Source organism: Pinus tabuliformis, chromosome 5_1, assembly GCF_031772625.1.
Source record: "Pinus tabuliformis cultivar Carrire ecotype Pingquan chromosome 5_1, CPIR1, whole genome shotgun sequence".
Classification (NCBI taxonomy): Eukaryota; Viridiplantae; Streptophyta; class Pinopsida; order Pinales; family Pinaceae; genus Pinus; species Pinus tabuliformis.
The window spans coordinates 323,827,944-323,900,032 of record NC_142305.1 but is presented as its reverse complement, the minus strand read 5'-3'; the positions used below and the strand labels follow the sequence as shown (position 1 = coordinate 323,900,032).

Sequence of the window (72,089 nt, the reverse complement as noted above, 5' to 3'; positions counted from 1 at the left end):
GGCAATTTGGACGTAATTGTCAGTTCCATTGGAAGGGTGGATTGGTCTCATTCTCGTTCTGAACTCTTAATCATCTAAGGAATTTCAGATAAGTACATTACTCATTAGGTACATTACTCATTGGTTCTGATGATAGAATAAAGTTGTTTTTTTTTTTGTTTTCTAAATAAGACTAAATCTATTAAAGAGACAAAAAATAATGATAAATGGAGGCACTGGCCTCTGCAGAACCTATCTCAGAGTTTACCAAGTATTAACAGACAATAACTGAAAAAGATACTGCCCTCAAGGGGAAACCAGTCCAAAAATCACTATGTGAGCTGCCCACGCAGGGGAACCAGCCTGTAATTACCATGTAGAAGAGTTTTTTGAATAGAATAAGAACAAAATTGACCCAAAAGACAACAATTACCACAAAAAGCTTCAAAAAATACCCCTAAGATGGTGACCGAGTGTCTAAAAACCTAAATAAAAAAATTGTGGCCTGCTAGGTGTCAGCAGGTGGCAGGGGTTCCTCCATAATGAGACACTCGTAGGCATCCATATCTTCAACGTCTTGCTGTTGTCCGCTTGTCGTGGCTTCCATCTACGTCTTGCCACATGGAGTGCTCGGCATGGCTTCCATCTTTGCCTTGCAATCTGGAGTGTTGTGAACCTGAGCTACGTCCGTCTGGTTCAGAGCTTCACCATGAGTTATGCACGTCCCCGAAATGCTACCATGAGTTTGAAGTCTGCTAGTCCTGTCCTAAATGATGCATGCCAGGACGTCAGCGCTCTATGGCTCGTCTCTGAAGGCGACAGAGATGGTAGCAATAATACATGGGTGTTCCAAAGTGCACCTGAATTGGAACTGGGTATAATGATAGGGATTCATCATCGGCACAGAGTCATCAGGGGGTTGCTGGGCTTCCGCATCTTGCCTAAAGCCAATCATCTGGGCACTCCCTCTACCACTGCGAGTGTTGGGATACTGATCCATGCAGTGAGCAGCAGTCGAGGGCGAGGAGGAATCCATAGGAGTTGAGTCAGACAAGGACAACGAGGGAGGGTGAGTAGCTCTGCCTCTGCTGCTACTCCTTCTACATCTCATCCTGTGCCTCAAACAAGGCATAGTTGCTTGGTAAGTATTGGTTCGATGGGTGCTTGGAGGAGTGGGACGAGGGATGGAATGGCTCGCGGAGGCAGGAGAGTGAGGAATTCGATTACCAGAGGTAGAGTTCAAGGTCGAAGGAGCAACGCCGTAGCAGCAAAGCAGGTTGTGCGAAAAGTGGGCACCTTCGACCATTTCAATGCTACAGAGGATCTAGCACCTTCTCCCTGTAGTCGTGCGAGAGCTTGGCTCTGCAACAGCGGGGAGGCAGTTACAGGCCAGAGGAGGCTGAACAGGGGGAATGCACTCGCATTCTCCATCTTAAGGATCAAAGTTAGGTAACCTCGGCCCTCACCCATCATTAATGTTTTCCGACTTTCAGACGGCATTAAAATGCCATAAATTATGGCAGTGAGCATCTTGGTTGCAGCATGGGTGGCCATGTGGCCATGCCACTTGCTCGCCCGAATGAGCTACGTTGTACTAGGGCCATTAATCACCCGCATCTGGGGATTCTACATCTCTCTGCACCAAATTGATGCATTCCTGTAAATGAGGGCTGCCATTTAAAATGTCAAGCAAGCCAGCACTTAGAAATCGATCACTATTCACCCCTAGATTTGCTAAGAGATTTGCCACTTTATTTCCTTCCCTTTTAGTATGTTGGAAAGTGATTGCTCTATTGGTTAAGAGCCATTTTTCAATGAGTTCTAAACGAGCCGCTAATCTCCAACTGCTGGCTACCTTGTGGGCATTTGTACCTTGGAGAATGCGATTGACTATGGTGATAAGGATTTGTGAGTCTCCTTCAATTATTATAGGAAAAGAACCATGCTTCTGAGCTAAGCATAGTCCCTGCCATAGTCCTTCTAATTCCGCTGAGTTGTTTGTATCCCATCCTATTGATCCATAGAAAATCAGGAGAGGTATGCCTTCATGATCCCTAAATATTCCTCCATATCGTGCCTTACTTGGGTTGCCTTTAGAGGCTCCATCAACATTTAATTGTACCATTCCTTGGGAAGGAGGTTGCCAATGACTTGTAGCGCTAGAATTTTGAGAGATCTTACTAGAGTGCTTGTGGGCCTGGGAGATACAAAGATGCCAATTCTCCCATATGTTCTTCTCCTGAGGAAGGGTAGGTAGGTCCTCTTCATGCCAATTTTGACGAGTCAAGGTTTCCTGTAGATTGTTACAAAAATTATTCGATATGATATCCAAAGGAGTACATTGATTCATAAAAATGCGTCTGTTTCTTTCTTTCCATAAAGTCCATACAAGTAGACCTGGAATAATTTTCCATAGTGAGTTTAGCAACTTGCTCTTGTAAGGATCAATTGTCCAATTTCTAATGGTGTTTGTGATATCCTTTGCAACTCTACCCCTATTTTGACATCTGAATTCAATTTTTTCCCATAGTTTGCTGGCAATATGGCAAGTGTCCATAAGATGCTAGATTGTTTCTTCCTGTTGGCTACAATTGGGGCATTGAGAGGGCTCATGGAAGCTTTTCTTCCTTAGATTGTCCCAAGTGAGAATCCTTTTTTGACAAAGCAGCCATAGAAACGTTGAGATCTTGGGCTAGATAACTGAAGACTAGATTATCTCCCATATTGGGTCTTTTGCATCCTGATAGCCAATCAAGAGTTTGTATGCCTCCTTTGTAGTGAAAGTCCCACGTGGTTTATATCCCCATCGTAGGATATCCTTCTTGTCTGAGAATCAAATTTTCATGTTCATGAGTTATGTGTCCAACTCATTATAGTTCTGCTCTGTTCCTTGTTGGATTATTTGTGCTACATTTAGCCATTGCCTATATCCTTGATTGAGGTCTGGAGTCCAATGATGATTGACTGTTTCCTCCTGTTGCGTTTCCCAGTTCTCTGTATGTGGAGGTTGAAAAACATTGCTAAGCCTTGGTATTTCATTGCAAGGGTCCATCAAGAATTGAGCATTATTGCCATCTCTGATTTCCCAAAAACTATGCTTCTGTATCATTTTGCTATGTTGTTTTGCTGCATTCCAGATTAGGGATCCCTTTTCAGTGGGAAGAAGTCTGATGAAAAAGACTTTAGATAGAGGTTTGGGATGATTAAATGAGCTCATGGATAGGAAACAATTAATCACATAAAAAGAGAACAATTAGTTATACAAAAGAGAACAATGAAAAAGTTGAATTCTTACTATTACTAGGAAAATATCACATACCTACAAAACAATAGTAGGAACCATGACAAGGTCAAAGTCTATTATCCACCACTGGAAAATCAATCCGTAGGGTTCTCAAGGACCACTGATTCTCTAGGATTTTTTTATCAATCATCCTCTGAATTAAACAAAAAGAAGATACATCCTCTAACCAAACTATGGAACACAGGGGAATACCTCAACATCAACACCCATGAGGAAGATAACTAGTTCTTCAAAGTAGTGTCACAAATGGATTTGTGAAAACAAAATAATCAACCATAGCTTTTTTCATCATAAAACAAATCTCTCCAGTTGTTCCTAAAAGGAATCCTTTCAACATAGGGCCCATACAAATTGAGCACGAAGAACTTAAAACCAAAACTTTTTAATACTAACAAAGCATAAATACCTAAACAAACTCAGAAGGATGAAAGAGTAGTAAAATATAGGCTCTAGCTAGTAATAAAAATTCTTGACAAACCATATGCATCGAAAGAAGCAATTTAACAATATTGAATCCAATTACCTAAAACCAACTGAGCCATAGAAAATGTTGATATTGTTGGAAAATGTAACTAGTTTTGATCTTCATAATTGTCAATGTACTCAAGTCATTATGTATATCTTATGTTACAATGAAAAGACGAAAGAAAAATATTATTTTTAAGCATGGGTTTTATGCTCCATTTTGTTGGTCATCTAGATAAAGCATATTCTTCATGCTTCTAAGGTTTTTCATGTCAAAAGTATAATTTTCCTGAGTCAAGAGATTCATTAACATTTGTATAAAACCCTGTTGGGCAAGTTGTAACATGTAAAATATATTAATTTTGAGTGTATAAAGTTTTACAAGCCTCTTAGCACAAGTCATCCTTGGCAGTGACAAGTTGGCCTAGAAGAGGCTATTCGACCTCATGGAAAGCCTATAAATAGAAGTAGCTTCGACCTCATTTAGCACCAATTTGGTGTCTTAATAAGTTTTATATGAAGTTGGGAACAAGAAGGAAGCAAGAGTGAAAGTCTAAAAAGCAAGGGGAAATCAAGAAGAAGCAACTAAAATATGCTTTTCGGCCATTTTCTCTCACATGTGCTAAAAAGTTAGGGCTTCCACACCTACTATAGGGAAAAGTTGCAGGTCAAATTTAGGGGCCGAAGTTGAAGTAGGAAGTTGGTTGAAGCAATATTAATCTTTGTTGACATGGTTGATCTCTAACCTAATTGGAAGGGATTTTTTGAGGGTTGACTTGGAGCTTGAAGGATGACTTGGTCTAGGATTTTAGACCTTGGTTGTCTCATTTAGATTTTGAATCTGGTTCGGTCAAAGAAGATGTTCATATTAAAACTTCCTCTTCACCTCACTATCCCTTGTGTCCTACCTTTTGCAATACATTTGCTTGTGATGAAGATAATCCATGCTCTTCAGTTTCTTCATCCGATAAGTTATCACCTTCATTGACACAAGGCGGTGAGGTTGTCCATGATAAAATTACAAACAATCAAATCATAGAGTACCCTTCCCCTTCCCCATCATCTCTTATCCTGCATGAAGAAAACTGTTCAAATCAACTTTCTCATGAGATATCACCAATTCATTTGTCTTTGAATATGTTATCAGCAGAGCATGTCCAATTAAGTAATCTAATTGTTGAAGTTGAAAAATCTGGTGAAAATTGTGACAGAGATGAATGACATTCAGTGAGCAATTTTGAAATCATCAATAATAGCTATCCTCAAACCATGCATGATCTGGTTCAAGCTTCAAAATGTGATTCTACAATCCTGAAAAGTTTTGAGACCTGGTAGGGAGGCGAGGCACTTCAACTTTCGTGGATGGTTATGTCAGGATCTCGTGACTCTAGTAAGCCCCCTGAACTAAATCAGATATAGTTTCTCTTGCACAATCCATCTATCTGCATGGTTTCACTCGACCTCAGTTCTCGTGTAAAAAATGTTTGGTATTCTGGGTGTCAGCTCTCAAATTTTCAAGATTTTACTTATGATCGAATTCACGAATATGTTGCAGTTCATTCATCTTCATGCAAATCTCTCACATCAAACTCGGGTTGGGAATGTACATCTCTCATAGAGTCATGGAATTACGAATTGGATTATCTTAAGGACTATCTTTTCCCGAAGGAATCATAATTATCGAATTTATCCTTTAATGGTCAGCTCCTTGGTCTTCTTACGAATCTTTTATTGCAAATATGTCCTCTCATCATACCATAAATATTCATGAGTGATAATGAATGCACAAGTTGTCACATGAATCAATTTCTTCTTCGTTCACCATGTCCCAACTAGTCTTATGTATTTGTGGTGCTATCTTCCTTTTTAAACTCTTTTAATGACTATGATGCTTGTACAATTTTTGCCCAGTTGCAGGAAGGTGGTCTGTCATATTTAGTTCACACGAAACTTGGTTTGATTTTTAAGAGCATTCATAGGATTGTTCAAATTGATTTTTCTTCATTTATCGCAAAACAGGAATCTAATGTTTCAATTAGCTCATTTGATCATTTCTTATCTTTAGTGATTGTCATTCATCTTATCATCTTCCCATCAGCATGTACAGTAATGGTTGTTTCACACCTCTTGATCTTAATTGTTCAACATCTCTCTCTTCATATTTTTGTCAAGCAGACAAGGTACTTAAGCCTTCGCTGATGGTTATGGTAGGTCCTCATTGTCTTGGCATGACTACTGAGTATGATCAAATATATTTTCCCTCACAAGATTCCTTTCGTGATCCCATTTTGCTAATAAAAAATTCACCTTTTTCAAGATTTTGTGGTTTTCAAAAGGGCCATCATGAATTTTACGATCCAATCACTAAATGGCTGGAACAATCTACTCGATAAGCCCTGTAGAGAAAAGCAAGTTTCAATCTTTCCTCACGCTTGCTAAGGAGCTCGGTGTAGATTATGACACAACCGCAAGAGGCTTCTAAGGTTTTTTGAAAAATGGTAATAGTTGAAAAGGTAAACATGTGATGAAAGCAGTGGTTGTGACACACCTTTCGGCCCACAGGAAAGACCTCCCTTTCCTTGTGCAAGTTTTCTAAGTTTTTATATCTTTTGTTGCACATCACTTTCTATCTATTTTAATTGTTTATATTTTTGTGGATGCAGGTCGGGAACAATTATGTTGGCTTCATTAGAAATTTCATTACACATAACCCTAACCTTCTAGCTCTTAGGTTAGTAGTAGGATTAGCTACATCGTTAGCCTTCCCTTTCTTGCACTCATTCTTCATTCTACATCATGTTCACCTTAGCCATTTTGTTCTCTTGTCTCCTAGTTTTGTTTCCTTCTTTCTTTCTTTTCATCTTGTTTTCCTTTCTTATTGAGTTTTCCTTTTTTTTCATCATGCGAATAAGTGTTGTGTCTGGACATGGTTTGACTTCTTAGTATGTGTGTGGCCGAACTATAAAGAGTCTTGTGACACTTCAGAATTTGGCTAGCCATTTGTTTGTCTTCCTTATGTTGGTTACATCTTTTGGTCGATGAAGTTTCGACGTAAAATATGATTCATCTGTAAGGAGAGTTTTAATCCAACCATGAACCCATGTCTAGTCCAAAAACCTCATGCCTATACTCAATTTTTCTTCCTTGGTGTTCTCAAGGTTATCTGACTAGTAAAAGTGAAGGGGAAATCTAAACAAGAAAACCTAAATCATAGGTCTTTATATGCTTCTCTAAATGAACAACCTCTTCTATTCTCAATAAGTCGGGATCCCTCTTCTACCCCAAAATAAATAATTTCCAATGCATAGTTCTCTTTAAATAAATAAATAAAGATAAAAGAAGAGAAAGGTTTCCTACATAGAGATGTGAAGAAAGAAAATTTGTTGGGGTACTGTCCAGGCTCGTTGGTAGTGGAGAAATTTTTGTGTTCCTGTGTGACTCTGCTAGGGTACTGTACAGGGCTGCTTGGAGTGGAGCAACACCAGAGATGAAAACTTATACTCTGAAAATCTTAAGCTCGCAAGCTACACTACCCTTCCCAACTCAAAACAGTGTGATTATGCTAAATATTATGTTATGTTCAACTAAGAAGGCATAGAGGGGACCATGGCTATTCATGGGGTGAGTGGGAAGGCCAAGGTAATATTCATGATGAATCAATACTCCTTGAAGAATCAAGGCCCTGCGCGGAAGGAGTTAACCAAAAAAAAGAAGTTGGATTCTACTAGTGTGTCACCAAGTGTTGTAGCTGCTACAACACCCTCCAAAATTTTGGCGTACACTCAAATTTTGGAGCCTATTGTTGATCTTGTGATTGGTCATTCTGATCCAAGTGGATATTGGTGGCTGCCTACTAATTCCACTTGGATCCCCTCTAGTGCTTCTTACAGTTTTTTCAGTTTCCTTAATTATAGCACAGTTTACTATTTTTAGCAGTTTTTCGGGTCCTAAACTTCCGGAGCCGTTTTGAGGCCCTAAACGACGTTTTTCTGTTAAAAATCATCTTTTTTGTCGTAGTCCTCGGAGAGATCTTTCCAACGGGCTATCATGCACGTCAAACGGAGATAGTACGACCAATTCGCGACCCCGGGAAGTTGATGTACCAACTTACCCAAAAAACGAGGCCCACAATTTGGCGTTTCATCTTCTAGGGTTAGATTTTGGAATGTGAAGGGTTTTCCATTGTTTCTCAACAATAAATAGGCCTCCAAGCCTCATTGTAAGACAGTTCAGAGGCATGTAGCCACCAAATCTCTTCTCAGAGATAAGCTACCATCGCCCTAGCTGGTTTATTTCCATTTCTGTTTGTAAGCATATTTCAGTATTTTACAGTAATGAATTGAGGTATTATTTCCGCTGCATATCTATCTTTCTGGTTATCTCTATATTTTATTGCGTTCCTGTTTAAATCTGGATCAGTGGTATCAGAGCGGTCTACTTTTCTTCTCTGTTTTTCTTTGCATGTCCCCAACGAGGTCCGGATATAAGGAGTTAGGGCTTGAACTGGTCGAACCTTTGCAAGACCAGCCTCACAAATCCCGACGGCCTCCCATGGCGGATGAAAAGAAAGGCAAGGGGGCAGGAGATCCTATCAAAATCTTGCTCGAAGAATCCCTCGAGCGACAAAGGAACGCGATGATGGACAACTCTGCCCAAATCCTTCAGCGACTACCCAGGGGCGATGCATCGGCTTCCAACAGCAACTCTGGAAATGCCACACCATTTAAGGTACAAGTTAATTTTGAAATCCCCATATTTGAGGGTCAGATAGACGCAGATGCCGTCGATAAATGGTTAAATGTGCTAGAGGGTTATTTTTCTGTTCATGATTTTTCCAGTCGGGAAAAGATTATTTTCGCTCTTCTCAAAGCAGCCCCCCACGTCAAGGATTGGTGGGAAACCTACTGCGAGCAGAAGGATGAAAGTACTATTTTCAGTCGCACCGACTTGGGATTCATTCCAAGATGCCATCAAGGAGCAGTACTACCCTGTCGGAAGCTATGAGGATCAATACATAAAGTGGACCACGCTACGGCAGGGAAGGGACCAAGACGTACCAGATTTTACCAATATTTTCCATACCCTTCGCACAAAGTTGGGTATCAAGGATACAGAGCAGAATTTGGTACTCAAATACCGTGGCTGCCTGCACAAGTACATCCAAGAAGAAATAGAATTCCTGAACATCTCCTCACTCGGCACGGATACCGATATGTCATCAAGGTCGAGCAAAAGTTTAAACAGAAGAAGCGAGACTTTGGGTCTGCGAATCCGAAACAAGGGAAAGGTGCCCCCAAACTGCAGAACAAAGGACAAAGCCAAGGCGGGGCAGCCCAAGACAACCCGCCAAAGCTGCAAGAAAAGAACAGCGCCGCGAAGCCGAAAAAGGACACCGGAAAGTGGTGTGAGTTCCATAAGAGCTCCACTCACAACACAAGTGAGTGTCGGGCCAAGCAGTCACTGGTGGCCGAGCTAAAGGTTTCAGAATCAGATGCATGTTCTGACTCTGAGTCAGAACCCAATAAGGGGAATGACAAAGGGAAGCAGATTATCGATGCGGAGCCCAACGCCACCGTTGCCACCACGAAGATCCAGAAGGAGGAACCTGAAGATCCAGAGGAGGAGGAGCGTCTCTTCCACTCCCAGATGTGGGTAAAGGGCTCCCCGCTACAGTTCATTGTCAACAGCGGGAGCCAAAAGAACCTCATTTCAGCAGAGGTCGTGAAACAGTTGGGCTTACCGACCACAACACATCCACAACCATACACCATTGGTGGCTGCACCAAGGACGGGATCTTCATGTGAGCCAACAGTGTCGCCTTCCATACAACATCAAGCCCTTCACGGATGAGGTATTGTGTGACATTGCTCCCCTTGAAGTTTGTGATGTGTTATTAGGACAACCATACTTGTGGAAGTGACATGTTGTGTATGAGTCAAGACCCCGTGCTGTTATTGTTACTTTGGGAAATAAGTTGTACAGGATACCAGAGGTAGCACCGCCTACCGCCATCTCTTTGGTTACTGCAAAACAATGCAGTAAGCTCATTTCCAAAACCGGGAAGTTTGTTTTCCTGATGATACACCCTCAAGAAAAGAAGAAGACGGTGGCCACGACCTCCAGACAGGGCCCCTCCGCACGACAACTACAGATGGACAAGTTCGTGGAGGAGTATGAGGACATCTTCACCTCCCCCACAGGGGTTCCTCTGCACTGTCAGGTCAAGCACTCCATTGATCTGACCCCAGGTTGCCACTGCCCAATGGACCAATCTATCGGCGCTCTGTTATGGAGAACGATGAAATCAAGAGGCAGATTCAGGAGCTGCTGCAAAAAGGTCACATCCATCCGAGTTCATCGCCCTGTGGGAGCCGATCGTGCTGGTACAAAAGAAGGATGGGACTTGGAGACTCTGTATTGACTATCGGGCGCTGAACAAGATCACTGTTCGTAATAGGTACCCAATCCCATGGATTGATGACCTCCTGGACCAACTAAAGGGGGAAAAATATTTCAGCAAGATCGATTTGAAGTCAGGATATCACCAGGTACCAATCGAACCCTCTGATGTGTGGAAGACTGCCTTCAAAGCCAAGGAGGGCCTTTTCGAATGGTTGGTTATGCCTTTCGGATTGACGAATGCTCCTGCAACCTTCATGAGGCTAATGGACGACATCTTGCGGCCATTCACCAACTCATTTGTAGTGGTGTACTTGGATGACATCTTGATCTTTAGCAAGACTTGGGAAGAGCACCTCCACCACATCCGACAGGTTCTCCAAACACTGCGACAACACAAGTTATGTGCCAATTTGGAGAAATGCACTTTTGGCATGACCCAGGTTCAGTATCTGGGATACATTATTGATGAAAGGGGGGTGCATGTGGATCCAGCCAAGATCCAAGTCATTTGGGATTGGCCATCTCCGCACTTTGACAGAGCTTCGCAGCTTTCTAGGCCTTGCCAACTTCTACCGCAGGTTCGTGTTGGGATTTTCTCATATCACTTGGCCCTTGAGTCAGGTCACCAAGGGAGGAGCGAAAGCAAAATTCTTGTGGTCTGAATCTCAACAGAAGGCATTCACAGAGTTGAAATATCGACTCTGCACAACACCAGTTCTTGCATTACCAGACTTGCAACAACCATTTAAGGTCGAGACAGATGCCTCTGACTATGCTATTGGGGCAGTCCTTACTCAACACGGGCATCCAGTGGCATATCACAGTGAGACACTTTCAGACACAGTCCAGAAGTATCCCACTTATGACAAAGAGATGTATTCCATTGTGCAGGCCTGCCGATAATGGAAGCATTACATTTTGGGGAAGGAAACGGTCATCCACACGGACCACCGACCCCTGCAGTTCATACAGACCCAAGGGAAATTGCAGAATGATCGCCATCAGAAGTGGTCCACATACCTGCAACAGTTCCATTTGAATATCAAGTATAAGAAGGGCAGCACCAATAATGTTGCAGATTGCCTCAGTCAACCAACGATCATGGCGTTAACCACCGTGCTTAACTCTTGTGGGCACGAGACTTCTGATTGGCCAATGCTCTACAAAAGCGACTCAGAATTCGGCCACACATACCAGACACTCTTGGAGGGTCAGCATGTTCCAGATTTTCACCTCCAGGACGACCTGTTATGCCACCTGGGTCACTTTGTGTTCCTTCAAGCGAGCGTGCCAAGATGATCTGGGAAGCACACTGCAGTCGGGCCGTTGGGCATTTTGGGGTCGAAAAAACCGTGGCAGTACTGCAGAAATATTTCTATTGGCCGAATCTTCGACAAGATGTCGGGAAGTACATCAGATCATGCACTGCTTGTGCCATTGCCAAACCGACCATCAAGAAGCAAGGCCTCTATACCCCGCTGCCTACCCCTAGTCGACCTTGGGAATCCATCTCCATGGATTACATGTCAGGCCTCCCTTCCACTAGGCATGGAAATGACTGTGTTTTTGTGGTCATCGACAGGTTCTCAAAGATGGCCATTATGGGGGCCTGCAAGAAGAATATCACAGCAGAAGCCACTGCTAAACTCTTCTTTGAACGAGTATGGGTACACTTTGGGATCCCACAGTCTATCATTTCAGATCGGGACAGCAGGTTCCTCAGTACATTTTGGTCTAGCCTTTGGTCGATGTTGGACACCAAACTCACTAAGTCCACAGCCTTCCATCCTCAAACTGATGGCCAGACTGAGGTCGTCAACAGGATGATCGTACACATTCTACGCATGTACAACTCAAAGCATCCACGCACATGGGACGAGAGCCTCCCCTATGTTCAGCACAGCTACAACCGGGCTCTCCACAGCTCGAATGGCCACAGCCTGTTCCAGGTGGGATTGGGATTCCAGCCACTATGTCCCATCGATGTGGCCATGCCATTTGCAACTACTCACGCAGATTCTGCTCATGTCCAGTCCGAAACAGATAAGGCAAACAGCTTCATTGAGCACATCCAACATATTCGCCAGCAGGTCCATGACATTCTGTAGAAATCAAATGCCAAGTACAAGCAGCGACATGATCAACATCGGGTGCCACACAAGTTTCAAGTGGGCGACAAAGTCTGGTTGCAATTGCAAAAGGAACGCCTTACCGGAGCCTATCGGAAACTCAGACCACTCCGATATGGCCCTTACACCATTACCAAGGCTGTGGGAGACAATGCATTTGAGCTCAGCATTCCCCCATTCCTTGGCCTGCACCCGGTGTTCAATGTCGACCGCCTTCGGCCATACTTTCCACCATTACTAGACACGTCCGACATTGCAGAACAACTCACACCCACAGAGTTAAATCCAACTTGCATGGAACAAGTTGCAACTGATCGGATCATGGACACACAATCAAGAACACTCGCCAGCAGAATATCCAACTGTATCGAGTTGTCAAAGCAAGACAACTCCTTCACCAGGGCAAGTGGCTCACCAAGGACCAAGTGCAGCAGCAGTTCCCTCATCTCATGGAGGAACTCAACGCAATGGGGACCATTGCTTCCTAAGGGGGCAAGAATGATCCAAGTGGATATTGGTGGCCGCCTGCTAATTCCACTTGGATCCCCTCTAGTGCTTCTTACAGTTTTTTCAGTTTCCTTAATTATAGCACAGTTTACTATTTTTAGCAGTTTTTTGGGTCCTAAACTTCAGAGCCGTTTTGAGGCCCTAAACGACGTTTTTTGGGAAATCTACCGCCAACAATTTTTTTGATAAAAATCATCTTTTTCGTCGTAGTCCTCGGAGAGATCTTTCCAATGGGCTATCATGCACGTCAAATGGAGATAGTACGACCAATTCGCGACCCCGGGAAGTTGATGTACCAACTTACCCAAAAAACGGGGCCCACAATTTGGCGTTTCATATTCTAGGGTTAGGTTTTGGAATGTGAAGGGTTTTCCATTGTTTCTCAACAATAAATAGGCCTCTGAGCCTCATTGTAAGACAGTTCAGAGGCATGTAGCCACCACATCTCTTTCAGAGATAAGCTACCATCGCCCTAGCTGGTTTATTTCCATTTCTGTTTGTAAGCATATTTCAGTATTTTACAGTAATGAATTGAGGTATTATTTCTACTGCATATCTGTCTTTCTGGTTATCTCTGTATTTTATTGTGTTCCTGTTTAAATTCGGATCACATTCCTTAGTCACTTATTGGTAAGCTGATGATTTCAAGATCTCGTATTCGATCTCAAGAATCTATAATGCCCCACTTAAATCTTATCCTGCAAATTTTATTAATGTTTACATTATCTGAAAATATTGAGAAATATTGGTCTAATATAAAATTCATGGTTTCTATTATTCAAATTCCCAAATTAATTTCTCAAATTGAATCTTAGGTAGGATATGGTCTCCTTCCATTATTTCAAATAATATATGTATTCATCTCACATTCCCCAATGTACCCTCACATTTACTAGGGAGAAGACATGGTCCTCTCCAACTCATTATTAATATATATATATTCATTTCACATCCCCTAATGTACCCTCACCTTTACTAGGGTGAAGACATGGTCCTCTCCATGTAATTACATCTCACATTCCCCAATGTACCCTCACATTTACTTGGGAGAAGACATAGTTCTCTCCATTTAATCATCAATATATATATTCATCTCACATTCCCAAATGTACTTTTCAGATTTACTTGGGAGAAGACATGGTCCTTTTCCATTAAATTCCCAATTATATATTCATGTCACATTTCCAAATGTACTCTCAACTTTACTTGGGAGAAGAGAAGTCAACTGTAAGGATGGATGAGAAGTTAATGACATTAATGAGAGGTGGTTGAGGAGGAGAAGGGAAGAAGGCTATAAAAAGGGAGGGGGGGCCTTGCTTGGGGGGTGGGGAGAGGTTGGTTGTGATTGTTTAGACTTGTTGTGTTTTTGGAAACCTTAGGAACCTGTGGAGGTTTCTTGGGTTGTTGAGAGGAGGGAAGTATTGTTATCTTGGTCTGGATCATTCATCTTGGACACACACCCTACATCTAGTTGTAATTGGGCTCGGAGGGCTAGGGAACCTGTGGAGGTTTCCTGGGCTAGGGATTATTTCCTAGTTGGCTGGGAGGTAAATCCGGTTGGGTCTGTCAAGAGGAGCATTCAGCAAGAGCAACAGGACAAAGGTATCTTCATCAGGCACTGGTACAGACCCTAGGATTAGAAGGAGGGCTTCATTCAGCAGTAGCAGCAGGACAAAGGTATATCCATCAACCACTGGTACAGGTATTCCTCCATAAACTACTCTTGTAAAGTTTATTAGAATGAAATATTCACCTTAATTTATGTTGATTATAATGTAAATGATAAAATTTTATTTGTTTAAAAGTCGTATAAGTAATTAAGTTATCTCCTCTTATCACATTTAATTTTAGAAGAAATTAGGTCTGTTAGCAAACCCTAGGATAGGGCTCTTAGACATGGCATTAGAGCTTTGGTTCAAAATTTGGACCCAAAGCCCACTAAAACCTAAATTGCACTAGAAGGAGGGCTTGAACCTCCGACCTTGTAGCTGTTAAGCTGTTGTGGTTAAGCGACTTTACCCATGAAAGCATCTTAATTTTGGTTTTCGGCAATCCCATTAGAGCATCTTAATTCTGGTGCATGTAATATTAAATAAATGAAATAGAGGGCCAACTTATTGATCCCCTAATAATTGTCATAATGTTCGAAATAAAAAACATGAAAAGGCCTATTTTATTAAACAAAAACAATCTTAACCTTAGTCTTGTTTTATGGATCCGCCTTAATATTGTTAAAAAAAAAAAAAAAAAAAAACCCACCACCCCACTCTCGAAATTCATAGCTTTTCGGCTGAGCTAGCTGTGAAGAAGCAGAGCCTACTATACAAAGCAAGGGCTACCATGGCTGGCCTACAGGAGAATTGGGCCGATGTGGAGACAGATGATGAAACCCATTTAAGTGGGAGCTCAGATGGGAACGATGAGAAGGAGTTGGAGGAGCTTTCAGAGGAATGGAGGAGGAGGAAGATTGCCTGGTTCTGCAAGGAATTGCTTGCACATGACCCTGCTCCCATATCAGAATCCTCAACCGACAACGGAAATGGATTCAGCAGAAGGATGTCAAATATGTCATCACGCATCTTCTTCGAATACGCGAAAGAAATATCGGTCACATAGTGTATAAATGGCTGATCCAGCAAGATTGATTTGAATTTGACCCAGAACTTGCTAGTAAACTAGCAGAAATTTTGGCAAAGGACCTCAAAGTTGTAAGATTTCGTGATGTGTTTGATGATATCATTAACCGAGGCTATGTGCCTTGTGAATCTACATTCAATTTCTCATTTTAGACTTACAAATGAATTAAGAGCCCTTCAATCTTCTATATCGAGCACATTCAGATCATCTACTCGTGTCAAACATCCATCATTGAATCCCATCATTCTCTAGAAATCACATGCTCTTTCATGTGAGAATGTTCGATTCTCATCACTGTAGAGAGTTTTCTCATGTCCTTGCAGCAAATGCAATCTGGATGCTAAATTGTGTAGCCAAAAACGTTCATTCTCTCTGTGCTTACTGTGTTAAAATTTCTGACTCTGTTTCAGTCTCTTTAATTCCTTCTTGAGATTCAAAATCACTCATGGACTCAAAACTCCCCTCATTAAACTCGTCCTCTGAATAAAAATCAATATCTTAATTTCCTGTTCCATTTTCAGTAGCTCTAGCTTTAGGTTTCAAAAACTCTTTCAATGGATCCAATATGTAAATCCTTACCTTGACATCGTATCTGAAATTTCTTTCCCTTCCTTTTTATGACACAATTTATTGACTTCATTCTCAAGGCTTTCCCAACACATTCAACATCTTCAACTTTATAGTTTTGTGTATAAAATATAACATCTCTAGAGGTGCTCTTACGTCCACCATACATATACTAGTATGTTAGAACACGAGGAGATAGCCACCGATGTATAAGCTTTGGCACTACCATCTGTCCACCTGGTCTAAATTGATTAGCATAAAATCGAAAACTACCATGACTCACAGTAGAAAAATGAGGCGATATGTCTTCAGCTTGAATTTTCAATCGATCAACTAGTTTTAGCCATTCATAAAATGTGTCGTATATGTGTGCTTTCAATACATCCTATACCTAAATTTTTTCATTGAACTCAAAATGAACTTCAAAAGTCTTGTTCTCATCGTACAATTCTACCTTAGCACTAGACAAAAATATAGCAATTAAAATCTCATGCTGCTCTGCAACAAGTTTCAAGTTGAGACGCTTATTAACATTTTTGTCGCCCAAATTGAGAAACGGTTTTATTTGTAGCATCAATGTGGGCTCAATGTCATATTTCTTATGACACATTTCATCATACAATTGTTTGATCCTTTCTTCTTGACCAGCATTGAGATATCCCTCTAGCATTATGTTGCACATCTTGGATTTAATACCAATTGCACCATCCTTTTGCAACTCTACAAAAACCCCCTCAACCCACTCCAGCATGCCACATCTAATCAAGGATTCAAGATATATTTCATAAGCTGCCCGATTAGGTTGACACTTTGCCATACATCAAGAAAATGTGGATTGTACTTCACCATACATAGACAGGCACATATACATTTGCATCAAGTCCACATAGGATGACTGCAATGGCTTCAAACCACTATCCTCAAGTTTCTTCATAAAATTTTCCGCTTGTTCTTCTTCTTGGGCTTTTGACATTATCTCAATAATTTTCAGATAAGAAATCACACTCATGGAGACACCTTTCTCCTGCAATTTTGTGAATATCTCCAAAGACTTCATAGGTTGTCCATCCATGGCATAAACTTACATTTGATACACATAAGTCTGAGAAGTGAGACCTACACCAGTGTCAACTAACTTTGCCCAAGTTCTTTCAACCTCTTTTACATCTGCATGTCTTGAACAGACCCTGAGTATTGAGACAAGTAAGTCTCTACTTTCCTTAAATCTTGCTTGCTTCATCTCATTTCTTAGACAGACTATTCTTTCATGATCTACACAATCTTGGTAGCTGTGAAGCCATATTAAACCTTCATAAATATCCTCCTTTATCCTATACCCTACTGTTTTCAAATTCTGAAACATAGCTTCTGCTGGTCTTAAATGATGTTTCGCAGTCCCTCCTGTGACACATGATAGGGTCTTAAAAAGAGAATTTTGTATGTTGATACTTGGCTGATACCCTCCAAGTTGAATCATGTGATTGTATATGTCACAGGCTTCATCAACAAAACCTTTAACTGATGCTTCAATGTAGGCCATAATGAGAAGAATGAATGCTAGTGAGCACACCTACAATCTTCAGTGAGAAATTATTTAATGAAGAGGTCAAGAACGAAATTGATGCTACAGTGTAGAAGATATCAGTGGACAGTAATACATACCTCACCACCATTGCCTTGATGCAATGTATGCTATGAGTTTAGTTTAAGGTTTAAGCAGGATCCAAATATATATATATTATAAACAAAGAGTACAATGTGGTAAACCAATGGTACATGCAATTTTAGTATTTGTACATTCGTGAGCGCTCTGAATTTGTTGGATACATGGATAATGATTAAGAAATCTCCATTGCATAATATAATAGGAGCCAATATATCAACGTGAAAAGCACACCATGCACATCTCCTAGAGCAATTAGGGCCTTTGTTTCCTTCACTGTTATACTTGTGTATGATAGTACACCCAAAAGCAATGCATACCCACTAAGTATAAAGGATATTTGTGGGAAATGTGGCCTCATAATATTCTTTAAATACATAACCAGGGGTGCCCATCTTCATCTTAGAATTTTTTGCAAGGGGCCTAGTTTTCATGCTTCCAAAGCTAGGGATAATGGCCTAGTCCCTCTAAAAATATGTCTTCTCTGTATGCATGAGACATGTTTCAAACCCATCATCAGTTTTAACAGCAGTTTCATCTCCCCTCCTTGGAAGCAACCTTCCCTGATCTCGCAACATCCTCAATATACCCAATAAACAATACTCCTAACATGTCTCCACAATCATGAGAACCATCTTGATAAGCATGAGAACCATCCTGATAAGCATGGCATCTTTATTCTTGAGGAATTTGGGTTGTTCTCAAAATTTTCACTAAACAGTCTGTCTACCCCCTGCAAATTTAATGTGGTAGGTGACCAAACCAATGCAGGAGCATAGCCATATACATTTGGAGTGGCTCAACCAATTCTCATAAAAATGGAAGTTGATCTGCCCAGGTGCATGTGATTATTTGTAGCATGTTCTCATGCATACAAGCCTTTGTTAGCATGATAAACTAAATGTTGGTCAAATAATGCATTTGACAAAGCATTGAAATTTCGGCATAGGTTCATTACAGATCTCCTTCATTTTGGATGGAAATTGCAATAATGTACATGAGTATGAATGCATACCAAATTTCAGCCCAAGGAGTTGATGGCTTTATGAATCAATCCTTCTCTTCCAAACTTTTCTTCCAACATTAGTATCTAAATGCAATAATGTTGATCAATTGTAAATTCAATAGTGTTGATCCATCATAGAAATGGCCAAGGTAGCTTGTTTCTCCAACACCACAACTCTGTGCCTACTCTACTGTGCCATTAAAATCAATGTGCTCTAATAGGCAGCACTTTACCCCAGAAAATATGACAACCATCTTCAATCTGCATACTCTCTGTACGCAACCTAAAGTTGTTAAGATCTTTCATCTTAAGCATAGTTTGAATTAGGTAGTTGAGGCCCAAAGTCAAGGTTAAAGCCTTGCAGACTCAATGCTTTCTGGGTAAAGTGTTTGCCAACATTGCATCAGATTAGTGCTTCAAACCCAGAATATCAGCAATAGTGCAGATCACTATCAGATGGCAGAATAAAATGACAGAGCAGTCTTGAGCCCTAAACTTTACTAACTCAAAATCAAAACAAAAATCATAGCCTAACTCGTTTCCATAACTGGTGAAATGGTTTTTAGTATCTGTTGGTTTATTTGTAATTAAAATTTCATATCATAGTATTTATCATCAGTTGTTATCTCTGTTTTAGAAACAGGTTTCAATTTTGTGGCTTTGTTGGTAATAGGATGGAGATGTAGTCACAATTACTATGATGTTGTTTCCTAATGGCGAAAAAACTATTGTCTAACCCATATCCATTAGTCAGACATGCTCATGAAGATGTATAGTGTGGTAGCAAGTTCTGGTTTAATTGTTATGATCATCAATGGATACAGTTGTCATGGCAAAACCTTTTTTTTTAAGCCCAAAAACTTGTAGAAAGCATCACTTTAGACAAACTGAATTCAGAAGCTTCTTCAATAGACTTTATTTCCCTGCATGGTCTGTGTCTATTTATGACTACCTGCATAAATATCAAGTTACTGTATTTTAATCTTTGGTTGATGTCAATCCTCTACCTCCGGAACATCAATAATGTGTGTTCTACTTATGGTGCTATAGGGTGTTGTTCTCTATAGCCTGCTTGATCTGTATTGGTGTATGGTTTTGGACCCTTTACCTGATCTTCGTCGTATGATTCAGAGCCTCTGATGATTTACTTTACACTAATGTCTGTGTAGATCCTTTCCCTCTTTCATCTGCTTATCCTTGCAGGTTATTGTTTCTGATCCTTTAATTGAGATCCATCCTTTGCTTCAAGGACAATGATTATGTACATTCTAATCGATATGTAGATTGTTGCCCTTTGCAATCTTCTTATCCTTATCAGGTTATAGTTTCTGAGCCATTTTTTGATATCCTTATCCTTTTGATGTGCATTCCAATCACAAGTTTGTAACTTTGTGGAACGTTTCCCTCTGCAATATGCTTATCCTTTGCTGAATAACTGCCGAGATTTAGAGTGGGAGCATAGTTCTATCCTTTTTCCTTGGCTTGTTATCAAGCTCACAGGGCCACATTTGTTTCTCTTTATAGTCCCTTTTTGCAACTTCCTGACATGAGGGATATCAGTGATCCTTCATATAGATAGTTCATTACCTCCTTTTATGTTTAAGATTAAATCATATTGTAGCAGAGACTGTAAAGTGTGCCTTGCTGGTGAAAGGGATTTAGACACAAAAAATTTTCTAGTTTTCTAGAGCAGGAAGAAACTTAATATGCAAAACAGAACTTGGAAACTTGCACGTGATAGACCATAAAAGCTAAATAAAGAACCTGAGTACAGCCAAAGCTACATACAAATTGGATGGATATGTAGAGATTCATTGCCAAGCATTTTACTCCAGGAAACATTATTAGCTGATATAGTGTTTGGCCTCCCCAATTAACGGATGGGACTTCATTTTGTTTCTGCTGTCAGGTCTATGTTGCTAGTAATAGTCCATGATAGAAAATAAATTGTTTCTTTGGGTCCAATTGTGCTTTCCAGACTCTAGAGTCCCTCGGTTCTTCTTTATCTAAGAGAACTGGAACTAAAAGTAGTTCAATTTCTACTGAACTTTGTTAAGTGTTACTATCTATAGGAACTTGCTCACATTCTTGCAATTTTGAATATTATTGATTTTTATTGATTGTTTTTGACAAATTCTAGTTCAAACCTCCATCACCATGGGAGCAGTTGTCTTCCAGTTAATTAATCTCATCATTGGACAATTCTTGCATGTTGAAAATATCCTTACAAGATTATATTTATCTTCAAGTTGTTCTCCAAACAACCATCTTCAAGTGATTAACTGTCTTCATGTCATGAAAATAATTTGGTCTTTTGTTAGCTAGACTGAGACGACTACAGTTAGGGGATATCACCTAGGCTTGGACACATCTTTGGATCCGAGGAGTCTCTTATAAATGGTATGTTATATTGACCCAATCGTCTAAGGCCGATCTTCAAAGAAGTTAGGGAGTATTTTGTAGTTTTTCCAGCTTCTTTACATTTAAAGGCTCCCATATATAGCATGACTTGTTGAGCCAACGCACTTAGGTTCATCTCCAAAGAAGCTAGGAGTCCTTTGTGATTATCCCAGTGTCATTACATTTGAATATTGTTTCCCTCGTACCTTCATGGCTTCAAAAGTGAGAAAGAGGCTTTATATTAAAATAGATCTTCAACATAATTATACTACAAGTTGGTTCTATGTTGATGTTATGCCTGCGTCAAATACATTTTAAAAACAGAGCTAGATTCTCCCTTTGAATAATAATAATAATAATAATAATGATAATAATAATAATAATGATAATAACAATAATAATAATAATAATAATAATAATAATAATCTAATTTTTAGGTCATGGCCAAGCCAAACACGAAATTGGTTTATGAGACCCCTTTTGTTTCTGGGACAAGGGATCCGCCTCCTTGCAGTGATTTGACTACTAAAGTCTATGAAGGTTTGTGGAGGTTTACCTTCTCTACTTCCCTCTATATTTGAATCTATGACTTCTTACAAGAAAATACATGTTCTTAACCATTAAGCCCACCAAGGCCATTATAAGCTTTATCTTTGTACAAATTTTAATCTTAACATTGCATGTTTTCTGTAGATGAATGATTATAGAAATAAGTAGATGAGGTTGTTAAGCTTCTTGGAACCTATAAATGGAGACACCAGATCTGCAATATAGTGAGGATGTCACAATGAAGACCTAAATTTAGTTTATGGTTGTAATGCTCATGACTTCCGTTGACTAGCAAGTGTCATTTAAATACCCTCTACTTTAAACATAGGGATATAGTATAGAGTGCTTTGAGTTACTACGAAGCCCAAAACATGCCAAGAGCTTTCCCTAAGTGATCTAGTACTATCCTTACGATTTGATCATTTTTTTTAAAGGCATGGTTAATTGGTTAAAGTTTTCTTAATTGAATTGAACTTCTCCAAAAGTCAATTTTCGCTAGAATGCATCAATCTAGCATGGTGACATTCAATGTAATGGTTTCTTCTAATCCATACATATTAAGCCTAGTCTTGTAACTAAGTATGCTTTGTCATGTTGTTTGTTTATTAAGACAAAGAAATCTAGAAAGTAATCAAGAAATTAGTTAATAATGAATAGGTATAGGTAACAAGGAAAAACAATAAAACTAGCAGGCAAACAATCCAAAGAAAAATGGGCTGACATGATGTAACCTAAGGTTGAGGAAAAGAGGATGCCAAAAATTATTGCATGGTGCATAACAGATGGAGGCCTAACAAAGATGGTCTAGTGGGGTAGAATTTTCTAGTGAAAACATAGATTGAATACTATGGACTTGTGCAAGGCTTACTGTGATAGTTATTTTTAATGATCTTAAATTAAATGAGAAGATCAATTTGTAGAGAATTTGGGATTTTAGAAAGGAATCTTATTTAGTCAATAAACGACCAATGAAAATATTAGGATACACTTTTACCCTTATTCTAGTGTTGAATAAAAATGTCGTGAAAAATAATGTGTCTCTAGTTTTGGATAAAAGGACCCTCAACTTTCTTCGCAACTTTTGTGGTCACTGGCCACTTATGAAAGGAGTAGGAATCTTTAGAAATGCGGTGCCATTTAGAAGGGAAATACTAATAGAAGCAGGGCAAAGGCAATTATTCCATTCATTTAATTATTTCTCATTTGTCTAGTCATATTGTGAGCTACAGTATATATCATGAAATTGTTTGGTACTAGTAAAAATGATTAAATATATAATAAATTTGAACCGTTTGACATTTAGAGGACATTTCTCTCAATTTACAAAAAAAAATAAAGTATGAAAATCATGTTGGAAACAATTTTTGAAGTTTTGAGTCTTTTATTTTCAAGATTAACTAAATGGGTTTGGAAGATGAAAAACCGTCAAATTGGAAGAGTGGGACTTTTATATTCACTAAGGTTTTAAAGAAATTATATGCATAAAACTTATACTAGCACCTTCTAGTGGAATTGATAGTGCATTAATCTGTTGCTTGCCATTATTTTGGTTTTGGTACCACCTTATAGCATATCCGAGTTCAAATGCTATTTTCCATGATGGACAGTTGAATCTGTTTCAACTCTAATTGTTATTGAGGGGTTCCACAAGAATATCACTTGAGCGTTTATGACGCCCATTTTAACGTAGATAGCCACCTATGTTAAGGTTCTATTTTATAGTTCCATGTTGTTATTTATGAACATTATATACATTTGGTTGGACACGTGAAAATCAATTGATGGATTTGGTATTAATGACGGAAATGTTGGATGTATGACCAAATGTATGACCTACTTGGTTACAACTTATCTAGCGCATGACTTGTCAGAGTTATTGTTGCATCGTATAGGCTTATATAGATATGATTTATCTAATCAATGACTTAGTGAAATTATGATTTATCTGATGTAAGATTTATTTTGAGTATGAACAACAAAAATTGACACGTGGACACTGGGATTAATAAACATGATGTTTAAGATCATGTATCTATATCTATTTTGTGGTTATATATATGCATGGATGAGAACTAAACTATAGATTGGAAAGAATCGTATGATAACCAAGATCTACTATTCCATTGGGGAAGGTCGAGACGACCAACGACAAAAGGTACAATGTACATTGTTCTATTACATTTGGTATCTACTTGATATGCACTCTTATGACACGATTAAAATGCAAATGACAGGTGGCAAGACAACCTGACTGGATTATTCGATGACAAGTCAAACTAGCTCTGTAGTGTGGTCCGTGTTAGGGCGTTGACCCTAGTTCTAAAGAAGGGGTGGAGGAATTTCCCACTGTTTATCCTCTGAAACCTGGAATCGTGGGAGGGCAGTGGTGTACACGCTCCCCTAGACGTGTGATGACGATTGCCAGTTCCCTGCTGGGGAAGTTAGGTCGATATAATCGACGCTTCCACCATGTCGGTTTTATCAGTGGTTAGTATGGTCATTGCCACTGATAAAGCAGTAGAGGATGGATAGGGTGGGGACAGAAGTAGGTCAGGATGGATAGGAGGATATAGATCAGTTGGAGACTCTTGATGGGAAGTAATGTCATTTTCTGACTTATCAAGTTTTATTGCTATAAATCTCTCTAATTTGCTATGCTTTTGAACTCCTTGTATATTTTCATTCTAACTTCGGGATGAAGTTTTCTGAAGGAAGGGTGTATGTAATGCCCCACTTAAATCTTATCCTGCAAATTTTATTAATGTTTACATTATCTGAAAATATTGAGAAATATTGGTCTAATATAAAATTCATGGTTTCTATTATTCAAATTCCCAAATTACTTTATCAAATTGAATCTTAGGTAGGATATGGTCTCCTTCGATTATTTCAAATAATATATGTATTCATCTCACATTCCCCAACGTACCCTCACATTTACTAGGGAGAAGACATGGTCCTCTCCATGTAAGTACATCTCACTTTCCCCAATGTACCCTCACATTTACTAGGGAGAAGACATGGTCCTCTCCAACTCATCATTAATATATATATTCATTTCACATCCCCCAATGTACCCTCACATTTACTAGGGTGAAGACATGGTCCTCTCCATGTAATTACATCTCACATTCCCCAATGTACCCTCACATTTACTTGGGAGAAGACATAGTCCTCTCCATTTCATCAATATATATATTCATCTCACATTCCCAAATGTACTTTTCATATTTACTTGGGAGAAGACATGGTCCTTTCCCATTAAATTCCCAATTTTATATTCATGTCACATTTCCAAATGTACTCTCAGTTTTACTTGGGAGAAGACATGGTCCTTTTCCATTAAATTCTCAATTTTATATTCATGTCACATTTCCAAATGTACTCTCAACTTTACTTGGGAGAAGAGAAGTCAATTGTAAGGATGGATGAGAAGTTAATGACATTAATGAGAGGTGGTTGAGGAGGAGAAGGGAAGAAGGGTATAAAAAGGGAAGGGGAGGTCTTCCTTAGGGGGGTGGGGGGAGGTTGGTTGTGATTGTTTGGACTTGTTGTGTTTTTGGAGACCTTAGGAACCTATGGAGGTTTCTTGGGTTGTTGAGAGGATGGAAGTATTGTTATCTTGGTCTGGATCTTTCATCTTGGACACACACCCTACATCTGGTTGGACTTGGGCTCAGAGGGCTAGGGAACTTGTGGAGGTTTCCTAGGTTAGGGATTATTTTCTAGTTGGCTAGGAGGTAAATCCGGTTGGGTCCATCAAGAGGAGCATTTAGTAGGAGCAATAGGACAAAGGTATCTCCATCAGGCACTGGTACAGACCCTAGGATTAGAAGGAGGGCTTCGTTCAGCAAGAGCAGCAGGACAAAGGTATCTCCATCAGCCACTGGTACAGGTATTCCTCCATAGACTACTCTTGTAAAGTTTATTAGAATGAAATATTCACCTTAATTTATGTTGATTATAATGTAAATGATAAAATTTTATTTGTTTAAAATCCGTGTAAGTTGTTGGGACTCACAATTGACCTATTTTTGACCTTATCTTTTGCCGTATTATTACCCTTTTGCAGTCATAAGTTGAAAGATTTTATTTTATAATGACATATTGACCCCAAGGTATGAAGTAACCTTCCGCATATCTATGTTTAATTGTTTATTTCATATTCGTGAATATCTTTATACTTATCCTTGGAAACGCTGACTAAATTGTCAAATAATTGTCTTAAGCTTGCAGAAGTTATAATGTATAGTTGCTGTAACACCAAAAACAACAACTACGCAGTTGCTGTAACACCAGAAACAGCAACTACGCAGTTGCTGCAACACCAGAAGCAGCAACTCCGTAGTTGCTACAGTCAGCAACAACAATTACCTAAAGCAAGCTATTTTGTAACAGCCACGAACAACAGATGGCAGCTATCTAAAGAATCTTGACGTGGCATAATCAAGCGGAAGTCTAAAGAAAGAAGAACACAGTCAGCATGAACAGCATGGGGAAATGGCGAAGGAATATGAAGATCCCGAGAAGACGGTCAAAGTCAGTTACCCGCTGTGTAACAGCTAAAGCTCAAGAAAAGAATGTATTATCATACTGTTGTAACAGCACTCTGAATTGCTTATTTTTGACAAGATGGGTTAACTGGATAGGCTGTAATACTTTATTGTAATAGATGCCTCCTCTATAAAGAGGAGACATCTACATGAAAAATGGATTAGTCGGTGTCTATGGTCAGTCTGTAAGCGAGATTTTGAGAACATCAGCAAGTCTGAACTCTATTGTATTTAATCTTTTTGGTAGATGAATATAAAACTGTTTTGAGCACTTAATCCCGTCTTCGTTTTCCTGGGGAATCTTGTGAGAGGGACTGGGCCCACCTTCCTCACAAGATTCACCCATTTACTTTCTTGTCAAGTGTGTAAGTGTGCAGTAGTTTCTTTCTGGTACTCTGTTTGGAATTGATAGCATTACCTCTGGTATTCTTTGTTTTGCTAGTACTCTGTTTCATTAATCACTTGAGTTTGTTTCTCACCGGTGAATGAGAGTGCAGTGTGCATTAGTAAATCTGATTACAGGGGCAGGTGCTGAACGTCCCCATCTGGAGGATAGGGTCCTGATCCTCTGCCAACAGAGCGTCCATTACTTCACTTTCCAGATTCGTAGTTTTAATTAATTGCTTTCATCTTAACAAGTACTGTAATGACATAGCGTAAGAATTACGTATACTACAGCTTTTCGATGCTTTTAGATTTTGAGTACATACAGTACGCAGTAGCCTTTGAAATAAAAATACTGTCCCTGGTTGACAATTAATGTGGTACTTGAATGTTTAATTCATAAAAAATTCAACTAGCCAACATTTTGGCGCCGTTGTCGGGGAAGGCAACTAAAGAATTCTAAAAGCATTAATGGTTTCTTTGTGAAAATAACAGGTGTATGAGAGGACGCAAGAAACCTAATTTTACAGGCGGAAAAGGAGGAAGGAAGACTTACATCGACGAAATCATCTCTAAGGCTGAAGCATCACAGAGGACGAGTTCCCGGAGACCCCAGATCCAATACTCCTCACAAACAGACCAACAGACGGAGGAAGTGATAGGACCTGAGAGGAAGCTGGAAGCACCAGAGTACACCGAGGAACCGGTAGAGGAACCTGAAGAAACAGAAGACACAGAAGATAAAGCGAGTGATTCAGGGAAAATACCGATGGAGGATAACAGAACAGAAGGGAGAGGGGAAAACTCGCTCTCTACCCTGGAATTCCCTATTGGGGAACTTCCGAGAGGAACAACCCCCATGAAAAATATTCCACTCTCGGCATTACCCAATTTCCATGGGTTGTCCTCCGAAGATCCGGACGAATTCCTCTTCGAATTCGACATACTGTGTAGAAGCTATGATTACATAAGTCCTAATCAGAAGTTGAAATTGTTTCCAGCAACACTAAAAGGGAACGCATTGAGGTGGTTTATGAGCTTGGGAGCTCAGGCAATCACCACCTGGGACCAAATGAAAGAGGGATTTCTGGCTAAGTATCAAGACTACTGCCGGACAAGAGAAAGAAAGGAAGAATTGTTTAAAATGGTCCAGAAAGAGGACGAGAATTTGGAAGATTTCGTGGAAAGATTACAGTATAATCTGCAGCGGTCTGATCATCCTAATATGAGCAAAGACATTTTGAAGACCATACTGCTGAAAGGGGTAAGAGATGATTGCTTGGACATGCTGAACATGCTTGGAAAAGGGGACATTTCTAAAGAACCCTTTGATGAGATTATTAGGCTCTGTATGCGGTGTTCAAGGGGAGCGGCAGGCAGATCAAAAAGCAGAGATAATGTGTATTCAAGGGTTCAGAAGTCAGCCAGTGGAGGAGCAACAAGAGCTGAGATAGGTAATTTATTAGAAGAATTTAAAACTGAAATGCTAAGTTCTTTTGCTTCACAGATTGATGCTCTGCAGGTCAAGAAGAAACAGGCAGAAGTAGAAGCTGCTCTGGCAATTTTCTGTTCAAAATGCAGAGAAAAACATCCACTTAGAGAATGCCCACTGGATAGGATGCCTATATGCACAATCTGCGAGAAGGATCATGAAACACAGCAATGCCCCTCTCTGCCTGGAATCAAAGCAGCACTGCAGACAACTGAAGAAGAAGCTGAAGCGGTGTACCTAATGACTCAGAGGAGGCAATGGCCGCAAAGACAAGGTACGAGCTCTAATACAACATTCAATCGTTGGAATAATAATTCTCCTTTTTACCCACCCATGAATCAAATGCAATACCCACCCTTCAACACAATGAACTTTCCACTTATGCAGCAACCAAATATCCCCTTTCCTGACCCTACTATGTGGAATCCTTGGGCCCCCCAGCAACCATACTTTAATCAATGGAACCCAAACTGGGCAGCCCAACAGATACCCTTTCCTCAACAACAACAATCTCTTTCCTTACCATCTAATAATCCTCCGAATAATCAGGCAATGAGACCACAGCTGCCTGTACAACCTAACCCCAATCCAAATAATAATAAGGCCTTGCAAGTTATTGACATTCAAAGTCAGCCTATTTCTCCCCTGCAATGTAATGATATCCACCTTCGCTCAGGGAGAATAGTTGAACCTATTATAGATGATATCACGGACTCTGACAAAGAAGAGACTAGAAAAGAGAAACCAGCTAACCATAGTACTGAAACAGTAGAATCAGCACCTAACAATAATGACCAAACGGTAGATCCACCATTCCCTGAAAGACTGACTCTCACTAAAGCACCTGAACAACCTACCTTCAATCTTTTAGGAGAGTTACAGAACTTGTATGTCAAAATACCATTATTGCAAGCACTAAGGGATGTTCCTATATACGCTAGAACTATTAGAGATATCTGTGTAAAGAAACCTGGAAGGAAGGCTAAGGACCCCTCACAGTTCATGTGATGGGGGAATTAACAGCCTTAATGACTGAAAAAGATTATCCTGTCAAGTATGGTGACCCTGGTCACCCTACAGTAACAGTCCAGGTCGGAAAAACCTTTATCTCTAAAGTCTTAGTAGACTTAGGAGCTGCAATAAATATCATGACCCTCGAAACAGCTCAATTGCTCCAACTGAAAAACTTTATCAGGGAAACTCCTACTATCTTAGAATTAGCTGACCGTTCTACGATCAAACCTGAAGGGGTCATTGAAGACCTTATAATCTCTGTAGAATCCTGGAACTACCCGGTTGACTTTGTGGTCTTACAAACCAAAACAAAGTTGGGGGGTCATCCGTTGATTCTAGGGAGACCTTGGTTGGCTACAGCTGATGCTTTCATCAGCTGTAGATCTGGATCAATGACCATCTCCAATGGACAAGAGACTAAACAGCTGACCCTCTATCCCCATGCCACTCCCATGATTAACAGTGACAATTCTATATGGGTAGACTATGAGGATGAGGAAACCCAACCGATATTAACTATTGGGCAAGCTTTGACTTTTAAAGACTCCACCGAAGATGAACTAATTAGCAGTTTTATTTCTGAACCCTCTTCGGTTAATTCAGAAACATTTAATCACTTCGCTGCAATCCTAGAACCTGAATCCCAGCAGAATATGAAAGATGAAAACTTATGCCAGACAGCATTAGGCAACTCTTCCAAGAGCACAACAGTTGAAATTGAACCTGGTAAAACGCTGAATATAAATCCTGATTTGACTGATGATGAAAAACAGAAATTAATAAAGTTACTCCAAGCAAACAAAGAGGCATTCGCATGGGACTACACAGACATGAAAGGAATCTCCCCTGAATTATGTACTCATCGTATATACATTAAGGAGGGATCCCGACCAGTCTGTCAACCCCAACGAAGAATGAACCCTAACCTCAGAGAAATTGTGAAGGAGGAACTCCAAAAACTTTTAAATGCAGGATTCATATATCCAATATCTGACAGCGAGTGGGTTTCTCCACTCGTAATTGTACCAAAGAAGAATGGGAAATGGTGAGTATGTGTAGATTATAGATCATTAAATAAAGCAACCCAAAAAGATCATTTCCCTTTACCTTTTATTGATCAAGTATTGGATAATTTAGCAGGTAAGAAATTCTTCTCATTCTTGGATGGGTTTAGTGGATACAACCAAATCAGGATTGCACCCCAGGATCAGGACAAAACCACATTTACCAGCCCATGGGGAACCTTTGCCTATAGAGTACTGCCATTTGGGTTGTATAATGCTCCAGCGACATTTCAGAGAGCGGTGATAGGAATATTTTCTGATATGTTAAACGACTCATTAGAAATATTCATGGACGACTTTACTCCTTATGGAGTGACCTTTGAAGATGCCCTGCAAAACCTTGAAAAAGTACTTAAGAGGTGCATTGAAGCACACCTCGCTTTAAGCACTGAAAAGTGCCACATGATGATGAATCAGGGCATTGTATTAGGTCATTTCATTTCATTTTTAGGAATCCAAGTCGACCCAGCTAAGATTCAGGTGATTCAGAACCTTCCTATCCCCAAAACACAAACGGAGGTGAGAAGCTTTTTAGGACATGCCGGATATTACAGAAGATTTATTAAGGATTTTTCTAAAATAGCTTCTCCTTTGTTTGTGTTATTAATGAAAAATGTTGAATTCAAGTGGACTGATGATTGTGAGAATGCATTCAATAAACTTAAGCATCAGTTGTCCACAGCTCCTATTTTGAGAGGACCTGACTGGGCATTACCCTTTCACATTTCCTCTGATGCCTCAGACATGGCAATTGGAGCTGTCCTGGGTCAGGAAGAAAACAATCTCCCCTATGCTATCTATTTCATTAGCAAAAACATGACACCAGCTGAGTTAAATTATACAGTAACCGAGAAAGAATTTTTAGCAGTTATTTATGCTATTAATAAATTTCGGCATTATATTACTGGCTATACTACCTTTGTGCATACTGACCACTCGGCCATCAAGTATTTAATGAATAAATCAATTACTAATGCTCGAGTCACCAGGTGGTTATTACTATTACAAGAATTTGATATCACAATTGTAGATAGGCCAGGAAAAGAAAATGTAGTTGCTGATTTTCTTTCTTGTTTAAAAACCAATGAAAATGTTCCAGTAGATGATTCTTTTCCTGATGAGTATCTATTTGCAATATCTGCTCACTCACCTTGGTATGCAGACATTGCCAATTACCTAGTTGCAGGAAAATTACCATCACACCTATCACACATGGAAAGAAGGAAGATCATCCAGCAAAGTGCTAGGTACAGCTGGATAAGCGGGTGTCTGTTCCATACAGGAATAGATCAAGAAATCAGGAGATGCGTTGGGGAAGATGAGATTTACGATATATTGAAAGCTTGTCACGATGGTCCTTGTGGAGGACATTTTGCAGATAAAAGAACAGCTCACAAGGTGCTTAGAATGGGTTATTACTGGCCATCACTTTTTAAAGATGCTAGAAAATATGTGAAGGCTTGTGACAGCTGCCAAAGAATGGGCCAGCCCAACCATAGGGATGAAATGCCACTCAACCCTCAGGTAACTCTCGAACCCTTTGAGAAATGGGCATTAGATTTTGTAGGTCCCATTAATCCTCCATCCAATCAAAGAGTTTACATTTTAGTATGCACAGATTACATGACTAAATGGGTAGAGGCCAAAGCACTTATTAAAGCTAATGAAGAAGCAGTACTAACATTCTTATTTGAAGAAATCTTTGTTAGATTTGGACTACCCAGAGAATTAGTCACTGATGGAGGACCTCCTTTTAATTCTCACGGTTTCAAAGATACGCTTCAGAAATATCATATCAAGCATAAGATGACCACACCTTACCACCCCCAAGCAAATGGGCAGGTGGAAAGCACAAATAAGGTCATAGAAGCTATCTTAACAAAAACAATAAAGGAGAATAGAAGGGACTAGTTTCAGCGTTTGCCCGAGGCTCTTTGGGCCTACAGAACCACTTGGAGAAACACAACAGGATTTTCACCCTATGAATTGGTTTTTGGAAAGAATGCTATTTTTCCTGTAGAATTTGAAATTAAAACCTTAAGAACTGCCTTAGCTGTTAACCTTGATTTAACTAATGCACAGACAACCAGGTTGTAGCAGTTGCAGGAACTGGACGAGAAAAGACTGGATGCCGTCCACCAAACAACTATGATACAGCAACAAAGGAGCAGATGGCATGACAGAACCATTAAGCAAAAGCAGTTCCAGAAAGGTAACTGGGCTTTACTTTATGATTCACGTTTCGAGAACTTTCAAGGGAAGCTGAGAACAAGGTGGCTGGGACCGTATGAAGTGGATACTGTTTTCCCAAATGGAACGGTTAGATTATTAACAATTGATGGAAGCAGAACACCACTGTTAGTGAATGGCTACCGACTTCGGTTGTATCAGCGGCCGGTTTCCAAAGAGGACTTTAAAGCCACTTGCATGGCAATAAAACAATATTCTTTTCCAGGGGAACTTGCTGTCCCTCAAAGCACTTGAATTTCCATTATTTATGTAATTTTTAGGATTAGACATTTTTTTTTTAGGAACTAATAAATCCTGCCAAGGATTGCAATATTATATTTCGAGATTTTGTAGATGTAGCATGGGGAAGTAGCTGAGAGCAAAGGCTTCAAAAGGAATTACTGGGCGGACTCCGAATTCCTGTTGCTGCAACACCATTCCCTGTTGCTGCAACACCATTTCCTATTGCTGCAACACCATTTCCTGTTGCTGCAACACCATTTCCCGTGGCTGCAACACCATGTTGCTGCGGCATTATCCCCATTGCTGCAACACCACTTCCCGTTGTCCCAACATTATTCTTGTTGCTGTAACACTAGTTCCATTACTCCAGCACATTCCCCGTTTTTACAAACGTTTCCCCCTAATCCCAGTTGCCCCAACGGTAATTCTCTGTTGCTGCAACACCAATCTCGGTGCCACGATATTGCTTCCTGATCCCGAAATATCCTTTCCACACGAAATATACCACCTTTCGTGATGATTACAGTACCTCAACGTCACTTCCCGTCATTATCATTATAAATCACCCATATTCCCGTGCTTTCAGATCCGCGGTAATGATTATAATTTGACAGCAGATGAGAAAAGACTTTTTGACGCAGCGATCAAAAAAGGTAAAGGACGAAGGTACGCACGTTTATGAATAAGCATTAAATAATAGATAAGCGGAAAAAGGTTGATAGGTCCATCAAATGATTGCATTCCCAATCATATCATTCACACGTAGGAAGGGGGGGGGGTTACCAAAGCAATTTCCATAATGGTAAACCACGCCAACCACTGCCACCCTTAATTCTCCTGGTTGTATGTAAAAACTACAGCATGTTACCATTTGTGATGTATACTCTGAGTTGAAATCGGTAGCTCGGCCCTGAATTCTGAAGATTTACCGAGACAACAGCCATGGGAGGAACCCTCATCACTCATGAACTAGGCACGACAGCAGTTCTGGAGCTCTTTCCGGAAATTTACCAAATTTTCTTGCAAGCTGGATGGATAGAATATTTCATGAGACTTCCGAAATTTGACGAGCAGCAAGTCCTGGAATTCACATGCAATTTGATAGAAGGATTCTCTGTCGTCCAAGGAATTCAAGTTCTGGTTACGGAAGAATTCATCGCCGAAGTCACCGGACTCCCAGCCACTGGTACAAGGTGGTTCAGCAGGAAGCACCTGATTCTGAACGCGCAGCGAGACTTTCTCCGTCCGGGCGAGGAAGTAGAAACCAAGGGCAGAGGTGTAGCATTGCGGTCGTTACCTCAGCCATTGCCAAGAGTCCCTGAATTCGTCAAGCAATATCTGACATGCGAAGGTCGTTACCAAGTAATCTACCAGCACGACTTCGTCCTGTTAAATCACTTAAGAAATGGTCAATTATTGAACATGCCATATTATTTGCTGGGTTGTCTTAAAAATATGGCACGATATGCTATGAAAGCGAAGAATCCAGCTCTCTCCCTAAAACACCATCGCCTAATCCAACTGCTGATTAACAGAGCTCTTCCTCTGAACATCCCTCCACCCCCCATTAATCCCCATCCGGAGGAAAGAATTCCACAGCCTGTGCAGGGTAGTCCTCATCAAGAAGAGGAAACTCCTCGTCAAGCTGAGGACACACCTCAGCGAGACCAGGAGCCTCCTCAACAAACGGACGACACCCCTGAGCAAACCCCTTTGGAAAACCCTCAGCAAACAGAGCATATTCCCGAACAACCCCAGTAAACACCTCTGCATGTTACAGAAAATGAACAAGCAGCAACAGAATTAACCATGTCTCCCAAAAGAACCAATTCTCCCGCCCCCATACTCAGTATCTCTACTGATGATTCCGATGATAATATCCCAATTACGCAGCTTAAACAAAAAATGCAGCAGGCAAAGAAAACCCCAGTAAAAAGAAGAAGAACGAGGGTTTCAACCAAAGCACCCACCACCCCGACTACTGTTCCGACCTCAAGAGCCAGCAGGAAGAGAAAAACACCTCAATTCCCTGCCTTTCTACCAAAACGAAAATCGGCAGTAGTTGGATCCCCTAATTCCTCCAGCTCACCATCCATCGCTTTAAAACCCCGCACTCCAGCCACTCCTCGAAACCCCTCTCCCTCACCTACAGAGGCTGAGATGCAGAGCGTTCATAGCTTCGTGGCATCATATCTTAAGACAGCTGATACACAAGAACCAGCTGCCGACACCCAGAATGATAGTGAGCAAGTGGCTGCAACACAAGAACCAGCCACTACCCCAGGTGACACACAAGAACCACCTGTGGGAAATATTGATCAAATTGACGTAGCAGAACCTCTGCCTCCACTGGAATCTACTGTCTCACAGGATCAGCCTACTATACCTGCCCTGCAAGAAGAAATTGAGTTTCTGAAATCTCAGATTCAGGATTACCAGGAAGAGATAATAAGGATCAGGGAAGCATATCAAGAAGAATTCAGCCTGCATGTTTTAGCAAGAGCAGCGTCGGCAGCAGAGAAAAGCAAAGATATCGAATATCTGTGTACAAGTTGTGGTGAGATATATGCTCAGGCGGGATATAGGTTAGTACAAGAACCAATAAAGGAAGCCCCCGAGGCTGAAAATTAAACAAAGGAGTCTGCTGATGCTGAAGTAAAATTTCCACAATTCTCTGCTGAGACAGAAAGACCTGTTGCTACACAAGAACCAACAGGATCTCTAGAAAAAGTGCAGTCAGAAAGCCCTGTTGATACACAAGAACCAACAGGAGCTTCAGAAGAAGTGCAGTCAGTGAGACCTGTTGCTACACAAGAACCAACAGGTCATCCAGAGAACATGCAAGACCAAGACCAGGAACTTACTGACACACAAGAACCAGTAAGTTCACCTGAAGTTGCACAAGATCAAGAACTTACTGACACACAAGAACCAGTAAGTTCCTCAGAGGCTGCACAGGAACAAACAAAGGAGCTTCCCGACGCTATGCAGGAAGAAAAGGAAGAAGAAAACAAGGACTCACCCCGGCCTACCCAGACTATTATGGAAGAAAAAGAAAAAGATACAGATTCACCCCGGCTTGCCCAGACCAGTATGGAAGAAGAAGAAAAAGAGACAGATTCACCCTGGTCCACCAAAATCAATCTGGAGAACAATGAATTAGCCCAACAGGAGGAAGAAGCTCGGGTTAAAGATGAAGAGAGAGATGCTGGATCATCCCAGCCCAATTCAACAGAACAGATGATTCTGATTGATGCCTGTATGCAAACAGAGCTTCCCACTGTTAGTGATGCATGTATAGAAACAGAAAGCTTTCAGGAATTGAAACATACATGGTGGAGAGAATATCATCAGTCTCAAGGCAAAGCATTCGAACAACAGAAAGGGACCTGGTTTGACCATGCTTATAAGAACTGGGAAGCACTGGAACAGTGTAGGGCCCAGTATAAAGAAATTAAGGAACTAAAACACAGGATGTCCCAGATGTTTGAGTTATGTCAAAGGATGCTCGCCACAAGGAAACCCTCCTTTAACTATGCCACATTTTTAAGGGAAAGGCTTGCATTCATTCAGCTGAAGGCTATCAAAGAGGGGAGGCCTCATCAAGTGGTCACAGCAGATCAGTTTATGAAGACTTTTGCAGAGGCACCCAAAAGCGACCAAAACCTGCTATGTGAATTGTACCTCCATAATGAGGCTGTGTCTGAAGAAAGAAACATGAATATGATACCTGTAGTAGGTGACATTCAATTAAGAGCCTTCATCTCCTTTTTGGCGAATCAGCTTACCTGGCAAAACGCCTATGTCTCAGGCCTCCAAAACGAACAGAACTGTCTTTTGTGGATTCGGTCTGAACCACAGAATGCTGCAACTTTCATTTCCCAACACTTAAAAATGATAAGCAATGATGATATGAAGGATCATGTTATGAGACTGCGAGCAGAGGTCCTAACAGACTGTCAGCAGTATGTAAAGACCAAAGCATCATTGGCTGTTAAAGCAAATAAACTATTTTGGGATAACTGCCCCGCAGAAAGGAAGGAATATCACCCGTATAACCCATCAAATCTACAAGTAGCATTATCAAGGGTACCTCGGTATGTTGAATGCGTGCAACGTTGTGCTGAGAATTGGATGGGTTACAAATTCAAGTTCCCACTTTTATGGTTGCCAGGTGATCAGTATAAGGGCCAGTTTGCACTTTCTAACAGAGAAGAGGCAGCAGCATGGAAACATATACGAATTGTTTGTGGTTTCAGAGACAAGTTTGATGTTACTCCCTACAGCTATTGTCTTAGTAATCTGCATTGTTCGTCCCAGTTCTCCGACTCAGACTCAGAGTAGACATTGCATGGGGACATGCAATCTCTTCAGTTGGGGGGGATGTTGGGACTCACAATTGACCTATTTTTGACCTTATCTTTTGCCGTATTATTACCCTTTTGCAGTCATAAGTTGAAAGCTTTTATTTTATAATGACATATTGACCCCAAGGTATGAAGTAACCTTCCGCATATCTATGTTTAATTGTTTATTTCATATTCGTGAATATCTTTATACTTATCCTTGGAAACGCTGACTAAATTGTCAAATAATTGTCTTAAGCTTGCAGGAGTTATAATGTATAGTTGCTGTAACACCAAAAACAGCAACTACGCAGTTGCTGTAACACCAGAAACATCAACTACGCAGTTGCTGCAACACCAGAAGCAGCAACTCCATAGTTGCTACAGTCAGCAACAACAATTACCTAAAGCAAGCTATTTTGTAACAGCCACAAACAACAGATGGCAGCTATCTAAAGAATCTTGACGTGGCATAATCAAGCGGAAGTCTAAAGAAAGAAGAACACAGTCAGCATGAACAGCATGGGGAAATGGCGAAGGAATATGAAGATCCCGAGAAGACGGTCAAAGTCAGTTACCCGCTGTGTAACAGCTAAAGCTCAAGAAAAGAATGTATTATCATACTGTTGTAACAGCACTCTGAATTGCTTATTTTTGACAAGATGGGTTAACTGAATAGGCTGTAATACTTTATTGTAATAGATGCCTCCTCTATAAAGAGGAGACATCTACATGAAAAAGGGATTAGTCGGTGTCTATGGTCAGTCTGTAAGCGAGATTTTGAGAACATCAGCAAGTCTGAACTCTATTGTATTTAATCTTTTTGGCAGATGAATATAAAACTGTTTTGAGCACTTAATCCCGTCTTCGTTTTCCTGGGGAATCTTGTGAGAGGGACTGGGCCCACCTTCCTCACAAGATTCACCCATTTACTTTCTTGTCAAGTGTGTAAGTGTGCAGTAGTTTCTTTCTGGTACTCTGTTTGGAATTGATAGCATTACCTCTGGTATTCTTTGTTTTTCTAGTACTCTGTTTCATTAATCACTTGAGTTTGTTTCTCACCAGTGAATGAGAGTGCAGTGTGCATTAGTAAATCTGATTACAGGTGCAGGTGCTGAACGTCCCCATCTGGAGGATAGGGTCCTGATCCTCTGCTAACAGAGCGTCCATTACTTCGATTTCCAGATTCGTAGTTTTAATTAATTGCTTTCATCTTAACAAGTACTGTAATGACATAGCGTAAGAATTACGTATACTACAGCTTTTCGATGCTTTTATATTTTGAGTACATACAGTACGCAGTAGCCTTTGAAATAAAAAGACTTTCCCTGGTTGACAATTAATGTGGTACTTGAATGTTTAATTCATAAACAATTCAACTAGCCAACATAAGTAAGTAAGTTATCTCCTCTTATTGCATTTAATTTCAGAATAAATTAGCTCTGTTAGCAGACCCTAGGGTAGGGCTCTTACAGAATCGCTCACTCTTTTATCTTTATATAAAAAGTGTCATCTTCGGGCATGGGAGTTATCGATTGTCAGGCAAAGTGAAGTTTTGGTTTGCTTCAAGGGGAAATATTTGTGAAAATGAGTTGTTCCCATCATGTAGACATGTTTTGCACTCATTTCCAAATTTTCACATGCTATTACACAATTTTCGTCATCATCCTCGCAAAGTCTATCATTGGAGCCGCACTTGTTGTAAACTGCCACAAAGGGTTTTCATTAAGCGAAGTATGTTTTCATATGTTCTGGATGATCTTTGTTGTATCAGTAAGTGTCCAAGTGTGTGGTCACATTAAAGTTCTATCATTGCTCGCATCGGTTCCATTGATCCCACAGTTAGCCAAATTTTGGAGGATTCCCAGCAACCTAGCCTCATCTAGCCTTCTTAAACTGCGCACTTCACATCTGCAACCCTCAAGATTTTTCCTTGCCTGTTGGAACTATGCAATGCGCAGAAAGTCTAACATCCAAAATTGCACAAAGGCTACCACTAGTGGCCTTCCCTCATCCAGAGCTCATTTCCCTTAAGAATTGTGCATATTTGTCACCCGTGCCTCTCTGTTGCCCAATCCCCCTTGTCTCTAAGAACTGCGCATATTTTTCCTCCAAGGCTTCACCCCACAACAACCACTGCCTATTTGAACTACGCAATTCTGACCCTTAGTAGGCACTCCGCATATCTTTCCGTTAGTGGGCACTGTGCAGCCTTATCCCTCAGTCCAACCCAGTCACTGAGCCTTCTCCCCCCTGACCTTATATCAGTTCCGGCTCAGTCAATGGATTATCATGCAACATCTTAGACTAGGGGTTTATTAGACTTATGTCGTCTTTTCATGAGTGGATTACATATACAGGAATTCTACTGGGTTATTGCAAGATGATTAAGAATGAGATTAAGAAGGAGGACATCGTAGATGATACTTAAGGATCTGAGGAGAAAAGGTAATCATCAGATAAGAAGACCAAGGCACCTTGAGGTATGATAAAAGATCAGAGACCAGTACTGCATGAAAGCTCCATCTCATTCATAACCCTTTGGAGGGTAGGTACGGAAAACAAAGCACATCTCACAAAGTTGAAATACACCTCTTAGTGTAGTATGAATGATGACTTATCGTTTTCATATCATTATGTATTCAATGACATGTATGGCTACAAACATTGAAAGTCATTTCATGTGTTTTCGCTAAGTGTTCCATTCCCCTTTGCATGTTGGGTTAACTATAATCTTTTGGCATATTTGAATGATATGTAATGTTGCGATCCTCTTATGGTGGTTTCGAAGGTTGGTCTTTGTGTATACAAGTTTTCCTAGTCATGTAAGCATTTGTTGCACTCATACACAAAGTCTTGAGAATTATCACACAAGTATTGTCACAATCATCCTAAAGCCTATCTCTATTGTCGCACTTGTTGCTTATTGTCATGAGATGATCACACAGAGTGTAATTATTTTTTTGTTACCCTGTTGGTATATGTTGTCATGTTTTCGAACTATCCTAAGTGTGTGATCACATTTCAAGTTCATCACAAGTCTATCTTCCTCCTGCACTTATCCATTTTTCCGAAATATTCCCAACCAAGCAACTCAACTACACCAAACCCTGACTAAACTACACACTATGTAGTCTTAGCCCTCAGTGTTATGACCTTGCTGTCTGGAACTGCACAGTGCGTAGTCACTGCTCTCTAGGGTAGTTGCACTGCACAATTCCAGAGCTCAACAACCTTCCTTAACCCAGAGAATTGTGCAACAGTTCCTCCCTGCCTGACTTGAAATGTCCAATTCTCATTGTCAATCCTCAAGATTTTCCCCTTGCCTATTGGAACCTCATAATGCACAGAGAACCCAACCTCTCTTGGCCTCTAGAACTGCACAAAGGTGTCTCCAAGTGCCTTCCCTTACTCTAAGTTCATTTCCCTCAAGAACTGTGCATATTTATCCTCGAGGCCTCTATGCTAACCAATCCTCCTTGCCTTTGAAAACTGCACAAAGATGACCCCTTATGGCTTCATCCTGCATCATCCACTGATGGCATGAACTGCACAATTCTGACTCCCAGTGGAAACTTCGCAATTCTTTCCCTAGTGAGGACTATGTTGAAAATTTCCTCAGACAAGCCTGAGCTACGCTCTACGCAGTCTCAGTAATCAATCCCTCTCCCTATCAACTGGAATTACGCAATGCGTAGTTACTGAGCCCTGCTTCCTAGCCTATGACTTGTCCCAAGCTCAACTCATGTATAATAATGCACCATCTTAGCGTAGGGAGTTTTCGGATTCATGTTGTCCCATCATGAGTGAATTGCAGGAAGAGGTACACTATCAAGTCACAGTGAGAGGATGAAGAGGAGAAGGAGGGAAGTATGCCTAAAGACTCATTTGTAGTTGAACAAACAAGTGGACCTACCAAGAGCAAGAAAAGGGATGCAAGTTTTCAACTACTTTCAAAGATCGAAGACCATTGAAGACCCTGTATCATCAATCTATGCGGAGGAGAAGACAAAGCATATCCAAGAACACATCCATCACTCAGCAGCAACAGTGACTTGACATTGTCACATCATCAAGGCAGTTCACATCATCAGTGTCATGTAAAGTCGTGTCGTGAGATGTCATATGTGACATCACTATTGTGGTCCATGTGTATTGTAAATCAAATGTATTGTAAAGTAAAAGTCCAATGGACACAGAAGAATATGAAGAGTCATGTAAGTTGAAAAGTCATAGGAAGTTGAACAATCATGAGGGTAGTCAAAGACTCACAAGGGGGAAGCATCACCCTTGGTTATATATACCCCCTCATTGTATGAGCAAAGGAATTTTCACCTTGGCTTCTCTCGCAAGGTGTTAGAGATATCAACTAGCTCTTTGAGGAGCAAGGACTAGATCCAATGTCCCACTACTGGGGCTAGTGATGTACAATGTGAATATGTGTGTTGAAATTTTTACTTAATAATAGAAGCCTTTTAAGGCCAACACATTCTTCATGCATGACTCATGAATGTTTGTAATACTATTATGTGGACGTTTGTATTTCATGTTTGCTTTCACATGTACTAAGATAGTTGAACTATTTCAGTTATTTTAATACTTATCTTGTTGAGAATGTGTTGTAATGGTTATAATGGTTGTTATTGTTGTCTCATTCTTGTGGAGAATTTCATAGGATACTAGGCAGACCTTACCTTGCTTATCGATTATAATGATCGTCACATTCACTTTGGACTATTCCGCTGGATGTTAAACGAATCTCTCCTTATTCATTGGTTGTAACAGCCATTTAATCCTCTGTGGACTATTTCGATGGATGTTAGACAGATCCTTCTAGTTCATGCGTGTCTCTTCCTGGGTGGTACTATTACCTCTCACATAGAGGCTCATTTTTCTCCCCCCTTTTGCAATAAGAGAACCTAGACACAGTTGTGCTGCACACTCACTAGGCACACTCACCTTGTTGTTCGAAGATACTATTGCATCACTCTCTTGTCCTGAAAGCTAGAGCCAAGGCAGATCTTTAAGGAGTTGGCAAATATGCCTTGATACCAAATGGGACTCCTACACCAAACGGTGTGAGGTCTAATTGGGACTTCATATCAGGGAGATCTCCTTAGTTGAGAGATTTCCAACAGCGTTAACACGTTTCAAATGAGCCTTTTGAGGGATACTTTTTCATGGATACCCCTTAACCCCCTGAGCATTGAATGATAGAAAAATCATGGTGGAAATTGAATGAGAGATTTTCCTACTCCAAAAGAACTAGAGATAGGTGCATACTTCCCTTTCTTCGTATCATGCATCGTGTCTTGCTACATTTTTAGAAAATGGGATTTTTACCCCATAAGGTTAGGTAGAGGAGAATCGAGGTCTAGAACACCTTTGAATAAGTAATCTTATTTTAACCTAACTTTGGACCGAACGACATTGGAAATTTGTGGGAGAGAGACCTTGTCCAAAGTGACAAGTGATAGGGATCCCCGTTCTTCCCTCCAATGAATCCATAGGAGAAAAAATAGGATTTAGAGAGGTTGAAACAGGTGTCCATCTGGTGCCCACCTAATACTAAAACAACAATAGGGGAACATAAACCACATGCCTCTTTCCATTTGTAGGAAAAACATTCATAAATGGAGAATGAAAGAGAAAGGAGAACTTGTTCGCATCTGATGCCTTTGCTGCTTGATCAACAATTAGAGTTGTAGAGAAAGCGTATTTTGTAGCCTTAAGAACTAAGGAAAGCACATTGGAAACCTATGAGAAAAAGTCATTCTTAATCTTAACCCACTCCTTTTTCTTCTAAATCTTGCCATGGGAACCACCTACGAAGACTGGTCTAAAAATATTTGACATCATGACAACTGAAGGAACCAAAGGGAAACTTATAATAGTGAACTTTCTAGAACCCTAAAAAGACATTACATATCATATCAATCTCTTTCAATAAACTCTCTCGTAGTCCACTTTGACCAGGACCCAAGTCCACCTTCTATCTGGCCTTGAATCCTAATTTGGGTTAAGACCCACGAATCAACCTAACTTGTCCTTGATTTCTTTCAAGGTAGCTTCAGACCAAAAAAGAAAGGGGAGGCTTGGTAGAATATCCCACACTTTTTGAACAACTACAAGAACCTTGAGAGGTTGGAAATCTATTGTCCATAATTGCAAAATTAATCCAAAGGGATCTGATGACTAGTCATTTTTTAGAATTTTCTAACAATGTTGCCTTGAATTTAACAGGAAGTAAAGCAATCCTTTGACTAAATTATGGAATGTAGGAGAATACCCTAGCATCAACACCCATGAGGAAAATAATTAGTTCTTCAATGTAGCATCAATGACACATTTGTCACAAAATATACCAACCAGAGCTTTGTTCACTAGAGAAGGAATTTACTCAAACCTCATGTCCTTTTTTCCACAATTATGACCTTCCTATGCTTCACTCTTATACTGCTTTTACTAGGCATGGGGCCTATAGAGAGATCAAAATCCACAATTAGCAGATATTTCTTGAACGTGTTGTTGTCTTCTTGTAGATCCAAAGGGGGTGAAAAAACAATAGAGGGAGGAGCATTTGAGAGGAGAACACCATTATAGTTGGGTGGTAGAAACACCTTCAAGATAGTTCCTTTGATTGCTTCATTGTGCTTCGCATTAAATGAATGACCTATTGAAAGGCTTGTCATATTAACTACATATCCACTCGGAACAGCCTCAAAAGACATTTCACCACACTTTAACCCTATTAATGTGTCACTTGGGTGATCATACTATGGTTTGAATGCTCGGTATTGATACAAGCTTTCCCCATAATCCAGCTCATCAATTTTCAAAGTCGAAAAAAGAATAGACTAAACCATAAGAAAGAGAGAAAGTGAATTGGAAAAAAATGCGAATTACTTGATCCTACCACATATCACATGGATCAGTACAAAACAATTGGCTTTCCATAAAACATAACTTAGTATCACATATGATTATCACAAACCAAACCTAGTAAGCTCCTCTAAGAAACAAAATAACCAATATCAAAACATATTTATACACAAATAATTTTAAAAATACATATATTTAAAAATTTTAAATATTTAAATACTTAAAAAAAAATTACATTTATAAAAACAAAAATATTTATATATAATATTTAATACTATGAAAGCGTACAACATAAAATTAAAACATTGCATAAATAAATAAAGTAGTAACAATCTAAAGTCCTGGATGCATCAGTGACTATGAGTGACTAAGTCTAAATCCCTGCGTTATAAACATTTTCATAACTGCATTATTTATAGAATGGTATAAAAATTACAAATTTATTTTAAAAACATCTTTATCAGGCACATCGTGACCAAGTAAACCAGTAAAGAAGTTAAAGTCCCTCTATTATAAGCATCTTCATTACTTGTGAACTAATTACATGATGACCAAGTAAACCAGTAGGAAGTTAAACTCCCTCTATTATAAACATCTTCATTACTTGTGAACTAATTATATGATGACCAAGTAAACCAGTAAGAAGATAAACTGCCTCTATTATAAACATCTTCATACTTGTGAACTAATTACATGATGACCAAGTAAAGTAGTAAGAAGTTGAACTCCCTCTATTATAAACATCTTCATTGGTTGTGAACTAATTAATTCGTGAACATCTTCTTCATCACACGTCACATATTTGTACCCGTCTCATTCACCATTTCTAAAATACGGTGTCGTCAAGCAAATGCGAAAGTTTCAATAGGAATAGTTGGTTTCGCGTGCATAATCGACAGTGATTTTGTGTTTTAATAAAAGTAGTGGCTGGCATTGGCATTTAGAGATATTATAAACAATGGTGTCATTGAGAAATTGAGGAGGACAATTTCAAGGTTCAGGCCTATAAATACACATTACGCAGGTATACATCTGAACAAGCAAGTAGAATAATAATACATCGTTTCGTTTCTGAGCATCATACTTAATTACTGTTACCGTTTCCTTTCTTGCGAGATGAAGGCGAATGCAGTCCTAATTTCAATTGTGTTAGTCTTTGCTACTTTTCTTAGGTTTGTTTACTCGGCAGATCCGGATCCCGTTAGAGATTTTGAGACGGGATTGAGTACCTTCACTCTACGTAACATTTTCCAAAATGGAGACGTGAGTAGCGATACTGGAGGGATTCGAGCTGCAACCAATCCTCAAAACTTTCCTGCAGTCCGGTAATATATTCACATATTGTTTGCTTGTAGATGCACAATATATTGTTTGTATGGTGGCCTACATAGGTTTTGATAATACGTAATTAATGGTGTTAAATGATTTTATAGTACACAAGGGCTATCTATTGTGAGGTTTAAAATGGTTCCCTGTGGAAGTAACCTTCCCCATACACATCCAAGAGCTACAGAAGTTCTTTCTCTTTTGTATGGCGGACCCCTTCAAGTTGGCTTCGTTGACACCACTGGTAATTATGTTAATGTGAACACATTTCCTTTCTTTTCATAGTAACAACACCGTGCCATCCATGAACTGTATGTAATCTGATGATCAGTACTCAAATTGATTTTCTATAGGTGCGTCACACATTGATATTCTTTACCCGGGGGACATTACCATATTTCCCAGAGGTGTACTCCATTTTGAACTCAACGTTGGAAGCGTGGAAGCTGAGTATTTGTCGGCACTTAACAGTGAAAATCCCGGAACTTTGGTATGCCTTCCTCCCTGCACCAATTATATGTTTAGCCACCATCGCTGCAATATATTTCAGATGGTTATTGATTATATCATATCATATTGTTTTTGATGATATGATTTCAGACGAGCAGCGAAGCTTTATTTCATATTCCAGTGAGAGCACTGGCAACATCTTTGAACGTGGACCAGAGGGTTGTGAATTGGCTGAATTCAACAGCGTATCGATACGCGCCTTCTCTGAAGAAAACTGCAAACAGCGGTTGTGAGCCCGGTAGAGATATTACTACAGCGTTTTAGTCAGCATTGCACCTTATAAGTATAAATAGAGTGGAATAAACCGCGCCAACGAGTAAAAGTCACCACGACGACTTTTGCGTTGGAAAGTTGACATTATAATGATGGTGTACAAATAAATAGTCATAGATTTTGAATTTCAGCGTTTGTTTGATCAAATTTCTCCAGTTGTGTTACATTGCTACTTTTCTTAGGTCTGCTTACTCTTCGGATCCGGATCCAGTGCGTAGAAGTCGCCGCGACGACTTTTGCGTTTGAAAGTTGAAATTATAATGATGGTGTACAAATAAATAGTAATGATTTTCAATTTCATCATTTGTTTCATTAATTCTCCATATTTCGAACTTCGCTCGATTCTACACGAATCATATTTGGTTGATGGATTGTATATTATATTGATTATTGTGTCACGATGGGCTAGTATTATTTTATAGATTACAAATTTTAAAATGATTTCAGCTGCTGGGTTCCATAAGTGTTCAAAACCCGATGCTGGGAACATCCGATTTAACCAATGTAAATGATCCGATTCAGAACCTCAGAGTTGAGAAATCAATATACCCACCAATCGTCACAGTGGATTCATCTGCAATTAAGGTTATTTATTTCCATTTACATTAATGAAATTGAGATACCACTCAAAACCTACGACATCAGTGAACTTATTATAATTGGAATTTCTGCATGGGTTTAGGAAAGGGATATAAGCTTCACTAAAGCTCCATGCATGGTAGCTCGGAGCCATGAGACGACCATGCCATGACAAGGTTCCTTCTTGTCCAATAATGTTGAATCTCTGCGTATAACGTCCACCTGGTTGAATCGGACATTGTGTAGTATATGCAGGTCTCTCGGCCCACCCTATACCGAACTACTTAACTCCATGCCTGAAATATTTAAGCACGAGTTTTACCAGCAAACCTATCTATATTATCATTGATCCTATTTATAACCGATTTAACTCTGTGCGTTAGTTTACTGATGTCTTAATCCAAACATAATAAGCCATTGGTTATTATAATGAATGTACAAATCGTGATTCAACCAATCAATTGCTCTCAATAAGGTTGGGTTGGTTCATAGTGGTCCTTTGCATCGGACCTGACTCGGGAATGAATTAGGATACTCGGACGATGAATATCTCTCCACTACTCCGTCACGACCTGTTCCACCGATGAGATCAGTAATGTAAATCAAATACTCCAAGGCAGAAAAGTTTTAAAGATCATTAGGCACGATCTTCATACATTGGTTGGAAAAGTAAAAGAGACAACACAAAAACATATGAGTTTTTATTGATCACACAAAACTTGATTCTTATAATGAATCCATTGAAAGGTATTTAAATATTTTTGACTAGTGACTGGCCTAAAATAGCTTGAGATGCATACACATTTAACTTAGTTAATTCACACTCTAAATATGGATTGCACTTGACTCTTCATCCATCACTAGACTTGACTCAACCCTTTGACTTTCTAATTTTAGCCAACCCCTCATTTGGGAGTATTTACAATTTTTAACACTCCCCCTTAATTACAACTCTATGACTCAACATAATTCAAACATGACTCAACTATGCCTGCTAAGCTTACAATGACTCAAGACTTTCCCAATTTTGCATTTTTTTTTCTATTTTTCTAAATTTTAAATCCTCGAAATTGCTTCATTCTCTATTGCGATTTCTTGTTGTAGGCTCCATATTCCTTTACTTGTTGTTGCTGCAATTTTCCTTTGACTTTTCTTGAATTTGTGTTGAAACACAATTTGATCTTGTTTGCTACATCTTCCTCTTCAAATATTAGTTCAACCATGGATTACTGCCACAACATTGCATCTTCAAAGTGTTTTCTTTGTTTTGCTTCTTGTGTTTCATATTCCTAACTTTCTTTCTGCGATATTTCTGGATAGCAGAATCTTATCTCTTCTTGACTCCATCGATGAAAAATGGTTTCAATGCATTCATCTTGGTCTTTCATATCATTCTTTTTCACTTTCATCATCAGGTACTGCTGTTGTTTTACTATATTCTGCACACTCAAGATCATTATTTACCATTTCATTCAATTCTTTCATTCCAGCTGCTGCTTTAAGACTCTAATCAATTTGTTCTATTGGTTTCTGAATCCCTTCTTCAATGAGCTTCAAATCTGCATCAAATTTATTAACAACCTTGCTTTCAACTTCTTTGCCCATGCTATTTTGAACACCTGCATATTCAAAAAGAATGTTAAAAACATCTTTATTATGCTCTTCGATGAGAGCTTCATTTTCTACCTCTTCCTTCTCTTTCTTCTTTTCAACTTCACTGAAACTATCTTCCACTATTATGTGGCCAGTGGATATTCTCATCAAAAACTTTTCAATCACTTTATCATGTTCTTGATCATCAACTGCTGCTAGATAACACATTGTTACATGAGTAGTTTCAATTGCTTCATATCTTGTTGTTACAGTGGCAACTTCAACCTTTAAGTATCATATTGCCATAATGAATCTTTGTTTCAAAAAAGAAAGCACACATATCATCAACATAATTTTCATCCACACTATGGTGGGATATCCAAGCATGCATGTGCTCATTGCCAATTTCATCGACAATTTCAACTTCACCAAATCTATAAGTTGCGGCTGGATTCACCAATTCACATATAACTTTGCAGTGATCATCCACATGTGTCTCATCACAGTGGGATTCACCATCATCTATATCATCCACATTACAGTGAAATACTTGAGCATTTATTTGCTCTTGCTTTGTTTCACACATAGGAGCTCATGCTTCTCTCTCTACAATCTTTGTTGCATCTTCTTCATCCATATGCATGCTTTCATAATGGGTTTTAATTTTATGGTCTTGACAACCATCATCCACTTTTAAGTGGGGTTCTCCAAGTTCTGTTTTCCTCTCAGAGTCTTGGTGATATACTCTCAAATCTGGGGCTTACTTCTTTGTTTGTGACATAACCTGTCATTGCATGACACTCCCTCTTGCACCAAATTCTTCTGCTTTTTTTGTTAAACTTCTCAGTTCCTCGGCTGCGGCCTAAACCTCTCTAACCATGGCAATGATCTTTACCTCTTCTTTTCAATTCACTTTACGACCCATGATTGCAATCATTTCTCTGTTTTATAAATTCTTTCTTGATTGCATGAGGCTATCTTCTATATATGATTTTCAATATGCAGCACCATCTTCACCCAAAATACTATCATATTTGACTAAGTAAATTAAATTTTACCAATAAAAAAACTTTGCATACACTGCGTACAAAATAAACAAACTTTGCATACACTGCGTACAAAATAATCTGTATTTTATTATGGAAGACAAATAGGTAGTATAAACCTTTTAAATCCAGTTAATATTCAATACAACGTATCCAAGAGTACTCATCACTCGAATTAGGTGGAGAAGGGACAACCTATCATCTTGGGCTTTTTGCTTGTGTGTTGCGATTCATGCCACGTGTCTTTTCATCAATCTCCTTCATGTATCATTCCGTCTCGTATACACCAAATCTCTCCTACGAACTTGTTTGCCGGATTTCCTTTATAAGAGGTTACCCACGTTGGCTTGGAATGAGTTGGCATCCTTCGTAAACACTTTACCTTATCGGGCAATAAATAGTTGTATACTTGGGTTTGCTCAAGGGATGTTGGAATGAGTTGGCATCCTTCGTAGACACTTTACCTTATCGGGCAATAAATAGTTGGCATCCTTCGTAGACACTTTACCTTATTGGGCAATAAATAGTTGTAGCCTTGGGTTTGCTCAAGGGATGTGGACATGAGAAAGGAATGTACTTTTCGTTTTTAACTGAATCTGTGATCTCAGCATGACATTTGATTTTAGTTTTTAATTTGATAGGTTGTTTCATTTTATTTTGGTCATCATGTGCAAAAAAAATAATATATTAATGGAATATTTTATTATCAGGGCAAACGTTGACTTTTAAATTATTTTTATTTACTAAAAATTAAACCCCTCATTACAGTGGTTAACCTTCAAAATTCAATTTAAGATGATTTCTAAGTTTTCAAAACCCGATGCTGGGAACATCGCACGTACCATTTAAAAATTAAACAATGTAAATGATCAGATTCAGAACGAAATCAATATACCCGCCAATCCTCATAGTGGATTCATCTCCAATTAAAATCTATACTTGGTTTGTTCACGACATAAACTTAGTATGTTTATCTACCAGATAGAAAGTCCATTTGCAGCAAATATGGACTGACAATCGATGACCCATTGGTCAAGAAGAGAAAGTCTAAGAAAAGGGCCAAAAGAGAATTCAAAGGGACTTTCTACAAAAATAGAAGGGATTATCCAAAAAATAAAAGGAAGTATTCTACAAGGGATAAAAGCCATAAAAAGAAGGGCCACTATAAGTATATCCCAAAAACCCATTATTATACTCCTTCTGACATCCATTTGCATACATCCAAGCAAGAAAAATGGAACAAAATTACTTGCTGGTTGTGTGGCCAGACTGGGCATACAGCTTCAAGATGTCCCCAAGGGGAAGAATCAAAGCTTAATAAGGGAAAAAAGATAGTTGTTTATGCTCAAAAAGCTAAACAGGTTAAGAAAGAGCATTCAGGCCCAAGCTTTTGCCTAAGATGTAAATCAAAGACCCATGCCACAGAAAGGTGCCCAAATCTTATTATCAAAGACTCAGCCCAGCAGCACCAACTAGAGGAATCGTCTCTTGATTCTTTTAGCACTTCAGAAGAAGAATTTCAAGTTAATGTGGGCCAGTATACTGATTCTGAATCATCTGAATGTTCTTGCTCTAATTCGGAAGAATGTGCATGTCATATATTTTATGAAGATGACTCTGAATTTTTGTACAGTTCCAGCGAAAAGGAAGAAAGAACAAAGCCCCCTAAAGAAAAATTCCTAATGGCATCTGCTGAAGAAGAGGCAAAAATGAAGATTTTATCACATATTAGGACAATGGAAGATGGAGCCATGAAGAACCGCCTGATAGAAGCATTCACAGATCAGCTTAAATCAAAAGCTTCAAAAGAATCAGGTAAGAAACCTTTGTTTGTCGATGCATCCTATGAAAGGAACACTAAGTCCTTCCAAATGCACCACCAGAAACCAGGGAAAGTAAGATCCCTGACTTTGGGGGAAGTGAGTGGTGAAATTCACCAACTCAAAGCAGAGATTTCTGCAATCAAAGCTCAAATTGGAGAAATTAAGAAAGGCAAGGAGATTCACGAAGAAAAAGAAGAAGAATCCTGTAACACAATAGCCCATAGCCAAGAAATTCAAGTTGCTGAAGGAAGGTCAGACCCAAATTTTGGTTTTCAAGATATGAGATTGTTTACCATCACATATCAACAACATCATGTCAAGGTAAAAATCTGTATCCAAGGCCAGATATTTTCCATGATTGCATTATTAGATTCTGGTGCAGATATTAATATTCTTAACATCAGAAATGTTCCAGCGAAATATTGGGTCTCTGCTGAAAGAGAAGTTGTAGGCCTAGGAAATAAGAAACTCAAATATGAAATTCCTAGAGCTTCACTATGTTTTGATACCCACTGTGTATACATGAAGTTTGCCATAGCAGACATCCCTGTTGATTGTATATTAGGGAATGTCTTTTTAGCTGCAGTAGAACCTCATGGCTCAGCCAGGTTGAAAGGAAGTAGAGCTGGTTATTTTATTTCTGTACCCACATCTAAAGGTAGAAGAAAAATAATTGAGCTTCCTTATGTTTCAACTCCAAGAGTTTCTACAATGGTTCAAGCCATGCAGAAATTAGACAAAGCAGAATCTTTGCTATCAGATCTTAAAGATCTAAAAAGCACATTGAGAGTAGAAGAACAGCTGAAACTACCCCAAATTAAAAGAAGAATCCAAGAACTGAAAGAAAAACTGGAAGAAAAATGTTGTTCAGAAGAGCCAAATGCTTTTTGGCACAAAAAACAACATACCATTAAGTTGCCCTATAAAGAAGGATATACAAGAAAGCCCTGTAAAAGCAGAGCAATCCCTATGAGCCAAGAATATAGAGAATTATGCCAAAAAGAAATTCAGCAATTGCTCAACAGAGGATTGATCAGAGAATCCACTAGCCCCTGGAATTGCTATGGATTCTATGTAAACAAAAGAGCTGAACAAATTAGAGGTATCCCTAGACTTGTGATAAATTACAAGCCTCTAAATTCAGTTTTGGCCGATGATACTTATCCCATTCCACATAAAGGAGATTTGATCAGGAGAATTGCAGGAGCCAAAATATTTTCAAAATTTGATTTAAAAGCAGGATTTTGGCAAGTTGCCATTAATGAGGAAGATAAGTTCAAAACTACTTTTAGTATTCCTGCAGGGCACTATGAATGGAATGTCATGCCATTCGGTCTTAAAAATGCTCCTTCAAAGTTTCAAAAGGTCATGGATGATATTTTTAAGCCATATTTTGATTGGCTACTTGTATATATTGATGATGTTTTAATTTTTTCCAAAAATATTGATGATCACTTCAAACATGTAAATATTTTCATGAAGTTGGTCAAGAAAAATGGGCTTGTGCTTAGCAAAAAGAAAATAGAAGTATTTCAGACTTCTATAAAGTTCTTAGGCCACCAGATTTCTAATGGACAAATCTCTCTGCAACAACATGCCATTGACTTTGCAGACAAATTTCCAGATGTCTTAAAAGACAAGACACAACTGCAAAGGTTCCTTGGCTGCCTAAATTATGTAAGCGACTTTTATCAAGACTGTGCCAGTGATAGGAAAGTGCTCAATAAGCGGCTTGGCAAAAATCCCCCTCAATGGTCAGATGCCCATACCAGAGCAGTGCAAGAAATCAAAGCAAAGGTAAAGTCTTTGCCTATACTGTATATAGCAGATGATAAGGCATTCAAGATAGTTGAATCCGACGCTAGTGACATAGGCTGGGGAGGGATTCTAAAACAAAAAGTTGACAAAGAAGAACAAGTAGTACAGTTTGCCTCAGGAGTATGGAACCCAACAGAATAGAATTACTCTGTTATTGAAAGAGAAGTGAAAGCTGCATGGAATTGCATCAGCAAGTTTGCAGTATATCTAATAAACAAACCTTTTCTTCTCAGAACAGATGCGTCAGCAATGAAGAAAGTCCTATCCAAAGACATCAAGAAACCAGAAGAAGCAAAGTTTGCCAGATGGCAGGCGCTCTTTGCAAATTTTGATTTTTCCATTGAGCACATCAAAGGAAAGGACAATTGTCTTCCTGACTTTCTCAGCAGGGAATACCTTGAACAAAACACAACACATATCATGATGATTGTTACTGAGTGGGACCAGCACCAAAAACAAGAGGTCTTGAGAACTATTCTAGATAATCAAGATTGGGATACATATAGAGATAACTGGAGACCCACATGGCAATTAAGGAATACAAAAGTCCTTGATGCCAACTTACAGCCTCACACTGATCTCCAGCACTATGTACCTGAAAGAAAGGTGTACCCAAAGGTTAGAAAATGGATCCATGATATGATGTATGAAAAAGCAAAAGCAGATGCTGGAACCGCAAGGCGGGCCCTGGAAACGAATTTTCATGACATTGGAGGTATCTGGCACCATGGAGGCTGTGACACAGGAATCTATGAAAGCTATTATTGCATCTACCGAACCAGAGATTTGTGGATCAACCACCCTCAAGTCCAACCATGTGCTCGATGGCCCAGAAATGATCCCAAGGTAATGTTCCCCGACACAGTCTATGATTTTTCAGATTATAAAAAGCTGTGGTGGGACTTCATGAATGTGGATGACAGAGAAGAAACCCATTACACAAAGTTGAAATTCAGCACAATGGCAGCATCCCAGAAAAATCTACAATGTGAATGGTTTCAGAACTGGTGGACAGATTACGGTGTCAGCAGAACAGCCATGGACCCAGTATATCATGAAAGATATGAAAGAAAATATTGTCATAGATGCTTTGAGTACAACATTGGGGAATGTTTTCATCGCATATACAACACAGTCAAAGAAATGACCGTTCAAGAGTGGGATCCTTTTCACATGACAAATTATTCCCTCCAGGAATACATGAGAGAGCACTTAGAATGGTATGTCTTAACCAAAGTCCAACATCAAATCATACTAGGCAAACCCATGATAGTCCGGAGGATTTATACAAAGGCATGTGATGATATACTTTATAAAAGAAACAGATTCCCTGATCTGACTGTATTCTGATCATGTACCAGTCACAAGGGCTTAATTGTGACCAGAGTTCCCGTGGGCTTTACTGTTTAAAAGCTTCCACAGTGTAAATATTCTCATCTAGTCTTTTCCCGTGGGCTTTTTGTACAAAAGTATCCACTGTGTAGATAGCCATAATGTCTGATTTGTTTTAAGTACATGAATCTACTTTGCAGACTATATCTCATGCGTTACCCGAAAGCAATTATTCGGTCTGTTTTATGGACCCGGATATTTTATGTTAAATATTGTGGTACGTCCTTAGATCTCAACCAAACTTAGCGTCATTTGTGATGATTTTAGTTATTACCAGATAACATAAACAAGTTTTTAAGCTTTTCATTGATGCGATCAGCAAAAAGGTAAATATGATAGAATATTTTAATGCAAATCCATTTAATTTAGAATATATATATAATCCCTTCAGATGTGGAAGTAAAAACTGAATGTCGTGTTGTTATTAAATTTTTGTAATTACCAAAGGAAATAGAAAAAAAAAGTTACAATAGATAAATAATGAATTTTTTTATGTAATGCTCGAAATGGTTAAGAGTTTGAACAGAATAAAGATTTCACTATAATCTAAAGAAAGTTTGGGAAAACAATTGGAGGAAATTATTATTTAGTTTCATTTCTTCTAAGTCTTGGAGATAAAAAGGGCTCCTAGGGACGAATAGGGGGTTGGCCACAAGAAGGAGGAACCACCTGAAAAAGAAGGATACATAAAAACTACAAGAGTATTTCCAGAGAGCTAGTTTGGACCAGTGGAAATTTCTCCAGTCAAATTGATTTCCGAGAAGTTCCAGACTGCACTGGGTCCTGAGGTTTGGAAATATAACCTTGACAGGTCACATCGAGTTGTGCCAAATGATTGCTACAGGGGGAATTTGGACGTAATTGTCAGTTCCACTAGAAGGGTGGATTGGTCTCATTCTCGTTCTGAACTCTTAATCATCTAAGGGATTTCAGATAAGTATATTACTCATTGGTTCTGATGATAGAATAAAGTTGTTGTTTTTTTTTTTGTCTAAATAAGACAAAATCTATTAAAGAGACAAAAAGTAATGATACATGGAGGCACCGGCCTTTGCATAACCTATCTCAGAGTTTACCAAGTATTAACAGACAATAACTGAAAAAGAGACTACCCTCAAGGGGAAACCAGTCCAAAAATCACTGTGTACGCTGCCCACGCAGGGGAACTAGCCTGTAATTACCATGTAGAAGAGTTTTTTGAATAGAATAAAAATAAAATTGACCCCAAAAGACAACAATTACAACAAAAACCTTCAAAAAAGACCCCTAAGATGGTGACCGGGTGTCTAAAAGCCTGAATAAAAAAACCATGGCCTACTAGGTGTCAGCAAGTGGCAGGGGTTCCTCCATAATGAGACACCCGTAGGCATCCATATCTTCAACGTCTTGTTGCTTTCCACTTGTTGTGGCTTCCATCTGCGTCTTGCCACCTGGAGTGCTCGGCGTGGATTCCATCTTTGCCTTGCTGTTTGGAGTGTTGTGAACCTGAGCTACGTCCATCTGGTTCAGAGCTTCACCATGAATTATGTGCGTCCTCGAACTGTTACCATGAGTTTGACGTCTACTAGTACCAGTCCTGTCCTGAATGATGTGTGACGGGACGTCAATGCTCTGCAACTCCTCTATGAAGGCGACATAGATGGTAGCAATAATACATGGGCGTTCCAAAGTGCACCTGAACTGGAACTGGGTATAGTGATTCATCATCGGCACAGAGTCATCAGGGGGTTGCTGGGCTTCCACATCTTGCCTAAAGCTAGTCATCTGGGCACTCCCTCTGCCACTGCAGGTGTTGGGATACTGATCCATGTAGTGAGCAGCATTCGAGGGCGAGGAGGAATACATAGGAGTTGAGTCAGACAGGGATAGAGAGGGAGTGTGAGTAGCTCTGCCTCTGCTACTACCCCTTCTACATCTCATCTTGTGCCTCAAACAAGGCATATTTTCCTGGTAAGTATTGGTTCGACAGGTGCTTGGAGGAGTGGGAGGAGGGATGGAATGGCTCGGGGAGGCAGGAGAGTGAGGAATTCGATTACCAGAGGCAGAGTTCAGGGACGAAGCAGCAATGCTATAGCAAAGCAGGTTGTGCGAAAAGTGGGCACCTCGACCATTTCAATGCAATAGAGGATCTAGCACCTTCTCCCCATAGTCATGCAAGAGCTTGGCTCTGCAACAGTGGGTAGGTAGTTACAGGCTAGAGGAGGCTGAACAGGGGGAATGCGCTCTACATTCTCCATCTTAAGGATTAGAGTTAGGTAACCTCGGCCCTCACCCATCATTAATGTTTTCCGACTTTCAGATAGCATTAAAATGCCATAAATTGTGGCGATGGGCGTCTTGGTTGCAGCATGGGTGTCCATGTGGCCACGCCACTTGCCCGCCCGTATGAGCTACGTTGTACCAGGGCCATTAATCACCCGCATCTGGGGATTCTACATATCTCTGCACCAAATTGATGCATTCTTGTAAATGAGGGTTGTCATTTAAAATGTCAAGCGAGCCAGCGTTTAGAATTTGATCACTATTCACCCCTAGATTTGCTAGGAGATTTGCCACTTTATTTCCTTCCCTTTTAGTATGTTGGAAAGTGATTGCTCTATTGGTTAAGAGCCATTTTTCAATGAGTTCTAAATGAGCTGCTAATCTCCAACAGTTGGCTACCTTGTGGGCATTTGTACCTTGGAGAATGCAATTGATTATGGTGATAAGGATTTGTGAGTCTCCTTCAATTATTATAGGAAAAAAACCATGCTTCTGAGCTAAACATAGTCCCTGCCATAGTCCTTCTAATTCCGCTGAGTTGTTTGTATCCCATCCTATTGATCCATAGAAAATCAGGAGAGGTATGCCTTCATGATCCCTGAATATTCCTCCATATCTTGCCTTACCTAGGTTGCCTTTATAGGCTCCATCAACATTTAGTTGTACCATTCCTTGGGAAGGAGGTTGCCAATGACTTGGAGCGCAATAATTTTGAGAAATGTTACTAGAGACTTGCTTGTGGGCCCGGGAGATACAAAGATGCCAATTCTCCCATATGTTCTTCTCCCGAGGAAGGGTAGGTAGGTCCTCTTCATGCCAATTTTGAAGAGTTAAGGTTTCCTGTAGATTGTTACAAAAATTATTCCATATGATATCCAGAGGAGTACATTGATTCTTAAAAATGTGTTTGTTTCTTTCTTTCCATAAAGTCCATACAAGTAGTCCTGGAATAATTTTCCATAGCGAGTTTAGCTACTTGCTCTTGTAAGGATCAATTGTCCAATTTCTAATGGTGTTTGTGATATCCTTTGTAACTCTACCCCTCTTTTGACATCTGAATTCAATTTTTTCCCATAGTTTGTTGGCAAGATGACAAGTGTCCATAAGATGTTGGATTGTTTCTTCCTGTTGGCTACAATTGGGGCATCGAGAGGGCTCATGGAAGCTTTTCTTCCTTAGATTGTCCGAAGTGAGAATCCTTTTTTGACATATCAGCCATAGAAACATTGAGATCTTGGGCTAGATAACTGGAGCCTAGATTTTCTCCCATATTGGGTCTTTTGCATCCTGATAGCCAATCAAGAGTTTGCACACCTCCTTTGTAGTGAAAGTCCCACGTGGTGTATATCCCCATCGCAGAATATCCTTCTTGTCTGAGAATCGAATTTTCTTGTTCACGAGTTCTGTGTCCCTCTCATTATAGTTCTGCTCTGTTCCTTGTCGGATTATTTGTGTTGCATTTAGCCATTGCCTATATCCTTGATTGAGGTCTAAAGTCCAATGTTGATTGACTGTTTCCTCCTGTTATGTTTCCAAGTTCTCTGTATGTGGAGGTTGAAAAACATTGTTGAGCCTTGGTATTTGATTCCAAGAGTCCATCCAGAATCGAGCATTACTGCCATCTCTGATTTCCGAGAAACTATGCTTCTGTATCATGTTGCTATGTTGTTTTGTTGCATTCCAGATTAGGGATCCCTTCTCAGTGGGAAGAAGTCTGATGAAAAATACCTTTAGATAGAGGTTTGGGATGATTAAATGAGCTCATGGATAGAAAACAATTAATCACATAAAAATAGAACAATTAGTTATACAAAAGAGAACAATGAAAAAGTTGAATTCTTACTATTACTAGGAAAATATCCCATACCTACTAAACTATAGTAGGAACCATGACAGGGTCAAAGTCTATTGTCCACCACTGGAAAATCAATTCGTAGGGTTCTCAAGGACCACTGATTCTCTAGGATTTTTTTATCAATCATCCTTTAAATTAAACAAAAAGAAGATACATCCTCTAACCAAACTATGGAACACAGAGGAATACCTCAACATCAACACCCATGAGGAAGATAACTAGTTCTTAAAAGTAGTGTCACAAATGGATTTGTTAAAACAAAATAATCGACCATAGCTTTTTTCATCATAAAACAAAGCTCTCTAGTTGTTCCTAAAAGGAACCCTTTCAACATAGGGCCCATACAAATTGAGCACGAAGAACTTAAAACCAAAACTTTTTAATACTAACAAAGCATAAATACCTAAACAAACTCAGAAGGATGAAAGAGTAGTAAAATCTAGGCTCTAGCTAATAATAAAAATACTTGACAAACCATATGCATTCAAAGAAGCAAATTAACAATATTGAATCCAATTACCTAAAACCAATTGAGCCATAGAAAATGTTCATATTGTTGGAAAATGTAACTAGTTTTGGTCTTCATAATTGTCAATGTACTCAAGTCATTATGTATATCTTATGTTACAAGGAAAAGAAGAAAGAAAAATATTATTTTTAAGCATGGGTTTTATGCTCCATTTTGTTGGTCATCTAGATAAAGCATATTCTTCATGCTTCTAAGGTTTTTCACGTCAAAAGTATAATTTTCCTGAGTCAAGAGATTCATTAACATTTGTATAAAACCCTATTGGGCAAGTCATAACATGTAAAATATATTAATTTTGAGTGTATAAAGTCTTACAAGCCTCCTAGCACAATTCATCCTTGGCAGTGACAACTCAGCCTAGAAGAGGCTATTCGACCTCATTGAAAGCCTATAAATAGAAGTAGATTCGACCTCATTTAGCACCAATTTGGTGTCTTAATAAATTTTATATGAAGTTGGGAACAAGAAGGAAGCAAGAGTGAAAGTCTAAAAAGCAAGGGGAAATCAAGAAGAAGCAACTAAAATATGCTTTTCGGCCATTTTCTCTCACATGTGCTAAAAAGCTAGGGCTTCCACACCTACTATAGGGAAAAGTTGCAGGTCAAATTTAGGGGCCGAAGTTGAAGTAGGAAGCTGGTTGAAGCAATATTAATCTTTGTTGACATGGTTGATCTCTGACCTAATTGGAAGGGATTTTTTGAGGGTTGACTTGGAGCTTGAAGGATGACTTGGTCTAGGATTTTAGACCTTGGTTGTCTCATTTAGATTTTGAATCTAGGTCGGTCAAAGAAGATGTTCCTATTGAAACTTCCTCTTCACCTCACTATCCCTTGTGTCCTACCATTTGTAATACATATACTTACGATGGAGATAATCCATGCTCTTCAGTTTCTTCGTCTGATAAGTTATCACCTCGATTGACACAAGGTGGTGAGGTTGTCCATGATAAAATTACAAACAATTAAATCATAGAGTACCCTTCACATTCCCCATCATCTCTTATCCTGCATGAAGAAAACTCTTCAAATCAACTTTCTCATGAGATATCACCGATTCATTTGTCTTTGAATATGTTATCAGAAGAGCATGTCCAATTAAGTAATCTAATTGTTGAAGTTGAAAAATCTGGTGAAACTTGTGACAGAGATGAATGACATTCAGTGAGCAATTTTGAAATCAGCAATAATAGTTATCCTCAAACCATGCATGATATGGTTCAAGCTTCTAAATGTGATTCTACAATCCTGAAAAGTTCCGAGACCTGGTAGGGAGGCGAGGCACTTCAACTTTTGTGGATGGTTATGTCAGGATCTCGTGACTCTAGTAAGCCCCCTGAACTAAATCAGATCTGGTTTCTCTTAAACAATCCATCTATCTACATGGTTTCACTTGATCTCAGTTCCCGTGAAAAAAATGCTTGGTATTCTGGGTGTCAGCTCTCAAATTTTCAAGATTTTACTTATGACCGAATTCACGAATCTGTTGTAGTTCATTCATCTTCATGCAAATCTCTCACATCAAACTTGGGTTGGGAATGTACATCTCTCATAGAGTCATGGAATTGCGAATTGGATTATCTTAAGGACTATCTTTTCCCGAAGGAATCATAATTATCAAATTTATCCTTTAATGGTCAGCTCGTCGGTCTTCTTGCGAATTTTTTATTGCAAATATGTCCTCTCATCATACCAGAAATATTTGTGAGTGATAATGAATGCACAAGTTTTCACATGAATCAATTTCTTCTTTGTTCACCATGTCCCAATTAGTCTCATGCATTTGTGGTGCTATCTTCCTTTTTAAACTCTTTCAATGACTATGATGCTTTATAATTTTCGCCTAGTTGCAGGATGGTGGTTTTTCATATTTAGCTCACAAGGAACTTGCTTTGATTGTTAAGAGCATTCATAGGATTGTTCAAATTGATTTTTCTTCGTTTATTGCAAAACAGGAATCTAATGTTTCAATTAGCTCATCTGATCATTTCTTATCTTTAGTGATTGTCATTCATCTTATCATCTTCACATCAGCACGTCCAATAACGGTTGTTTCACACCTCTTGATCTTGATTGTTCAACATCTCTCTCTTCATATTTTTGTCAAGCAGACAAGGCACTTCAGCCTTTGCTGATGGTTATGGTAGGTCCTCATTGTCTTGGCATGACTGTTGAGTATGATCAAATATATTTTCCCTCACAAGATTCCCATCGTGATCCCATTTTGCTAATAAAAAAATCACCTTTTTCAAGATTTTGTGGTTTTCAAAAGGGCCATCATGAATTTTACGATCCAATCACTAAGTGGCTGGAACAATCTACTCGACAAGCTCTGTAGAAAAAAGCAAGTTTCAATCTTTCCTCACACTTGCTAAGGAGCTTGGTGTAGATTATGACACATCCGCAAGAAGCTTCTAAGGTTTTTTGAAAAATGGTAATAGTAAAAAAGGTAAACATGTGATGAAAGCAGTGGTTGTGACACACCTTTCCGCCCATAGGAAAGACCTCCCTTTCCTTGTGCAAGTTTTCTAAGTTTTTATATCTTTTGTTGCACATCACTTTCTATCTATTTTAATTGTTTATATTTTTTTGGATGCAGTTCGGGAACAATTATGTTGGATTCACTAGAAATTTCATTACACATAACCCTGACCTTCTAGATATTAGGTTAGGAGTAGGATTAGCTACATCGTTAGCCTTCCCTTTCTTGCACTCATTCTTCACTCGTTTCTTGTATTTTGTCCTCATTTTCTTACTCGGTTCTACATCATGTTCACCTTAGCCATTTTGTTCTCTTGTCTCCTAGTTTTGTTTCCTTGTTTCTTTCTTTTCGTCTTTTTTTCCTTTCTTATTGAGTTTTCCTTTTTTTTTATCATGTGAATAAGTGTTGTGTCTGGACCTGGTTTGAATTCTTAGTATGTGTGTGGCCGAACTATAAAGAGTCCTGTGACACTTCAGAATTTGGCTAGCCATTTGTCTGTCTTCCTTATGTTGGTTACATCTTTTGGTCGATGAAGTTCAGACGAAAAATATGATTCATCTGTAAGGAGAGTTTTAATCCAACCATGAACCCATGTCTAGTCCAGAAACCTCATGCCTATACTCAGTTTTTCTTCTTTGGTGTTCTCAAGGTTATCCAACTAGTAAAAGTGAAGAAGGGGAAAATCTAAACAAGAAAACCTAAATCAAAGGTCTTTATATGCTTCTCTAAATGAAAAACCTATTCTGTTCTCAATAAGTCAGGATCCCTCTTCTACCCCAAAATAAATCATTTCCAATGCACAGTTCTATTTAAATAAATAAATAAAGATAAAAGAAGAGAAAGGTTTCCTACGTAGAGATGTGAAGAAAGAAAATCTGCTGGGGTACTATCCAGGTTTGTTGGCAGTGGAGCAATTTTTTTTTTCCCATGTGACTCCTCTAGGGTACAGTACAGGGCTGCTTGGAGTGGAGCAACACCAAAGATGAAAACTTATACTCTGAAAATCTTAAGCTCGCAAGCTACACTACCCTTCCCAACTTGAAACAATGTGATTATGATAAATATTATGTTATGTTCAACTGAGAAGGCATAGAGGGGACCATTGCTATTAATGGGGTGAGTGGGAAGGCCAAGGTAATATTCATGATGAATCAATACTCCTTGAAGAATCAAGGCCCTGCATGGAAGGAGTTAACCAAAAAAAGGAAGTTGGATTCTACTAGTGTGTCACCAAGTGTTGTAGCTGCTACAACACCCTCCAAAATTTGGCCTACACTCAAATTTTGGACCCTACTGTTGATCTTGTGATTGGTCATTCCTTAGTCACTTATTAGTAAGCTGATGATTTCAAGATCCCGTATTCAATCTCAAGAATCTGTAATGCCCCACTTAAATCTTATCCTAGAAATTTTATTAATGTTTACATTATATGAAAATATTGAGAAATATTGATCTAATATAAAATTCATGGTTTCTATTATTCAAATTCCCAAATTAGTTTCTCAAATTGAATCTTAGGTAGGATATGGTCTCCTTCCATTATTTCAAATAATATATGTATTCATCTGACATTCCTCAATGTACCCTCACATTTACTAGGGAGAAGACATGGTCCTCTCCATGTAAGTACATCTCATTTTCCCCAATGTACCCTCACATTTACTAGGGAGAAGACATGGTCCTCTCCAACTCATTATTAATATATATATATTCATTTCACATCCCCCAATGTACCCTCACGTTTACTAGGGTGAAGACATGGTCCTCTCCATGTAATTACATCTCACATTCCCCCATGTACCCTCACATTTAATTGGGAGAAGACATATTTCTCTCCATTTAATCATCAATATATATATTCATCTCACATTCCCAAATGTACTTTTCATATTTACTTGGGAGAAGACATGGTCCTTTCCCATTAAATTCCCAATGTTATATTCATGTCACATTTCCAAATGTACTCTCAACTTTACTTGGGAGAAGAGAAGTCAACTGTAAGGATGGATGAGAAGTTAATGAAATTAATGAGAGGTGGTTGAGGAGGAGAAGGGAAGAAGGGTATAAAAAGGGTGGGGGGGTCTTGCTTAGGGGGGTGGGGGGAGGTTGGTTGTGATTGTTTGGACTTGTTTTGTTTTTGGAGACCTTAAGAACCTGTAGAGGTTTCTTGGGTTGTTGAGAGGAGGGAAGTATTGTTATCTTGGTGTGGATCTTTCATCTTGAACACACACCCTACATCTGGTTGGACTTGGACTCGAAGAGCTATGGAACCTGTGGAGGTTTCCTGGGCTAGGGATTATTTCTTAGTTGGATGGGAGGTAAATCCAATTGGGTCCGTAAAGAGGAGTGTTCAGCAGGAGCAATAGGACAAAGGTATCTCCATCAGCCACTGGTATAGGTATTCCTCCATAGACTACTCTTGTAAAGTTTATTAGAATGAAATATTCACCTTAATCTATTTATTATAATGTAAATGATAAAATTTTATTTGTTTAAAAGCCGTGTAAGTAAGTAAGTAAGTTATCTCCTCTTATCGCATTTAATTTCAGAAGAAATTAGATCTGTTAGCAGACCCTAGGATAGGGCTCTTAGACATGGTGTTAGAGCTTTGGTTCAAAATTTGGACCCAAAGCCCACTAAAACCCAAATGCCGCTAGAAGGAGGGCTTGAACCTCCGACCTTGTAGCTGTTAAGCTGTTGTGGTTAACCGCCTTTACCCATGAAAGCATCTTAATTTTGGTGTTTGGCAACCCCATTAGAGCATCTTAATTTTGGTGCATGTAATATTAAATAAATGAAATAGAGGGCCAACTTATTGATCCCGTCATAATGTTCGAAAGAAAAAACATGAAAAGGCCTATTTTATTAAACAATAACAATCTTAACCTTAGTCTGTTTTATGGATCTGCCTTAATATTGTTTTAAAAAAAAAAAAACCCCACCGCCCTACTCTCGAAATCCAGAGCTTTTCGACTGAGCCAGCTCTAAAGAAGCAGAGCCTACTATATAAAGCAAGGGCTACCATGGTTGGCCTACAGGATAATTGGGCCGATGTGGAGACAAATGATGAAACCCATTTAAGTGGGAGCTCAGATGGGAATGATGAGAAGGAGTTGGAGGAGTTTTCGGAGGAATGGAAGAGGAGGAAGTTTGCCTGGTTCTGCAAGGAATTGCCTGCACATGACCCAGCTCCCATGATCAGAATCCTCAACTGACAATGGAAATGAATTCAGCAAAAGGATTTCAAATATATCATCACGCATCTTCTTCGAATACGCAAAAGCAATAGCGGTCACAGAGTGTATAAATGGCTGATCCAGCAAGATTGGTTTGAGTTTGACCCTGAACTTGCTAGTAAACTAGTAGACATTTTGGCCAAGGACCTCAAAGTTGTAAGATGTCGTGATGTGTTTGATGATCATTGATATCATTAATCGAGGCTATGTGCCTTGTGAATCTACATTCAATTTCTCATTTTAGACTTACAAATAAATTAAGAGCCCTTCAATCTTCTATATTGAGCACATTCAGATCATCTACTCGTGTCAAGCATCCATCATTGAATCCCATCATTCTTTAGAAATGACATGCTCTTTCATGTGAGAATGTTCGATTCTCATCACTGTAGAGAGTATTCTCATGTCCTTGCAGCAAATGCAATCTGGACGCTAAATTGTGTAGCCAAAAAGGTTCATTCTCTCTGTGCTTACTGTGTTTAAATTTCTGACTCTGTTTCAGTCTCTTTAATTCCTTCTTGAGAGTCAGAATCACTCATGGACTCAGAACTCCCCTCATTAAACTCGTCCTCTGAATAAAAATCAATATCTTAATTTCCTGCTCCATTTTCAATAACTCTAGCTTTAGGTTTCAAAAACTCTTTCAATGGATCCAATATGTAAGGCTCCATCAACTCCCAAACCCAGATTGCATCCTTACCTTGACATCGTATCTGAAATTTCTTTCCCTTCACTTTTATGACACAATTTATTGACTTCATTCTCAAGGCTTTCCCAACACATTCAACATCTTCAACTTTATAGTTTTGTGCATAAAATATAACATCTCCAGAGGTGCTCTTACGTCCACCATACATATACTAGTATGTTAGAACATGAGGAGATAGCCACCGATGTATAAGCTGTGGCACTACCATTTGTCCCCATGCTCTAAATTGATTAGCATAAAATCGAAAACTACCATGACTCACAGTAGAAAAATGAGGCGGTATGTATTCAGCTTGAATTTTCAATCGATCAACTGGTTTCAGCCATTCATAAAATGTGTCGTATATGTGTGCTTTCAATACACCCTATACCTAAATGTTTTCATTGAACTCAAAATGAACTTGAAAAGTCTTGTTCTTATCATACGATTCTACCTTAGCACTAGACAAAAATATAGCAATTAAAATCTCACGCTACTCCGCAACAAGTTTCAAGCTGATACGCTTATTAACATTTTTGTCGCCCAAATTGAGCAATGGTTTTATTTGTAGCATCAATGTGGGCTCAATGTCATATTTCTTATGACACATTTCATCATACAATTGTTTGATCCTTTCTTCTTGACCAGCATTGAGATATCCCTCTAGCATTATGTTGCACATCTTAGATTTAATACCAATTGCACCATCCTTTTGCAACTCTACAAAAACCCACTCAGCCCTCTCCAGCATGACACATTTAATCAAGGATTCAAGATATATTTCATAAGCTGCCCGATTAGGTTGACACTTTGCCATACATCAATAAATGTGGATTCTACTTCACCATACATAGACAGGCACATATACATTTGCATCAAGTCCACATAGGATGGCTGCAATGGCTTCAGACCACTATCCTCAAATTTCTTCATAAAATTTTCCGCTTGTTCTTTTTCTTCGGCTTTTGACATTATCTCAATAATTTTCAGATAAGCAATCACACTCATGGAGACTCCTTTCTCCTGCATTTTTGTGAATATCTCGAAAGACTTCATAGGTTGTCCAGCCTTGGCATAAACTTCCATTTGATACACATAAGCCTGAGAAGTGAGACCTACACCAGTGTCAACTAACTTTTCCCAAGTTCTTTCAACCTCTTTTACATCTACATGTCTTGAACAGACCCTGAGTATTGAGACAAGTAAGTCTCTACTTTCCTTAAATCTTGCTTGCTTCATCTCATTTCTTAGACAGACTATTCTTTCATGATCTATACAATCTTAGTAGCTGTGAAGCCATATTAAACCTTCATAAATATCCTCCTTTATCCTATGCCCTGCTGTTTTCAAATTCTGAAACATAGCTTCTGCTAGTCTTAAATGATGTTTCACAGTCCCTCTTGTGACACGTAATAGGGCCTTAAAAAGAGAATTTTGTATGTTGATACTTGGCTGATACCCTCCAAGTTGAATCGTGAGATTGTATATGTCACAGGCTTCATCAACAAAACCTTTAAACGATGCTTCAATGTAAGCCATAATGAGAAGAATGAATGCTAGTGAGCACACCTACAATCTTCAGTGAGAAATTATTTAATGAAGAGGTCAAGAATGAAATTAATGCTACAGTGTAGAAGATATCAGTGGACAGTAATACATATCTCACCACCACTGCCTTGATGCAATGTATGCTATGAGTTTAGTTTAAGGTTTAAGCAGGATCCAAGTATATATATATATTATAACAAAGAGTACAATGTGGTAAACCAATGGTACATGCAATTTTAGTATTTGTACATTCGTGAGCGCTCTGACTTTGTTGGATACATGGATAATGATTGAGCAAGCTCCATTGCATAATATAATAGGAGCCAATATATCAACGTGAAAAGCACACAATGCACATCTCCCAGAACAATTAGGGCCTTTGTTTCCTTCACTGTTATATTTGTGTATCATAGTGCACCCAAAAGCAATGCATACCCACTAAGTATAAAGGATATTTGTGGGAAAGGTGGCCTCATAATATTCTTGGAATACATAACCAGGGGTGCCCATCTTCATCTTAGAATTGTTTGCAAGGGGCCCAGTTTTCATGCTTCCAAAGCTAGAGATAATGGCCCAGTCCCTCTAAAAATATGTCTTCTCTGTATGCATGAGACATGTTTCAAACCCATCATCAGTTTTAACAGCAGGTTTCATCTCCCGTCCTTGGAAGCAACCTTCCCTGATCTTGAAACATCCTCAATATACCCAATAAACAATACTCATAGCATGTCTCCACAATCATGAGAACCATCTTGATAAGCATGAGAACCATCCTGATAAGCATGGCATCTTTATTCTTGAGGAATTTGGGTTGTTCTCAAAATTTTCACTAGACAGTCTGTCTACCCCCTGAAAATTTAATGTGGTAGGTGACCAAACCAATGCAGGAGCATAGCCATATACATTTGGAGTGGCTCAACCAATTCTCATAAAAATGGAAGTTGATCTACCCAGGTGCATGTGATTATTTGTAGCATGTTCTCATGCATACAAGCCTTTGTTAGCATCATAAACTAAATGTTGGTCAAATAATGCATTTGAAAAAGTGTTGAAATTTCGACATAGGTTGATTACAGATCTCCTTCATTTTGGATGGCAATTGCAATAATGTACATGAGTATGAATGCATACCAAATGTCAGCCCAAGGAGTTGATGGCTTTATGAATCAATCCTTCTCTTCCAAACTTTTCTTCGCAAAATAGTATCTAAATGCAATAATGTTGATCAATTGTAAATTCAACAGTGTTGATCCATTGTAAAAATGGCCAAGGTAACTTGTTTCTCCAACACCACAACCCTGTGCCTACTCTACTGTTCCATTAAAATCAATGTGCTCTAATAGGCAGCACTTTACCCCAGAAAATCTAACAGCTAGCTTCAATCTGCATACCCTCTGTACGTAACCTAAAGTTGTTAAGATTATTTCATCTTGAGCATAGTTTGAATTGGGTAGTTGATGCCCAAAGTCAAGGTTAAAGCCTTGCAGACTCAATGCTTTCTGGGTAAAGTGTTTGCCAACATTGCATCAAATCAGTGCTTCAAACCCAGAATATCAGCAATAGTGCAAATCACTCTCACTTGGCAGAATAAAATGACAGAGCAGTCTTGAGCCCTAAACTTTACTAACTCAAAATCAAAACAAAAATCGTGGCCTAACTCGTTTCCATAACTGGTGAAATGGTTTTTAGTATCTGCTAGTCTATTTGTAATTAAAACAGTATTTATCATCAGCTGTGATCTCTGTTTTAGAAATAGGTTTCAATTTTGTGGCTTTGTTGGTAATAGGATGGAGATGTAGTCACAATTACTATGATGTTGTTTCCTAATGGCGGAAAAACTATTGTCTGACCCATATCCATTAGTCAGACATGCTCATGAAGATGTATAGTGTGGTAGCAAGTTCTGGTTTAATTGTTATGATCATCAATGGATACAGTGGTCATGGCAAAACCTTTTTTTTTAAGCCCAGAAACTTGCAGAAAGCATCACTTTAGACAAACTGAATTCAGAAGCTTATTCTTCAATGGACTTTATTTCCCTGCGTGGTCTGTGTCTGTTTATGACTACCTGCATAAATATCAGGTTACTGTATTTTAATCTTTGGTTGATGTCCATCCTCTGCCTCCGGAACATCAATAATGTGTGCTCTACTTATGGTGCTATAGTGTGTTGTTCTCTATAGCCTTCTTGATCTGTATTGGTGTATGGTTTTCGACCCTTTACCTGATCTTCGTCGTATGATTCAAAGCCTCTGATGATTTACTTTACGCTAATGTTTGTGTAGATCCTTTCCCTCTTTCATCTACTTATCCTTGCAGGTTATTGTTTCTGATATTCAATTGAGATACATCCTTTGCTTCGGGGACAATGATGATGTACATTCTACTCGATATGTAGATTGTTGCCCTCTGCAATCTTCTTATCCTTATTAGGTTATAGTTTCTGAGCCATTTTTTGATATCCTTATCCTTTTGATGTGCAGTCCAATCACGAGTTTGTAACTTTGTGGAAAGTTTCCCTCTGCAATATGCTTATCCGTTGCTGAAGAACTGCCAAGATTTAGAGTGGGATCACAATTCTATCCTTTTTCCTTGGCTTGTTATCAAGCTCAGGGGGCCACATTTGTTTCTCTTTATATTCCCTTTTTGCAACTTTCTGACATGAGGGATATCAGTGATCCTTCATATAGATAGTTCATTACCTCCTTTTATGTTTAAGATTAAATCATATTGCAGCATCGACTGTAAAGTGTGCCTTGCTAGTGAAAGGGATTCAGACACAAACAATTTTCTAGTTTTCTAGAGCAGGAAGAAACTGAATATGCAAAATAGAACTTGGAAACTTGCACGTGATAGACCATAAAAGCTAAATAAAGAACCTAAGTATAGCCAAAGCTACATACAAATTGGATGGATATGTAGAGATTCATTGCCAAGCATTTTACTCCAGGCAACATTATTAGCTGATATAGTGTTTGGCCTCCCTAATTAACAGATGGGACTTCATTTTGTTTCTGCTGTCAGGTCTATGTTGCTAGTAATAGTCCATGATAGAAAATAAATTGTTTCTTTGGGTCCAATCATGCTTTCCAGACTCTAGAGTCCCTCGGTTCTTCTTTCTCTAAGAGAACTGGAACTAAAAGTAGTTCAATTTCTACTGAACTTTGTTAAGTGTTACTATCTATAGGAGCTTGCTCACATTCTTGCAATTTTGAATATTGTTGATTTTTATTGATTGTTTTTGACAAATTCTAGTTCAAACCTCCATCACCATGGGCGCAGTTGTCTTACAGTTAATTAATCTCATCATTGGACAGTTCTTGCATGGTGAAAATATCCTTACAAGATTATATTTATCTTCAAGTTTCTCTCCAAACAACTATCTTCAAGTGATTAACTGTCTTCATGTCATGAAAATAATTTGGTCTTTTGTTAGCTAGACTGAGACGACCACAGTTAGGGGATATCACCTAGGCTTGGACACATCTTTGGATCCGAGGATTCTCCTGTAAATTGTATGTTATATTGACCCAACCGTCTAAGGCTGATCTTCAAAGAAGTTAGGGAGTCTTTTGTAGTTTTTCCAGCTTCTTTACATTTAAAGGCTCCCATATATAGCATGACTTGTTGACCCAACGCACTTAGGCTCATCTCCAAAGAAGCTAGGAGTCCTTTGTGATTATTCCATCGTCATTACATTTGAAGATTATTTCCCTCGTACCTTCATGGCTTCAAAAGTGAGAAAGAGGCTTTATATTAAAACAGATCTTCAACATACTTATACTACAAGTTGGTTCTATGTTGATGTTATGTCTGCGTCAAATACATTTTACAAACAGAGCTAGATTCTCCCTTTGAATAGTAATAATAATAATAATAATAATAATCTAATTTTTAGGTCATGGCCAAGCCAAACACGAAATTGGTTTATGATACCCCTTGTTTCTGGGACAAGGGATCTGCCTCCTTGCAGTGATTTGACTACTAAAGTCTGTGAAGGTTTGTGGAGGTTTACGTTCTCTACTTCCCTCTAGATTTGAATCTATGACTTCTTACAAGGAAATACATGTTCTTAACCATTAATCCCACCAAGGCCATTATAAGGTTTATCTTTGTACAAATTTTAATCTTAACATTGCATGCTTTCTATAGATGAATGATTATAGAAATAAGTAGATGAGGTTGTTCAGCTTCTTGGAACCTATAAATGGAGACACCAGATCTACAATATAGTGAGGATATCACAATGAAGACCTAAATTTAGTTTATGGTTGTAATGCTCATGACTTCCGTTGACTAGCACGTGTCATTTAAATACCCTCTACTTTAAACATAGGGATATAGTATAGAGTGGTTTGAGTTACTACGAAGCCCAAAACATGCCAAGAGCTTTCCCTAAGTGATCTAGTACTATCCTTACCATTTGATAGTTTTTTTTAAAGGCATGGTTAATTGGTTAAAGTTTTCTTAATTGAATTGAACTTCTCCAAAAATCGATTTTCGCTAGAATGCATCAATCTAGCATGGTGACATTCAATGTAATGGTTTCTTCTAATCCATACATATTAAGCCTAGTCTTGTAACTAAGTATGCTTTGTCATGTTGTTTGTTTATTAAGACAAAGAAATCTAGAAAGTGATCATGAAATTAGTTAATAATGAATAGGTACAGGTAACAAGGAAAAACAATAAAACTCGCAGGCAAACAATCCAAGGAAAAATGGGCTGACATGATGTAACCTAAGGTTGAGGAAAAGAGGATGCCAACAATTATTTCATGGTGCATAATAGACGGAGGCCTAACAAAGATGGTCTAGTGGGGTAGAATTTTCTAGTGAAAACATAGATTGAATACTATGGACTTGTGCAAGGCTTACTGTGATAGTTATTTTTAATGATCTTGAATTAAATGAGAAGATCAATTTGTAGAGAATTCAGGATTTTAGAAAGGAATCTTATTTAGTCAATAAAAGACCAATGAAAATATTAAGATACACTTTTACCCTTATTCTAGTGTTGAATAAAAATGTCATGAAAAATAATGTGTCACTAGTTTTGGATAAAAGGACCCTCGACTTTCTTCGCAACTTTTGTGGTCACTGGCCACTTATGGAAGGAGTAGGCATCTTTAGAAATGCGGTGTCATTTAGAAGGGAAATACTAATAGCAGCAGGGCAAAGGCAATTATTCCATTCATTTAATTATTTCTCATTTGTCTAGTCATATTGTGAGCTGCAGTATATATCATGAAATTGTTTTGGTACTAGTAAACAATGATTAAATATATAATAAATTTGAACCGTTTGACATTTAGAGGA

At 39.0% G+C, this 72,089-nt stretch overlaps 1 protein-coding gene and 2 pseudogenes across 1 annotated transcript; 1 reads left to right on the top strand and 2 right to left on the bottom strand.

The window, feature by feature from the left end:
• Window positions 1–15,802: 15,802 nt before the first annotated feature.
• Window positions 15,803–34,684, bottom strand: LOC149164667 (pentatricopeptide repeat-containing protein OTP51, chloroplastic pseudogene; annotated as a pseudogene).
• A 10,181-nt stretch (window positions 34,685–44,865) lies between these two features.
• Window positions 44,866–46,205, top strand: LOC149164666 (germin-like protein subfamily 1 member 7). Its single transcript, XM_089430955.1, has 4 exons — window positions 44,866–45,141; window positions 45,250–45,386; window positions 45,496–45,632; window positions 45,743–46,205. The coding sequence occupies exons 1-4, from the start codon at window positions 44,933–44,935 to the stop codon at window positions 45,914–45,916; spliced, it is 657 nt and encodes a 218-aa protein (XP_089287081.1). The 5' UTR covers window positions 44,866–44,932; the 3' UTR covers window positions 45,917–46,205.
• An 18,810-nt stretch (window positions 46,206–65,015) lies between these two features.
• On the bottom strand, window positions 65,016–67,321 carry LOC149164665 (pentatricopeptide repeat-containing protein At2g15820, chloroplastic pseudogene; annotated as a pseudogene).
• Between the last annotated feature and the right edge of the window lie 4,768 nt (window positions 67,322–72,089).

Excerpts from the sequence above, each read along its gene's own strand:
- LOC149164666 (XM_089430955.1), top strand. The coding sequence starts at position 44,933 with ATGAAGGCGAATGCAGTCCTAATTTCAATTGTGTTAGTCTTTGCTACT. Across the intron at positions 45,142-45,249 it reads CAAAACTTTCCTGCAGTCCG|TACACAAGGGCTATCTATTG; the intron begins GTAATATATTCA and ends ATGATTTTATAG. Across the intron at positions 45,387-45,495 it reads TGGCTTCGTTGACACCACTG|GTGCGTCACACATTGATATT; the intron begins GTAATTATGTTA and ends GATTTTCTATAG.